The sequence below is a fragment of the Marmota flaviventris genome, chromosome 12, assembly GCF_047511675.1.
Source record: "Marmota flaviventris isolate mMarFla1 chromosome 12, mMarFla1.hap1, whole genome shotgun sequence".
Lineage (NCBI taxonomy): Eukaryota > Metazoa > Chordata > Mammalia > Rodentia > Sciuridae > Marmota > Marmota flaviventris.
The window spans coordinates 59366251-59438339 of record NC_092509.1 but is presented as its reverse complement, the minus strand read 5'-3'; the positions used below and the strand labels follow the sequence as shown (position 1 = coordinate 59438339).

Genomic DNA, 72089 nt, shown 5'->3' with positions numbered 1-72089 from the left:
ATATTTTGATGATGGCTCTCTGGCCCAGGAAAGGGATCTCTGAATCAGAAGCCATTCTTAAAATGCTCAAAATTGTTCTTGAGATAGTGTTTCCTACAAGGGTAACAATGTCCAAATGAACTAAGAGTCATTTGTGTACGAAATTTTCTTCCACAATAATGTTTTTAGATTATTTAGTATCAAAGAATGTTCCATTTCCATTTGATTTGCTGTGACTTTGAGAGCGATACAAGAATAAAGCTGTTTTTCTAATTCTTCACGAATTTCACTTGGAGCACCACGCAATAGGTAGTCTTTGAGTAACTGACAGGCTTTTGCCAAGTTTGGTTGTATTACTTCTGAAGTACATTTCATTGTATTCTGATCACAGCTAGTTCTACAATCCGTGCCATAGACACAGTCCAGATCAGATTCACAGTGACGATCCTTAATAAGTTCTTTCAGGTTTGTCTCTGGCACAATTTTTCTCATATCCACCATTTTCAAATCATACTTTTCATTATATCCTAGATTTTTGGCACTAGTATCACACATGAGGAAGTTTCCATAGGGGCCATGGAAAACATCTTCCACAAATTCTAGAAGTCCTATGGCTATTTTAGCCTTTCTGGGCCATGATGGTGTGAATAATTGATCCATACTTCTTCTGAACCCAGATGGAATAAAAAGTTCAATGACCCATGGAAGGCTTACTCCATAAAGAGAGGTATATTCAACACTTTCCATCACATAAAGGTCACCACAGAATCCCATTAGTTTGGGGGTATGTTCTTTATCTTGAAGTATCACCATGAGAAGAAATTCATTTAACTGAAGAAGTGCCCATGCTGACTTTGCTTCTCCTAAGGAAACCTGGCCATCTTTGTCTCCATCAGCCACTGTTAGGATGAGATTAACCAGTTCAGAAAGGTTTCCTTGGTCACCCAATTTTGCCTTAAATAGACTGTAGACCATCTCTTTGAATTTCTGTACAGTAGTTCCCCTAGTTGGCTTATCAAATAGAACTATTTCTTTTCTTGGCTCCAACTCAGTTCCAAAATCAAGATGAAGAGCTTGTTCCATCTGACATTTCACAACACCTGGTAGATTATCCCAAATCCCTAAATACATCTTTGTGAAAAAGAATGACAAGAGATGTATCACACTAAGTAGAAAACTCTAAAACATATACTATTATATTTTTTAAAATGTTTTTTTTTTTTAGTTGTTGGTGGACACATGCCTTTATTTTTATTTATAGGCTCGAACCCAGTGCCTCACCCACGCTAGGCGAGTGCTCTACTGCTGAGCCACAACCCCAGCCCTATACCAGTATATTTTTAAGGTCTTCTTCCTCTGATTGTTGGGCTTGGTAGATAAACATTTTCCAAAATAAAGCGTTTCCGTAACACAGAGGCTATTACATGCGGGCCCATCGATAACTCCAGTCTTGTACTTGTCACATATTATTTTCTTACCATCCTTTCCTCTGCATAGTTCTGTATAGGTAGAATACTGCACATATATAATCCAGCTTCCAACAAAAACCACCAACCAGGAAAAGAAAAGATATTTCATCCGCACATATGAGAAGCGAGCCTGGAGATAACAAGGTTTCCTTAGCCAGGCCCCCGGACAGAGACTCCTCGCCATGGTAATCACACATCGCCCCGCCGCGCCGCAGTCCTGGGTTCAATTCTTAGCACCGAAAGAGAGAGATACAGACAGACAAGAACACTGGAGACAAAGGAAAGAGTATAAAGATTTCTAAAAACAGGCCATATGTAAAGCATCAGGAATCATAATGCCTTGAAACCAGGGGGAGAAAAATGAAACATTGCTTTCAAAATTCAGAGGGAAATTTTTTTTCCAGCCCCAAATTCTACAACATATTTCAATTAAGTACAAAGGCAAAAATGGAGACATTTTAAGACATGAATTATCTAATGAACTTAACTCCTGTGCATAGTTCCCCAGGAAGTTTCTGAAGGATGTATACCACCAAAACAAGAGAAGAATAAAGGGAAAGGACGACACAAGAAGGGAAAATCCTGATGCAAGAGATGTGCAAAGGATTTCCCTAGCATAACACTGAAAAGATGTCTTGGGAAGACAGCTGAGCAGCAGGCAGAGAGCAGCCAAGTCAGCCCTGGGCAAGTCGAAAAGCTCAGGGAGAGATTCTCCAAAAAGATGAAGAGGGAGAGCTCATGATGATGAGTTTGAAAGTGTTCAAAGGAGATTTAGACAACCTTGGAGAGCTTGTGGTTGAATCAATCAGACTATAGTGAAAACTAAAGGGGGGAGAAAACACAATTATTAACATTAGAGAAAATTACAAGTTGTACACTGAAGGGTAAATAGTCATAGCAAACCACAAAGCTCATGTACAAATGGTGTCTCCACAGTTATTACAATGAAAACATGGAATCTTGCCCTCACTAGAATAGGATGGAGCAACGGTAAGTGTGAGAGAATTCAATCTTTGTCTATCATGGTAGAAAGTCAATTGATAATGTCTAATACTGAAATGACAAGAAGTAACAGTAGAAGTATATTATTTAGTTGTGGCTCAGCTGTAGAGCTCATGTTTAGCATGTGTGAGGCCCTGGGTTTGATCCCCAACACCACAGAAAGAAAAATAAATAAATAAAGGGAAGGAAAAGAAAAAAAGAAGCAAATTTAAAATATTTAAAGATTTGAAATTTAAAGATTTGAAAATTGTTGCCTCTGAGGAAAGAAACAGGGTGGAGGATAAAGCAATGTATTTTGTAACAAGACTTGGAGGGTGCACAATATGTGCACAATATCTGGGAATAAAAATAAAGACTAATTGGAAACAAGAATGAATAAATGCACGAAGAAAGCAACCAAGAAACCTATTTAGCCCTGCTGAGAAAATCCTATGGTGGTGAGTGAGGAAGGAACAGAACTAGTCCAACACTTCAAAGCCAAGTGGGAAAGGGACCAGCAATGAAGCCTAGGAGGAAAGACCACTGCTTGAATGTATAATTAGGTTTGTGGGAAGAAGGAAACATGGGTGAACCACCAGCACTATAAATTTCACCTTCTGGCTATTTCCTGATTCCATTCACTTCTCTCCAACTCCATAACTGCCATCTCAAGGCAACCAGTACCACTCTCTTATGTGAATTCAACAGCCTCCTGCCTTTATTCCCTCCCAGTCCGCTGTCCACAGCAGCCAGATTGCCCTTTCTGGTTATATCATTCATATGGCTTAATGACTTTCCATTGACTTCAGCATAAACCAAGTGATGTGACAGGAACTACACGTTTTTAAATAATCTCTACATCTTATCGTCCCTTCACTACCCCATTAGCACAAAAGGACAGGGCCATAAGCAAACTTCACGGACCAGCTCAGCTCTTTTATTCAGGAATGAAGTTTCCTGCAGGGATGGGGTGACGCGCTTCTGATGGACCCACTTTCCTGGTGGAAAATGAGCCACTGGCCAAAGGAGGAGTCTGGGCTTATATAGGTTCTACAGAGAGGTGATTTAGTGAGTGTCAGTTTGGGTACTCAGGAATTGGAGGTTGGGGGTTGTGACCGCTTGAGAGGATTTATCTTGGAAGAGATTAATGTTTCCTAGAGACTATCATTCTAGGTTTGATGAAACACTTTCTCCCCACCTGTGGCCAGCATCTGAAAAGGATTTATCTTGAAAGAGATTAAAACTGTCAATGTATGGCTTTCCCAGGCCTCACTATCTTGGGGTTTTTCGTTTTCCATATCTAACATACCCCACCATGTGAACATGGTGTCCTTCCTCTATTTTGCCGTGCTCATTCTCCACTGAATCTTCCCAACCTTGCCCTTTCCATCTGCCTAATTATTACATATTCTTCAAGATGTGACTCTGCAAAACCTTCCCTGACCTCCTAACCAGAATGGTTACCCTTCTGAGAATTCTGTAACACCCCATCATACAACGGAGCATGCTAGACCTCTCCCCTAGACAGCAAGTTCTAACAAAACTGAGACAATGCCAGTCTTAATCTCTCTATTGGCCATGATTCAACTGGTCACAAATGTTAGCTCTTCACTCACACAGGTGGGAACTGATTAGCTCTTAGTGTCCAGGAGTGGAGGCAGTCCCACCTGTGGCCAGGGCCATCAGCTCTCTCTCTTCCCCTACCAGGTCTGATTTTCTCTGTGAATTAATCTTACTCTCTCCTATGACACACAGACTTCCTCCACCATCAGTTCTTATTCTTCCAACCTTGGGATTCAAAATAGCAAGGAAGTCTTCCTTACCTGATCTGGAAGAAGAGTCCTGGGAAAGACAGATTCACTTTGCTGGAGGCTGTGCCAGTCCCTCAACAAAGGAACAAGGAACTTGGGGGCAGCCTTGAGTTCTCAGGGAAAAACAGATGGATTGGGCAGTCTCACTGTCCAGGTATGGGTCTGTTACCAGAAGATGGAAAGGACATCCATGATTGGAAAAATACCTACCACATTCACCTTATATTCCCAGTGCTCAATAGGTGGCGGCTGACCCTATAATGTTCAAAGGATTATTTGTTGAATACACCCACATATACCCTGAGTGCATGATACCACATCTGTTCTCTTTACTGGGGAAAATGTAGTGAAAGTGTGGGATTGCTGCAGCTAATTAGTCAGAAGAAAACAACAATAATAGAAAATGCTTATGTAACTCCGATGGAGCTGTTCCAAGTGCGTTGATATACATCAAGCCACAACAACAGATACTCCTTGGTAATTTGGAGGTTGAAGAGGTGGGAGGAGCAGATAATAGTTGATACCAAAATTAGGCCTCATGAGGGAACTGGGTTGTCCTTGTCCAGAAGTTGCTGCAGGACTGGGAAGTGGCTGGACTCTCTGGAGGGCTTCTAAGGGAATAATAAATACTAAGACCATGATCAGGTCATCCAGGCTTGTTCTTAGGAACCAGATCCTTGTCAAGCAAACAAAGCCTCCCCACACAACAATTCTCCCTGCACCTCTTATTCTTCCATGTCTTGACAACACTTTGCTCTGGGTTATAGAAGAACTGCAAGTGAGTGTCCAAAAACTGAACCCCTCTTCCCACTTCTAACCAAGGTCATAGGAAAAATGAGACAGAATAGTAGGAAGAGGGAGATTGAAATAGACAGTGAATGGAAATAAAGCAATTACATTTAATTTTTCATTATAGCCAATTAACATTATTTATGTATTTATTCATTCATTCAACAAATACTTATTCAGTTCCCACCATGTACAGGTACTGTATAAGATGGGAGTGAAACAACAATGACAAGATATTCCCCATCCTCGATAAGCCCAATCTGTTGGAAGTCTGCTTTCTTCATCTTTTATTTTTTCAGAATGTTGTCATTTTAGAAATGGGGGACAAAGAGATGGGTGCAGAATACAGTGTCTAAATGGCCAGAGAATTCTATTGGGTGACACAAACTCCACTGAACTTGGCTCTGGGCAGCTCTCCTGTGAGTATTGTGTACTTTCAAGCCTATCATCTTTACCCAAGGAATGACTTCAGCCATACAGAGATGGCTAGTGATAAAATTCAGCACAAAATAGAAATTCAACAAGCTGAGATGAAGGGCAACTAAAAATGAAACCTCAAAGGATTCTAATTCTGTAACATTTGGGGAAATTCCTGATCTTATTAAGGGAACATGATATGGTAGAAAGAAAGAAAGATGCCCAAACTGATGGTAAGCAGGGAAACATAACAATTTCAATAACTGTCTAAGCCTGGAACAAAAATCTTTCATTGGCTCTTGGTTTACTCAAAAATAGGATGTTTACATACATACATGTTCCTATAAATTTCTTGGAGAGTTCATCCTTACACCACAATTAGTTTGTTTACTTATTTGTTAGCTTGTGTGTTTAGAACTTCCTTTTTCCAAGAAAGATTTCAGGTTGCAGCTACTGTAATGCCTTCAAACAGAAATTGAACCAATCTATGTGGTTTTCTTAACCTTCATAAAAAGGGATTTCTACTGAGTGGAGAAAAAGTTATCCCAATAGCAAAGAAGTACAATAGGCTAGTCTGCAAAAATAACATTCAGAAGTCCTCTGAGTCAAACAAATGATATTCAAAATGTGCATATTAAAGCCTGGTGTGGTGGTGCATGCCTGCAATCCAGTGACTCAGGAGACCGGGCAGAAGGGTTGCCATTTCAAAGCCAGCCTCAGCAACTTAGAGATGCCCTAAGCAACTTAGTAAGATCTTGTCTCTAAATAAAAGAAAAAAAAAAGGCTGAGGATGTGGCTCAGTGGTTAAGCATCCCTGGGTTTAATCCCTGGTACCAATGTGTGTGTGTGTATACAGAAATCACAGTTTTGTAAAGAATACTGTGCCTATGTAAATTCTTAGAGGGAGTTGGATTATTATTTTTCAAGCTATAAAGTGATACTGTCAAAGCTGTCAAAGATACTGCTGTGATACAAGAGCATGTCAAGCTTTATGGCAGGAACCATTTATTACAAGACTTTAGAATGTGACCATGAAATAACCCATTAATAGTGTACCCCTGACCAACAATTGGCACTAGATAATGATAAAAGCACATTATTTTTCACTAGAAAAGATGATTCTTTTTCTATCTGGATAAGTGTACTAACAACTTTTTTAGAAAAACTTTATTATTGTAAATCTCTTTCACTCAGAACATTACACTGATAGATTTTGAGGCTTCTTATAGAGATAATGGTCACTGCCATGGGGACAGGCTAGAAACCATGTCCTTAAATGACAGCAGCCCTTCACTGCCAACCCAAATTTCAAGCTTCAATGGCATTTCAGAGGACATAGGAAATGTTAAATGTAAATAAGAAGAAAAATAGCTTAGGTTTTAACACTTCTAACCCTATTGCAAGTTTTTCTGAAAGATGATAGAAATCTCAACTTCAATTTTCAACATTTGGGTTTTGTTCAAAGATAATATTACAGATGATTTCACTAAACCCTGAGTATCCTTTTGTCCTCCACCAACCTATGCAGGTGGAAATGGACTGGTAGAAATGGACCTGAAGGTCAATTATCTATTCCATGAATACTTATGGAGGAACAACTGTATAATGCCATACTAAATGCCAGTATTTCAAAGTCCCAGCTGTTAAGGTGCCTCCACGCCTAGGAAAATAAGATAATGTTATGTGCAAAATGAAATAAGAGTATGGGGCTATGTGTTACTAAATGATAAATGGGGAAAGCATTAATAGCTGCTAACTTTCTGAGAAGGAAGGTAAGTCTAGAGAACAGAGAGGCATTGTTACCTGGTAGAGCCCAATTGCCTGCATTTAAATCCCAATTTGACCTTTGCCAGTCCTTTGACCTCAAGCAAGTTACTTTAATTCTCTCTGCCTCAATGTCCTGATCTGTAATGAGCAAAGAGGATGCAGGGAGATAATGTAGAAGCAAAAACTGACACTTGGCCTTGTTTCCATGTGACTAAGGTTTTACATTCCATAATCAGGGGGAAAAAATCCAGTACCTTGTGATTCATAGATAAATCTAAAATAACAATCACCCTGATTCTCTTTCCATGAATAATTAAGTCCTCCATAGTTCTCATAAACTCCCTTTTATCTCTAAAAAAAAAAAACTTATCTCTTTTTTGTTGTTGTTATGTTGGTATCTGAACATGTCATAACTTTTTGTGAAAATGATAATCATGTGGGAAAGTTGTTGCTTTTTCACCCTAAAAAAATATGTTAATTCTAAAGCCAGGCACAGTGGCACACACCTGTAATTCCAGTGGCTCAGGAGGCTGAGACAGGAGGATCACGAGTTCAAAGCCAGCCTCAGCAAAAGCAAGACACTAAGCAACTCAGTGAGACCCTGTCTCTAAGAGAATACAAAATAGGGCTGGGGATGTGGCTCAGTGGTGGAGTGCCCCTGTGTTCAAATCCCTGGTAAACACCCGCACCCACCCCCTTGCCCGAAAAAAAAAGATATATCAATTCTATAATCTTAACAATTTTTAGGTTTGGGCCCTTTAAATCCTTCTGTATGTATTTGGCAAACAGGGCTTCTGAAGCCTGACTCTCCCACATTCTTTGCAAGTCAATTTTCTGTTTCCTTTTCTAGATGTTCTGTCTGGGTCTCTTTTTGGCAGTAATAATACCTACCTCCTAAAGCTGTTGGAAGGATTAGCTGAGTAAATATTTATAAAGCACTTAGCACAGTATGAGGCTTTTGTTAAGTCATGAAATGGCACAGTATGAGAAGACTTCCCAGAGAAGGGCAAACTTGACTTGGTGGAGGGAAATCATTTAGAGGGAGAGAGGAACTGGTATGAGGGTAAAGATGTGAAGAAGCAATTGAAGAGCAGAGAGGCCACCTCCTTGGATGGGAACAAAAGACCGTGTGGAGAGAGAGAGAGAGAGAGAGAGAGAGAGAGAGAGAGCACCCAAGGGAGTGTCCGGTTTTGAATCATACATCGAAGGGCCTGTTCTTGTTGAGGAAAATAATAGAGAGTCAGGGACACTTTTATACTCAGTGTCACAACATGGCCACAACTCTGCCAGAAGAAATCTTTTCTTCCAAAAATGCCTTCAAGGCCAGCACCACCATTATCATGAATCACTGAAGCTTAGCTTTTCTCTTGCCAGTTGCCTACTGCTGCTGCTGCTGCTGAAAATGGATCTCAGCGTGGCTTCCGGCCCACTCCGCCAACCCCGCTAATGTCAGGGGCTGCTGGTCTGCTTGGAGGCCACAACTGAAGTTATTTTGTAAACAAATTAGAGAAGCTACAGTGAGCTTCTTTAGTATGTCCTAATGGCTTTTTGTTTCTGCCCATCCTATTTGAGGTGAAGCCACTTCAGATCAGCAAATAATTGCTACTAGCACACTGTGTAGTGTCCAGCCTTTCTTCAGTTCCTTTAGAACTCCCCCTTCAGAACTCCTTCTAGATCATGAATCTAGAAGTGGAATGTGTGATCTAGAAGAACAAGAACAAAGCTCGAAGCCTCACCCTACCTGGTAGGATTTGCATGAGAGACCACAAAGGCCCATGTGTCAAAGGTTTGGTCCCCAGGGTGTTAATTAGGAGGTGATGGAACCTTCAAGAGGTGAAACCTGTTGGATGTCTTCTGGTCACATGAAGGTGTGCCCTCCAAGGGGATATTTGGACCCTAACCCTCTTCTCTATTTTCACTTCACCTCACTGCCATGAGGTGATCAGCTTCCTCCATCACACAGTCCCGCCATGATGTACTTTCTCATCACAGGTCCAAAAGCAATGGGCCAATTGACCATGAACTAAAACCTCCAAACTTGTGAACCAAAGCAAACCTTTTCTTTTTGCACTGATTATATCAGGTATTTTGTTATAGTAATACAAAGCAGATTAGCATACTATGTAACTTCAAAATATACTACAAAGCATAGTAATGACAACATACATGGTACTGGCATAATAACCAACACGTGGACCAATGGATCTACATTGAGAGCCTACAAATAAACCTGCACATTTATGGTAAATTGATTTTCAAAACAGGTATTAAGAAAACAATGGGTAAAAGGATAACCTGTTTAATAAATAGTAATGGGAAAACTGGATATCTACATGCAGAAGGATCTCTTTTCATACACAGAGATCAACTCAAAATGGATCAAAGACTCTAACATCTGTCTAGGCAATGATTATTTGGATATGTCTCCAAAAAAACACAGGCAATAAAAACAAAAATAGAGAAATTGGATTATATCAAACAAAAAAAAAAACCTTCTACACAGCAAAGGAAACAATCAACAGAGTGAAAGATAGCCAGTAGAAAGGGAGAATATATTTGTAAAACATCTGATAAGTGGTTAATATCCAACATATATAAAAAACTCAGACAATTCAATAGCAAGAAAACATAACTTATTGTTTTAATAGGCATAATATCTGAATTGATATTTTTCAAAAAAGACATACAGAGGCTGGGGTTGTGGCTCAGCGGTACAACGCTCACCTAGCATGTATGAGGCCCTGGGTTTAATCCTCAGCACCACATAAAAATAAGTAAGTTAAAAAAGACATACAGCTAGGCTCAGTAGTGCATGCCTATAATCCAAGCTACTTGGGAGGCTGAGGCAGGAGGATTGCAAGTTCAAGACCAGCCTGGGCAACTTCACAAGACCCTGTGTCAAAATAAAAATAAATAAAAGGGCTGGGAATATAATTCAGTGGTAAAGCACCCTTGAGTTCAGGTATTAAGAAAATGCACACACACACACACACACACAGCCAAAAGATATATCAAAAAATGTTCAATATCACTAATCATCAAGAAAATTCAAATTAAAGCTATAATGAAAAACCATCTCACAGCTGTTAGGTTGGCATTATCAAACTGATGAAAAAAATCTAATAGTCCCATATCTTAGCCATGTTATAAATTTTGTGTTCTTTTTGCTGTAGAAAAAAAAAAAAGGATGAAGGATAACAAGTGTTGATGAGGATGTGAATAAAAGGGAACACTAGTATACTGTTGCTGGGAACATCAATTAGTATGGCCATTTTGGAAAAGAGTATAGAGGTTCTTCAAAAAGTTAAAAATAGAACCACAATATGATCAAATAATCCCACTATTGAATATCCAAGAAAATGAAATCAATGTGTTAAAGACATATCTACCCTTCCATGTTCATTGCATGCTACTCACAATAGACAAAGAATCAACTTAAGTGTCCATCAACTGATGAATAGATAAAAGAAAATATAGACTATATGCACAATGGAATACTAGTCAGCCTTTAAAAAGGAGCTTCTGTCATTTGTCATGAATGGACTGGGAAGACAATATGCTAAGTGAAATAAAGCCAGACACAGAAAGATAAATACCATACGATCTCATTTATATATGAGATCTAATAGCATTGAAGTGGAGAGTATAATGGTGGTTACAAGGATTCAGAGTTTGGGGGCCAGGAAGATATTAATCAAAGGATACAAGATTTCGTGCAGATAGGAAGAATAAGTCCAAGAGATCTATTATATAACAAGGTGACCAAAATTAAAATCAATGTGTTGTATTTTGAAAATTGCTGAAAATAGATTTTGAATGCTCTTACCACAAATAATGATAAATCCCTCACAATGGACCCATTTCACAACATATACATATTTCAAAACTGCACGTTGTATACCATAAATATGCACAATTTTATTTGGGAATTTAGCAAAAAAGGTATTTTTTTGGAATTGATTTATGGACCATTCAGAGAGTATTACAAACGTTTTGCAAACATTGGTTTGACACCTAATTCCCCTTTGCCTTTATATTTTCTATCCCCTTGATTCTATACTACCATCTAACTTTTAAAAAATCAATGGAACATGTGCAGGAAATCAAAAGATTTTATAATTTTCCTGCCAGTTAGAAGAACTGTCTGCCAAAATCTTTCATTCCCACCAGAATCTTCTAATCTCAATTTTTTTCTGCATCTGCAAAGGAGTCCATAGTTTTGTGGTTGTGCTTTAGGGAATGTTACTATTTACCTATAGCAGTTCCAATTGCTAGATTAAATCATTTAATTGGCCTGGTGCTGGGAAAAGAGCATTGGTTTCTTATCCTGACCTCAACTCATGGCATGCTCTCAAATAAGATCTACACTCGCTGAATTTGATTTTTCTCACCTGTAAAACAGGAGGGTAGAACTTGTATAGATAATATTTAAGGTTCTTTCCAGCATTAAAATTCCATAACCTATTATCTCACGTGTATCTAATCAATCAAGGTGCCCTAAGACTTCCATCTCACTCCAGTCAGAATGGCAGTTATCAAGAATACAAACAACAATAAATGTTAGTGAGGAGGTGGGGGAAAAGGTACACTCATACATTGCTGGTGGGACTGCAAATTGGTGCAGCCATTATGGAAAGCAGTATGGAGATTCCTCAGAAAACTTGGAAGGGAACCACCATTTGACCCAGCTGTCCCACTCCTTGGTCTATACTCAAAGGACTTAAAATCAGCATACTATGTTTATAGCAGCTCAATTCACAATAGCTAAATTATAGAACCAACCTAAGTGCCCTTCAGCAGATGGATACATAAATATATATAAATATAAATATATACCTATACACACACACACATTTGAATATTACTAAGCCTTAAAAAGAATGAAATCATGGCATTTACAGGTAAATGAGTGGAGCTGGAGAATATCATGCTAAGTGAAATAAGCCAATCCCAAAAAACCAAAGGCTGAATGTTTTCTCTGATATGTGATGTTGATCCATAATGGGGAGGGGCTAAAGAAGAATGGAAGAACTTTGGATTGGGCAGAAAGGAGTGAGGGGAGGGGAGAGCATAAAGGGGTGGGAAGGATGGTGGAATGAGTCAGACATTATTACCCTATGTGCATGTATGATTGCATGATTCTGCATCTTGTACAGCCAGAGGAATGAGAATCTGTGCTTCATTTGTGTACCTAATGTCAAAATGCATTCTGCCAGCATGTATGACTAATTAGGACAAATTTTTAAAAATAGTTATTTTGAAACAAACTCATTAAAGGATATCTTAAGTATTTTTAAAAAATGCCCTAAGTCACCAAACTCTGTGGACTAAACTGATTGTGGTAGAAAACCCCTGATTTGAATCCCAATGTCCCTCACCTCCCTCCTGTGTCCATGCTCTTATGTAATCTCCTCCCTTTCAATGTGGGCTGGACCCAGCATCTTGTTTCTAACTGATAGAATACAACAAAAGCAATGAGATGTCACTTTGCTAATTAGGTGCAAGGCTGCAAAACTAAGTGATTCTAACCTGATGCTAAACCACCTGGAGTTAAAGCAGACACATAGATTTAAGGACACAGTCCCCAACAATATCTGCACATCAGAAACCAGACCCAAGTTTTGGGGATTCCCCAGGCCACTGGCATTTTGAAGCAACTATCTACAAATTTGGGGAGTTTTCACAGTCTCCTCAGGTTAAAAAGTCCACTAGAACAACTCATAACTCAGGAAAATGCAATACTTACAAATTATAGCTTTATTGTAAAGGATACAAATTAGGACCACCAAATGCAGAAACACATAGGGCAAGATTGGGAAGGGTCCCACAAGCATAGTTTCCATGTCCTCTCCCTGTGGAGTCAAGACACACCATGCTCCTGACACATCAATATGTTCACCAACGAGGAAGTATATACAAACTTCAATGTCCAGAGACTTTATTGACATTTCAATATGTAGGTAAGATTGGATGAATCATTGGTCATGTGATATGATTGAATTCAATCTCCAACCTCATCCACTCCCCAGAGGTCAAGTTAGAAGTTCCAACCCTCTAATCACATGGTTGGTTTTTCAAGCATAGCAACCACTATCCTGAAACTGTATAAACCCCATCATGAGTCATCATGTTAACACAAACTCAGGTGTGGTTGAGGGGCTAATGATGAATAACAAACACATTCCTATGACCCAGGAAATTCCAAGGATTTAGAGGTTATTTCCCCGGAACCAGAAGCAAAATCAAGACAAATTCTGCACCTTTCAACATTAAAACATTACCAGACTGTGACCTTTGTCTTGCTAGTAGAATGCCCCTCATATTGACCTTGATGAAGCAAGTGAGATGGTGCTGAAGAGCTCAGGTGAAAATGCTAGAGGAGCTGAATCTCCTCAATAACTCCATGAGTTATGTTGGAAGTGGCTCTTTCCCCAGTTGAGCCTTCAGATGAGGAATTCTGCAGCTTTATGAGGAATTCTGAGGCAGAGAGCCCAGCCTAGCTCATCCTGTGTCCCTAAATCATGGTAACTGTGAAATCATGAGCATAAATTGTTTTAATCTGCTAAATTAAATATGTAGTCTATTACATAACAACACACACACACACACACACAACTAAAGTATTGACTATATTATGACCAAAAGCCAGTGATGTCCTGAACACAGATAACCTAGAAGATTAACCAATGGATCTCCTATAGTATTATTTAGTAAATGATAAAATGAAATGGATATGTTAAGGAGAAAACTATTACCAATCTGAACTTCTGGTCTTAGAAACAAAGTTTGAATTGCTTGGCAATAAATCCTAAAAGCTTACAATTAGTTTATTTTAAACTGTGTGCCAGGCATGGTTCTAAGTATTTTGTTTATAGTCTCTCATTTAATTCTCACAGAAATTCTATAAAGGAGTCATCGTTATTAATCCTACTGTAGATAAGGAAACTGAGGCACAGAATTAAATGGCTTAATTTAGCTCAGGTAGGAAATTAATAGAGTGAAGATTTGAACCCTCAGTGGTCAGAACACAACCAATGCATTAAAACACTACCATACCATATTCCCTCCAATAAAAACTCAAACTGTAAAAAGTGAATTGCCTGTTAAATTGGTTAAGGGTCCATATTCTTATTAAAAAGAATTGCTCCCCCTCAAGTTTTTAACTACTTATTATGTGACATTGTTTACAAAGATATTATAAAGTATCAAATTATTCTATAATACCCCATGATATCTTATAATCAAAATAAAACCAAGGACTAAATCAAAATAAAGAAAACATAAAGATAGAGGGAAAAAAAGAATGAAGCTTGGAACAAAGTGAGAGCTACAAAGTCTTTTTTTATTGGGCAACAATGAAAACCACAAACTTAACTCTGAATGTTCAAAGTTCCAGTACAAAGAAAAAGTATATATGGTCAATTTTACATGATCCATAGTCATCTCAAAAGATTAAAGCAATTAGTTGCATAGGGCAAGAATAATCATTCCTACTTGAAAACCAAAGGAAAATGTTCCTGTATGCTCTCACAAAGGAAATACTATGCAATATAGTTCTGACCTGCCACAGCACATAGGAGGCTAAACAGTGCTCCTCAGCTTTCTGCTGACGGCTCAGCTCATGCACAGATTAACTAGAAATGCCTCGCCTCTCCTTTTATCTTTTTTTTTTTAATTTCTCAAAATAATTTTTTTAGTTCCTCCTACTCTCTGGTACCTTCTCTTCTGTCATTAGAACATGGTGAAAAGACCGAAATTCAGAGCTGAAAGTGAAGACCAAATACAAAATCACTCTTACAATTATGGTTCTCATAAACAGGGAGAGGAGAGGGATGGAAAAGAGGACCTAGTGCCCTATATAAATAAATTGCTTCCTTCATATTGACAGCTAACTCTCCTCCATAGTTATAGGCCCTGTGTTCTGCTATCCTGCCAGTCAAGTTTTAAATTTGCTCTTACGATACAATAGATTCCAGCATGTATCTTCTCCTTTTACAGTTGCAATAAGATTCTTTTTAATCTCTTTGCTGTGAAATCTTAATCCTCCAACACTATCCTCAACAGCCGAGCTGGGAAACATCCTACCCTGTGCAGCTATTTGAAGTCTCTGGCCAACCTATTTGAATGCTCATTATTTCCTGGATCCCAATGACCTTATAAATGAAGCTATTATATGATTATGGGAGAACTGTTAAAAATAATATCAGGAAGCCAGGGGATATAAAACAAAGACATGAATAATTGTTTTGGTCTGTGATCGTTAAATGTTTGGTATCCATAAAAGGCAAAGCACTTAAAGTGGGGCAGGATGAGGCAAAACACTACCCAACTTCTTCCCAGAGTCCCTTTTGCAGATTGGTGCATATGGTTAGCCTTCTGATTTGCATGTGATTATTAGACTAGACAAGTGATTCTCAAAGGTAAGTTTTGTTTTATTTTGGGGTTTTTTTTTGGGGGGGGGTACTGAAACCACTGACCCAGCCCTTTTTTATATTTTTCTTAGAGACAGGATCTCCTTAAGTTGCTTAGGACCTCACTAAATTACTGAAGCTGGCTTTAAACCCACAATCCTCCTGCCTCAACCTCCCGAGCTACTGGGGTTACAGGCATGCACCACTGCATCCAGCTCAAGGGTAAGGATTATCCCTCTCTCCACCTGAGAGGGATTTATCAGAATCTAGAGAAGTGAACTCTGGAAATCACATTACATTATAATATTTTGCATTGGGGAAAAAGGAAAATGCTTATTTTAATTGCCAAAACTTATAAAAGTAGTGCTCAACAAGATCCTATTGGCTGCAGAGAATATGGAGAATTGGTGATTCTCAAGAGCACTAATCTCTAGAGTATATAAAGAATTCAAAAAGCTAAACACCAAAAAAAAAAAAAAAAACAAACAAATAACCCTATCAATAAATGGGCCAAGGACCTGAACAGACACTTCACAGAAGAAGAGATATAAATAGTCAACAAATATGTGAAAAAAAATGTTCATCATTGCTACCAGTTAGAGAAATGCAAATCAAAACTACTCTAAGATTTCATCTCACTCAAGTAAGAATGGCAGCTATTTTTAGTACAAACAACAATAAGTGCTGGTGTGGATGTGGGGGAAAAGGCACACTCATACATTGTTGGTGGGACTGAAATTGGTGCAGCCAATATGGAAAGCAGTATGGAGATTCCTTGGAAAATTGGAAATGGAACCACCATTTGACCCAGCTATCCCATTCCTCGGTCTATACCCAAATGACTAAAAAACAGCATACTACAGAGACACAGCCACATCAATGTTTATAGCAGCACAATTCACAATAGCTAAACTGTGGAACCAACCAAGATGCCCTTCAGTAGATGAATGATAAAAAGAAATATGGCATTCATACACAATGGAATATTACTCAGCAATAAAAGAGAATAAAATCATGACATTTGCAGGTAAATGGATGGAGTTGGAGGAGATAATGTTAAGTTAGCCAATTCCAAAAAAAACCAAATGCTGAATGTATTCTCTGATATAAGGAGGCTCATTCATAGTGGGGTAGGGAGGGGGAGCATGGGAGAAATAGACAAACTCTAGATAGGGCAGAGGGGTGGGAGGGGAACGGAAGGGGCATGGGTTAGAAGTGATGGTCATCATTATCTGAAGTAAATGTGTGAAGACATGAATTGGTGTGAATATACTTTCTATACAAAAAATGTTTAATAATCATGGTAACAGGGAAAATCAAATTAAAAATTTGCCATAAATATAAAAAAAAGAAAACCATTATATCAGACAATGGACTGCCTAATTCAGTTTTTATTCTCCCAGTATTTATGATTTCTTTTGTATAATCTCTAGGACAAATAAATCTAATACATGGTGATGGAATAATATTAAGTGGTTGCTTGGGACAGGGGGTGGGAAATGAAGATCAACCGGAAAGGGGCACAAGGGACCCTTTAGGGGAAATGGAAGTGTTCTTTATCTTGTTTGGGGTGGCATGAGCATATATATTTAATATCACATATCACACTACCCAATTAAAATGTGTGCATTTTGTTATATGCAAATTATACGCCCATAAAGTTTATTTCAAAAGGAAATGTAACATGTTAAAAACTGAATTCGTGGTGCCCTTCACACCAAAATCACTCCTCCTGGGCTTCCCTACCTCAGAAAATGTCAACTCCGTCCTTTCATTTGTGCAGATCTTAAAGTCATCTTTGATTCCTCTCTTCATCTTGTCTATAATTCCTTTATTTTCATCTACGTATGATGCTTGTGTGTCTCCTCTGCTCAGAACCCTGTTAACAGTGTCCTTGATCATTCAGGATAAATTCCAAAGTGCTTACACAGCCTCCAGGACACTCCATGATCTTTCCCCAGCCCTCTTCCCACATAGAAATAGTCTCCCTTCTCTACACACACATGCCTGCCTTTTGCTTTTACACTTACCCTCCTCACTCACTAGGCTCCAGGCCCACTCTCCTCTATGCTGTGTTTGTGTTGTTTTGTTTTGGGATACCAGGGGTCGAACCCAGGGATACTTAACCACTGTGCCACATCCCTGGCCCTTTTTATTTTTTATTTTGAGATAGGTTCTTGCTAAGTTGTTGAGGCTGGCCTTGAATTTATAATCCTCCTGCCTCGGCCTCCCATGCACACACTTCTCCCTCAGGAGCTTTGACTTGTTCCTTTGCCTTCGATTGACATTCTTCCAAATATCCTAAAGCCTCATCAGAAAGGCCATCACTGATTACCCTATAGAATAGCGTTCCCTGTCAATCTTTATCACTTGATCCTACTATTTTCCTCATTATAATAATCACCACCATCTTACATATTATACTTTGGGGTTCTTTTCCTCTCCTAACTAGAATCTATTTTTTTTTTAATATTTTAGTCACTGATATATTCTAAGAGCCTAGAACAATACCCGGGATGTTTAAAATGATCAATACACTTCTGCCCAAGGAGTCCATTTTTCTTTCCTTTCAAGTCTGAAATCAATCTTAAAATTGACATGACTTGGGTTGGGAATGTAGTTCAGTGGCAGATCACTTGCCTAGCATGTGTGAGGCACTGGGTTCGATCCTTAGCACCACATAAAGATAAATAAAATAAAGGCATCCTGTCCATCTACCACTACAAAACAAAATTGTTTTAAAAATTGACATGACTTGTCCATCCCTTAGTCTCTCCTCATTAAATGGCCTCATCAGTCACCTATTGCTCCCAAACCTAGGAATCAGCTTTGATTCCTCTCCTTACCTCATCTCTCACACTCAATCCATCAATCCTTTTAGATCCATCTCCAAAATATAACCTTAATCCATCTATTTCTCTTATATTTCTACTGCCACCATCCTAGTCCAAAACAACATTATCTCTGCCCTGAATTATTAAAAGAGTCACTTGAATGCAAGTAGTACTAATGTCCATGTTCCCACTCCTACTATATCACTTTCTCTAGCTTGCACCTAGGACCTCATGGGGAGTTCCCTAAGATCATTAAGCAGAGAAAGACAAAATTCAGGCCTAGTTTATCTCTGGTTCTGCATGAATAAGTGGATAGCAACAGCATTATACACTCTTTCTAGGATATCCCCAGGGGACAGAGGTGAAGGAAGATGCAGAACTTCAAATTATATGCCAGCCTGTACACTTTGCTAAAGAAGAAATGGCTAAAAAAAAAAAAAAAAAAAGAAGAAATGGCTAGACCTACAATATATAATGATATATATAATGATATATATATATATATATATATAATGAGATATATAATGATATATCTCATTATATATACCTATATATGTATATGTATGTATGTATGTATGTATGTATGTATATATATATATATATATATATATATATATCTCCAATGATTTGGCTAGTTGATCAAGAACTTGGCAAGAATATGATGGGAAAATTGGTGCAAGGAATATTGGGAAAGAGGTATGTGAATAGACTTTTCTGAATGGACCAAAAAGAAAAAAAGTGGAGATATTGTGTTCCATGGGAATGTTCACCAAAAATTGACTTCAACAAAGGAAAATTTTAATAATCAAGAGGATAGGTTGACTCGTTCTGTGGCCACAAGTTGGTCTCTTTTCCCAGTCACCCTGTCATTGCTCAGTGGGCTCATGAACAAAGTATGCATGTCAGCAGGGGTAGAAGTTATGCCTGAGCTCAGCAAGTGGGACTTGCTTTCACCAAGGCTGTCCTGGTTATCGCCACTGCTGAGTGCCCAATCTGCCAACAGTGGAGACAACACTGAATCCCTGATATGGCACCATTCCCCGGGGTGACCAGCCAGTGGCCTGGTGGTAGGTTGATTATATTGGACCACTTTCATCAGAGGAGCAACAGTATTTTTTTTTTCTTATCAGAAAAGACACTTACACTGAATATGAATTTCCCTTTGGGTCACAGTGCAACTTTACCTCTTCATTACCACCCTCCAAGATCAGATAATATGAATTACACTTCACATGCATCTTGTTACATTCAATGTCATTGCTATCTAAAATTACCTCCATTCATTTGTACAATCATATACTGTCCATTTTGTTCCACGATAAGTTTCATAAGAACTCTTATTTTTGCTCCCTACTGCCCCTTGACTAGAACTGCTTAGTAACTTTTTTATATCTTTATTTTATTTTGTTATTTTTATATGGTGCTGAGGATCAAAAAGTTACTAAGCAGTTATAGGAGCCGGGTTTGTAGCTCAGTGATAGAGTGCTTGCCTCACACAAACCTGGCTCCTATAACTGCTTAATAACTTTATATAAGAGGTACTCACAGGGGCTGGGGTTGTTACTCAGCACTGGGTTCAATCCTCAGCACCACATAAAAATAAAATAAAGGTATTGTATCCAACAACAACTAAAAACAAACATTTAAATACAGAGGTACTCACAAAATAATTATCACAAAAATAAAGGAAAATGCACTTTAAAATATAAAGAGATGGAGGAGATTTATTTTGGAAACTTTGCAAGCATTTTTAAATGAAACTAATAGCTGGGTAGAGTGGTGTACACCTGTAATCCCAACTACTTGGGAAGCTGAGGCAGGAGAATGGCAAGTTTAAGGCCAACCTCAGCAACTTAGCAAGACCCTGCCTCAAAAGAGAAAATAAAAAGAGCTGGGAATATAGCTCAATGGTAGCATCACTGGGTTAAACCCCCACTACAAAAGAAAGAAAAGAAGGAAGGAAAGGAGGAAGAGAAAGAGGAAGGAAGAGGAAAATGACAAAAAATAAAAACTAGTTGACTGATTTCCAGCAGGGGTAAAATATTTTGCATTTCAATATTAACCATTTGACCTTAAAAAGTTCAAACTCTTTGATTCATTAGTATCATGCCTGAGGAATCATTGAAAAAAAATTACAGTAAAATGTCTAAGTATAAACTCTTTACTGCATTGTCTATACGGTAACAAAAAATTAAAAACCCCTCTGTGTTAAACATTTGGTAAATGGCTAGGCAAGTTGTAGACATTTAACATTAAAATTACCAACTGTCATGGTCTAAATGTTTGGGTCCCTTTAAAAGTCATATGCTGAGGGGCTGGGATTGTAGCTCAGTGGTAGAATACTTGCCTCCCACATGTGAGGCACTGGGTTCAATCCTCAGCACCAAATAAAAATAAATAAATAAATAAATAAAGATATTGTGTCCATCTACAACCAAAAAAAGAAAAATTTTAAAAAGTCATATGTTGGGCTGGGGATGTGGCTCAAGCGGTAGCACGCTCAGCTGGCATGCGTGCGACCCGGGTTCGATCCTTAGCACCACATACAAACAAAGATGTTGTGTCTGCCGAAAACTAAAAAATAAATATTAAAAATTCTCTCTTAAAAAAAAAGTCATATGTTGAAACCTAATCTTCAAAGTATTAAGTATTTGGGAGTTTTAAGAGGTAATTAGGTCATGAGGGTAGAGCCCTCATGAGCAGCATTAGTAGTCTTATAAAAGAGACCCAAGAGAACTCATTTGTCCTTTTCACTGTGTGAGAACACAGAAAGACGGCATCATCTATGAAATAGAATAAGCTGTCCCCAGACCCTGAATCTGCTGACATCTTGATCTTGGAATTTTGAGCCTCTGAAACTATGAGCAACAAGTTTCTGTTGTTTATAAACCACCCAGTTTATGGTACGTTAGTTATAACAGCCTGAATGGACTAAGTTACCAACCTTATATGATATCAAGGGGAAAATGTTTCTGGTATGTTGTGTTTTTAAAAAGCAGAATCTAAATTTATATATTACAAATATGTAAAATATGAGTTTAGCACATAAAGAATTGCAGAAAAGGGAAACATCTATATTAGAATGGCAGAAATATAGGGAACTTATGTTTTTAAATTTTTCTTTCATGCTGATTCATAAATTTTTATAAGAAAAATTTTGTACCAAACAAAATGATGTATTTTCTCAGATTTGGAGGCCACTATTCAACCTGAAGACAATTTTCCAGAACTTCTGGTACATAAGAATTTCTTGACATTCAAGATAAGTTCCCTGGACCCACCCCAGCCAAATCCACTGAATCCAAATCTCCAGGGAGGTACCCAAGAATCTTTTAATAAGCACAGATGAGTTAACAACCACTAATTTAGGGCAACAAATGACGTCATTGTGACTTAAAAGAGTCAATGTAATTTTCAGTTCACCAATTGATTTGCTCCCATAAGTACATGTTTCTCGTTCCTCCTTATTCCCTCTTATTAAAAGCCTCGACCTAGTTCTTGCAAAAGCTCACAAGGTAGCAATGTTCTCAAGTAATGCATGGTAACAGAAAAGAAATCTGGAGCCTGACCTGGGTTACTCAGTGAATTACAGGTAGAGAGTAGACCAAGATATTGTTTATGCAACCTGGAGGCAGAAAGAAGGAAACTAAATTTTTTAAGCAGCATTAAAGTGATTGCAATGATACATTGGGGAGAGGGCAATGATTGAAGAAGGAAGTAGGTAAGAATACAAATTTTATTTTCAAAGGTGACAGTTGCTTCTTTCTTTCAGAGACGACAATGTCTCAAGAAGCTCAGAAGCTGAGCAGGAGGGTGTGCATCTAGCTCTTTAAAGGCCTCCCTTCTCTAATCTATATGCACATCTGAGCCACAGTTGTTAACTCCAGAGCCCCATTTTTCATTCAGAAATATTTCAGACACCTCAGGTCTACAGCCCTTGTCATTTCATTTTCTCTGATCACTTGTCTCATTCTATGGCTCCAGTTCTGCAATCCACCCTTCAGCTCTTTGCATCTCCTATTGTGACATGTGATGAATTGGCTTTGCTTGACTCTGCCTTCACAGCCTAATCTGGCTCTCATGTGCTCCTGTTGCACCTGCTTACAATACTGATGTCTTAAAACAAGCCCCCTCCAGGGGGTACAGGACAATGACCAATGGACAGGAAAGACATTGGAAATGCTATTTGCAGGCTTATCGTCACTTTAAAGCTGCAGATTCATTTTGGTCTATTATTTATGGCTTAGAACCCCAAACCCTTATGTCACATTTAGATGAAAGCAAGAAAAAAAATAAAGAATTTTTTAATGAGATTTATTATCTCCAGGACCACGATTTTTATCAAAAACTCCACAGGCAGTAGTGTCTAGTGAGTCTTAAATCAGAAACACTTGTGATCCTGAGGCTGTGTCGATTAGAAGAATTTAACTTGGGGAATAATATCTTTCAGACTATAGATCATCTGTCGCTCACACTGCTGACAGCTCCTCTATCACTGGCCAACCTGTGACGATGGAAGGTGCTGCTGCTGCATCTGCCATTGCTGAAGAGCTGAACACCCATCCCCATCCCATTCCAGACCAATGACTAATAAATCCAAACATGTCCCACTGTGTGCCATCATCACTTTAGCTAATTCACTAGATATTCGGAAGCATCAACTATGTCAATGTACCATGCCACATACTTGAGGAATACAAAGATAAATGAGTCAAGTTCAAGTTCTTAAGAAGTACAAATCCAAATTTAGAGAGAAAAAGAAATCAAACACTTATTTATCAAAAACATTTAGACTTATTTATCCCCACAAAGCTTCATAAAAATCACTGAAGTAGAGGCCAGTGCCTGAAAGCAAGAAGAAAATGGTTGTTAAAAAAGTTCTTAAGTAGTTAACTATTAGTTAACTACTCAGAAAATCTGAGTTCTCATGTTACTATGAACTTGAGTACAAAATTATGCAATCTAAAAACAACAGCTTCCTCACTGATTGTGGGGGAGGTGAAGAACATATAAAACCAGAAATTCAGATGCTGTAGAATGCCTAAGGAACAAGTTTGGGGCTTATTTATAACAGAGATTCTCAGAGTTTCCAATATAATAGATCTTGTGTAGGGCCTGAAAACCATAATTTTAAATGAGCACTCCAGATGCTTCTACAAGTTTCCACAGTGTCGAGAAATACCAAACTTTAGTAATAGGAGACAGGGGCAGATCATGCCACATTGATCTGAAACTAAATTGGGATATTGAGATTCAAATACCCAAATGCCCTGGATCTGTCAATTTGTCATCTCTCACTCTCCTCCATTAAAATGTTCTTAGCACTGTAAGAAATAGGTCTCTTGTTTTTCATTAATTACCTAGTCTTGGGTATTCCATTATAGCAGCACAAAAAGGAGTGATAAACATTCAATAAATTGGAGCTATTACTATAATTCTCTTTAAACAGAAGCTTCACAGACACTTAACCCCAATATGCCCAAAATCAAGCTCATTGTTTTTTCTACTCTCACACCCAGTCTGCTCCTTTCCCTGCAACCCCAACCTCCGTCAGTGGCACATCTAGTTATCCCACTGTTCAGTTTCCATAGCAGTATCAGCTTTATATTCTTCTAATATCCTATCCTCAACATCCAGTGAGTATTAAGTACTGTCAATTTCTTTTAGTTCTGTCAATTTTAACATGTATGTGTGTGTGTCTGTGTGTGTGTGTGTGTGTGTGTGTGTGTGTGGTGTTGGGGACTGAATGCAGAGCCTCATGCATGTTAAATACATGCTATACCACTGAGTTACACACAGCCCAATTTTAACATTTTAAAACTCTCCATCCATACCTCTTTTTTTGTTCTAATTCAGGCCCAAAGTCTTCTTTTTCTTTGAGTACTATATACTAACTTCCTAACTGATATCCCTAACCACCAACTCTACTTTCCAGGAGAGTCTTTCCATCCTTACTAGAATGATTTTTCTAAAACACAGAACTGATCAAGCTCTTCCACTAAATGGCTCCAAATTGTCCATAGCAACAATTTTCAAGTGTTCTATAGAGCCCTGGGGTTTTGAGAAGCAGCCTTAGAGAGGAAAAAAAAAAAAAAAAGGCTGAATGAGGTAAGGCTTGGGCCTTCCACCCAATAGAGATCTGCACTTATCTGTTCTATATAGTAGAGTTCTTAAGATTATTTTTTGCTAAAAATAAAAAAGATTTCCTAACCAAATAAATCTGGGTCCAAACAAGAGAAAGAAATAATACAATAATTTGAACAGGAAAAGCTTACTATAAAGATTTATTAACTATACCAAGGGATTGAAACGATGAGTGATGAACTAATAAGAAGATACCTCTGAAGAATATAGGAAGAGCAAATTATAAGGAGCAGTCATATCCTTTGAGCTGGGATACAGCACCCAAGGAAGAAGTTCCTGCAGGGCTGAGTCCCAGATCTTGTTGGAGGACACGCTACATGGCAGAGAAGTCACTGCGGCACTGTGCTGGCAGAACTTGCTGGAAATCTCCTCCAGTACCTCAAGGAAAATTTCATGGGGAGGAGTATCATCACAACACCATGCAAGGGAGGAGGAGATGCAAGGGCACTTGCTGGCCAGTGGCTACTGCTGACTGCCATGCAGTGCAGGAGGTACTGCCCAAGAAACCGCCCACACGCCCTTGTGCTGTAAAAGCCTGCCAGTCAAGCATATAGGAACTAGGAAGCAAGATCTTTCCTTCCTACAATGTCTCTCCGGAGCCCTCTACTGACATGGCTTAACACTATGCTAGCTAATAAAGGGGAACTATTTCAAGGGCCCAAATGTATTTTCACAAAGCAGACAACAAGGGTGAATTTAGATCTCAAAAGAAATGAATTGATAATTGTCACAGCTTTTTTTAAAAAGCATGAAAGCAAAAACGACCACTGTGGCTTGCAGAATTAAAGTCCAAAATCCTGAGCATACACTCATTTCTTCCAAATCTGAATGTTTATATCATTTATGCCATTTACACTGTTATTTTGCTTGAAATATCTGCACGTCCATCTTTGCCTTTTAATTAAGAAAGCCTCTGGGGCTGGAGTTTTAGCTCAGTGGTAAAGTGCTTGCCTTAACCACTTAAACTCTCCATCCCAGTGCATGTGTGAGGCACTGGGTTGGATCCTCAGCACCACATAAAAATAAATAAATAAAGGTATTGTGTCCATATACTAACATATATATATATATATATATATATATATATATATATATTTATTTATTTATTTATCGAGAAAGAAAGAAAGCCCCTGCTAGGATCCTCTGCTAGGATCCTGCTATAGTTTGGATATTAAATATCCCTCAACAGCCCATGTGTAAAAGGCCTGCTTGCCAGCCTTTGGTGCTATTTGGAAGTAGTGGAAACTTTTTAAGAGGTGGGACCTAGTGGAAGGAAGTTAGGTCATTGAGGGCATGCCCTTGAAGGGAATATTGAGACGCTGGTCTCTTCCAGACTCTCTCCTTGCTTCCTAGCCTCCATGAGGTAAGCAATTTTGTTCTGAAACACGTTTCCACCACAGGCTCAAAGCCAAGGGACTATGGATGGAAAACCCTGGAACCATGAATCAAAATAAATCTTTTCTCTTTTTAAGTTGGTTATCTTGGGTATTTTGTCACAGTAACCGAAAGCTAACGTAGATCCCACGGCACCATCATTCTAGGACAAGGTCAACTATAACCTCCTCTGTGAAATGTTTCCTAATTTTTCAAAACAGAATTAACTGCTTCTACTTATATGTTCCTGTAATTTGTGTTTATGCACCTTTCTTAGGGCTGAGAACACTGCTAGCTAAATCACTTCTTCTAAAGAACAGCCCAGGAAATTAAGCTTTTCTTTCTGAATATACAATTTTAGGAAGACTTCAGGGATTAAAGAGATACCAGTCAATCTTGCCAGGACAGTGGGATCAACTCAGTGGATCCACATGGTGACTGATAGTGTTGTCAGACTCACAATCTCCTGAGGATGGGAAACATTTCTTAGCATCTTTCCTGTATTTTACTCATTTAGCAGCCAATAGACACTGAATTAGAAGTTTAATGAACTACTTTCTCTGGAATCAAAGCTTCAAATTTAATTTTATATATTTATGGATATATATGAGAGTTCCCACAATCTATTTACAACATGGTTCCATATATATATATATGTATGTATATATGTATCCTCATATGTATCTAATAATAGAATTTTAGACATTAGCCAAGATAGTAAACTTCTTGTCTGGTCAAAAGATGGGTCTTTTAAAATATAGGTAATTATAATTCATAGAAACTCTGAGCCTCTTATTGTTTAGGATATGAGCTCATCACTCATTCTTTCTGAATATATTACAAATCTGCTAACAAACAGAAAAAAACAATGTCTGGTTTTAGTTTCCTCTTTTACATATATAAAGCTTTTCTTCATCCAAGAAATTTCTTGCTGTCATCCAAGAAATTAGATCACCTCTCATCCTACCCGACCACACCCAGCCCCCTAACACACATGTGGATCAGGAAGCGAAGGATAGGGGGCCCAGGATGACATATTATCTACACTACAGTATACTAGCTTTAACACTTTTAATCAGAGGAATTGAAGACTCTACACCTTTGCTGCCTCAGTTCATCTTTATACTGAGTGAGATAAAAGAAGGTAATATTATTTATTCTCTTTTACCAATATAAAACTAGAAACACATAGACCTTAAGAAGTATGTGCCTAGCCATACTTGAAACTGCTGTCTTGCAGTAGTTTGCTGGGATACAACTACAGTTGGAACTCAGAACTCCTCCTAAGGGCTCAAATATTTATTATAGTTAGAAATATTTGTTTTGGTTGGAAAGCATATCTAAAACAAGCATTGATTTTAATAACTGAAACAACGCAGCCATTTGCTTTGAAATTCTCTTTATTAAAAAAGTATAGGAAACACAAGGGTAGAGATCCAGTATATATAAACAGAGAACAATTTGAATGAGCTGACTGGCAGGAACTGGTTTGAATTGTTCCCATAGTTGTACTCTGTTATTTATATTAAGAGATCTGGATGTTAACTAGTTGGCCGCCCGTGGAGAGATAAGGGAGTAGGAATGCTTTTTCACAAGACCACTTCAAACAAACAACTGCATGTAATGATTGGATTTACAAAATAGATGAATTAAATTAAATAATAATGATTCAAGTTTAAAAGGACTTTCTTTAATTGAGAGTTCCCATAATCTTTTTACAACATGGTTCCATTTATAGACATTCTAGTTCAATCTAACCTATCATGAAAGCATCTAACTTTAATAAAACAAGGTAGAAAATGAATTCAATTTACAATAAATATAATAGGTTCTCTGAAGAGATAGCAATAACCTAAGTAGAAAAGTGATATTACAATCTATTAGGGGAGATAAAACTAACACATTATAAATATGCAAACATCTCAGGAACAGTTAGACATAAAGCATATATTGAATGCAAAACCACTCTGCTATAGTCGGATATGGTTTGAGTATATCCATCAAGGATTCCTCTATTGGAAGCTTGATCCTCATTGCAGTGACATTGTAAGGTGGTAGAACCTTTAAGAAATGGAGCCTACTGGAAGGTGATTCAGCCATTGGGGGCACTACCCTTGAAAGGGATTAAATAGTTCTCATGAGACCCAGTTAGTTTCTAGGAGTGTGAGTTTTTATAAAAAGATCAAGACTGGTCCCTTCCTGTTTGGGGGCTTCCAATATCATCATTTTATGTTTCCCTCTCCCAAGTGTTCCTACCATGATGCCATTCACCATGATGTGACACAGCCAAGGGACCCTCACCAGAGGTTGAATGAATAAGGTAGTCCTATCTTAGACCTTTGGCCTCCAAAACTGGAGCCAAATAAAATTCTTTTCTTTACACATTATTCAACCTCAGGAATTGTTTTATATCAGTGAAAAATGGACTATTACAAACCCCAGCATAAGAGAATCAAAGAAATAATCAGAGGGGTATGGTGGTATATGCTTGTGATTCCAGCTACTCTGAGACAGAAGGACAGCAAGTTCAAGGCTAAAGGTGTTAGCAACCTAGTAAGACCCTGTCTCAAAAAATAACTAAATAAATAAAAAGGACTGGGGGTATAGTTCAGTGGTAAAGCACTCCTGGATTGAATCCCCAGTACTCTTCCAACACACACACACAAACAAGTTCAAAAGTTTTGCAACAATTATAGGTAAAATGACTAATTGTTTACATGCCCAGTGAATAGGGAAAGTTCAATCTGACAAGCTCACCACCACCAATACTTCCAATTAATTTTCTCACTTTAGTTATCCCCATATTGGCTTTCCCTTAACCGTTAATCATGCTTAGCTTTTTCTGCAGTTTTCATACCTACGGTGCAACAATTGGATTCCAAAACAAAGCTGGAAAAGAAAGGACAATTGGATACTTTAAGATGAAGACCCAGAACCAAGGAACAGAAAGATTCAAAATTTGGTAATTTAGGTACCTTTATCTTTGTCATAGGAGGATAGAAAGTTGTGGAAATATTAAGCAAAATTTAAATTTTTTTATTCTGAAATAATTAAAAAATAGGGCAAGGACTTTCAAATTTGCTCTGCACCCAAGTTCACATATTATTAACCTCTTGCTATATTTGCCTTATTAATCTCATTCTATTTGAACAATTTGAGAGTAAATAGAGATATCATTCTCCTTTTTCCCTAGATACTTCAATATGTATTTCTTAGGAACAAGGACATTGCCTTAAAAAAACACAATATAATTATCCAAATCAGATTATTTTTTTCAGTACTGTGGGCTGAACCCACGGGTACTTATCACTGAGCTACAGCCTCAGCCCTTTAGATATTTTTAAAAATATTTTTTTAGTTATGGATGGACACAATATCTTTATTTTTTAATTAATTTATTTTTATGTGGTGCTGAGGATCAAACCCAGTGCCTCATGCGTGCAAGGCAAGTGCTCTACCACTGAGCTACAGCCCCAGCCCTTGAGCCCTTTATATTTTTAAGACAGGGTCTCGCTAAATGGCCAAGGTTACAGCATGGGTCACCGTGCCAGGCCCAAATCAGAAAAATCTGATGATTAAATATTAAAGTCAATTGACATAATGTCCTTTATAGCTATTTTCCCCCTACACCAGGAACCAATCCAAGATCACCATGGATTTAATTGCTATGTCCTTTTAATCTGAGACAATTTCTTAGTCTTTGTGTTTCATGACATTTTTTTGAAGAACATGAGCCAGTCATCTAGATTTGTCTATCTCAACTACAGATTATGCATTATTGTGTAGGAATATTACATTAAGTTGTGTTATTCTCATGTTGAGGAACATGATGTCAGTTCTTCCCATAACTTGTGATATTAGTCTTGATCATTTTGCTACAACAGTGTCTGTTAAATTTCTCTATTGTAAACATTTTTCATCTTTGTAATTAATATATAATGTGTGGAGTTATTTTTATGTAAGTTTTTTTATTTATATATGACAGCAGAATGCATTACAATTCTTATTACATAAATAGAGCACAATTTTTCATATCTCTGGTTGTATACATAGCATATTCACACCAATTTGTGTCTTCATACATGTACTTTGGATAATAATGATCATCACTTTCCACCATTATGAATTACCCCATGCCCTCTCCCTTCCCCTCCAACCCCTCCGCCCTATCTAGAGTTCATCTGTTCCTCCCATGTTCCTGCTCCCTATCCCACTATGAATCACCCTCCTTAAATCAAAGAAAACATTCAGCACTTAGTTTTTTGGGATTAGCTAACTTCACTTAGCATTATCTTCTCTAACTCCATCCATTTACCTGCAAATGCCATGATTTTATTCTCTTTTATTGCTGAGTAAAATTCCATTGTGTATAAATGCCATATTTTCTTTAGCCATTCATCTATTGAAGGGCATCTAGGTTGGTTCCACAGTTTAGCTATTGTGAATTGTGCTGCTATAAACATTCATGTGGCTGTGTCCCTGTAGCATGCTGTTTTTAAGTCTTTTGGGTATAAATTGAGGAGAGGGACAGCTGGGTCAAATGTTGGTTCTATTCTCAATTTTCCAAGAAATCTCCATACTGCTTTCCATATTGGCTGCACCAATTTGCAGTCCTACCAGCAGTGTATGAGTGTACCTTTTTCCCCACATCCTCGCCAACACTTATTGTTGTTTATATGCATAATAGCTGCCATTCTGCCTGGAGTGAGATGAAATCTTAGAGTGGTTTTAACTTGCATTTCTCTAATTGCTAGTGATGATGAACATTTTTTCATGTATTTGTTGATTGATTATACATCATCTTCTGAGAAGTGTCTGTTCAGATCCTTGGCCCATTTATTGATTGGGTTATTTGGGTTTTTTTTTGGGGGGGGTGTTTAGTTTTTTGAGTTCTTTATATACCCTAGTGATTAGTCCTCTATCTGATTTGTGTGGGGTTAAAGATTTGCTTCCAAATATAGGCTCTCTATTCACCTCACAGATTGTTTCTTTTGCTGAGAAGAAACTTTTTAGTTTGAGTCCATCTCATTTATTGATTCTTTTTTTTTTTTTTAATTTTTTATTGTTGGCTGTTCAAAACATTACATAGTTCTTGATATATCATATTTCACAATTTGATTCAAGTGGGTTATGAGCTCCCATTTTTACCCCATATACAGATTGCAGAATCACATCAGTTACACATCCATTGATTTACATATTGCCATACTAGTGTCTGTTGTATTCTGCTGTCTTTCCTATCCTCTACTATCCCCCCTCCCCTCCCCTCCCCTCCCCTCCCCTCCCCTCTTCTCTCTCTGCCCCCTTTACTGACATTCGTTTGTCCCCCTTGTATTATTTTTCCCCTTCCCCTCACTTCCTCTTGTATGTACTTTTGTATACCTCTGAGGGTCTCCTTCCATTTCCATGCATTTTCCCTTCTCTCTCCCTTTCCCTCCCACCTCTCATCCCTGTTTAATGTTAATCTTCTTCTCATGCTCTTCGACCCTACTCTGTTCTTAGCTACTCTCCTTATATCAAAGAAGACATTTGGCATTTGTTTTTTAGGGATTGGCTAGCTTCACTTAGCATAATCTGCTCTAATGCCATCCATTTCCCTGTAAATTCTATGATTTTGTCATTTTTTAATGCAGAGTAATACTCCATTGTGTATAAATGCCACATTTTTTTTATCCATTCATCCATTGAAGGACATCTGGGTTGGTTCCACAGTCTAGCTATTGTGAATTGTGCTGCTATGAACATCGATGTAGCAGTGTCCCTGTAGCATGCTCTTTTTAGGTCTTTAGGGAATAGACCGAGAAGGGGAATAGCTGGGTCAAATGGTGGCTCCATTCCCAGCTTTCCAAGAAATCTCCATACTGCTTTCCAAATTGGCTGCACCAATTTGCAGTCCCACCAGCAATGTACAAGTGTACCCTTTTCCCCACATCCTCGCCAGCACTTGTTGTTGTTTGACTTCATAATGGCTGCCAATCTAACTGGAGTGAGATGGTATCTTAGGGTGGTTTTGATTTGCATTTCTCTGACTGCTAGAGATGGTGAGCATTTTTTCATGTACTTGTTGATTGACTGTATGTCCTCCTCTGAGAAGTGTCTGTTCAGGTCCTTGGCCCATTTGTTGATTGGGTTGTTTGTTCTCTTATTGTCTAATTTTTTGAGCTCTTTGTATACTCTGGATATTAGGGCTCTATCTGAAGTGTGAGGAGTAAAGATTTGTTCCCAGGATGTAGGCTCTCTATTTACCTCTCTTATTGTATCTTTTGCTGAGAAAAAACTTTTTAGTTTGAGTAAGTCCCATTTGTTGATTCTAGTTATTAACTTTTGTGCTATGGGTGTCCTATTGAGGAATTTGGAGCCCGACCCCACCGACTGTAGATCGTAGCCAACTTTTTCTTCTATCAGACGGCGCGGGAAATCAATAAATGTTATTCACCACATCAATAGACTTAAAAATAAGAACCATATGATCATCTCGATAGATGCGGAAAAAGCATTCGACAAAGTACAGCATCCCTTTATGTTCAAAACTCTAGAAAAACTAGGGATAACAGGAACATACCTCAATATTGTAAAAGCAATCTATGCTAAGCCTCAGGCTAGCATCATTCTGAATGGAGAAAAATTGAAGGCATTCCCTCTAAAATCTGGAACAAGACAGGGATGCCCTCTCTCACCACTTCTGTTCAACATAGTTTTCGAAACACTGGCCAGAGCAATTAGACAGACGAAAGAAATTAAAGGCATCAAAATAGGAAAAGAAGAACTTAAATTATCACTATTTGCAGATGACATGATTCTATACCTAGCAGACCCAAAAGGGTCTACAAAGAAACTATTAGAGCTAATAAATGAATTCAGCAAAGTGGCAGGATATAAAATCAACACGCATAAATCAAAGGCATTCCTGTATATCAGCGACAAATCCTCTGAAATGGAAATGAGGACAACCACTCCATTCACAATATCTTCAAAAAAAATAAAATACTTAGGAATCAACCTAACAAAAGAGGTGAAAGACTTATACAATGAAAACTACAGAACCCTAAAGAGAGAAATAGAAGAAGATCTTAGAAGATGGAAAAATATACCCTGTTCATGGATAGGCAGAACTAACATCATCAAAATGGCGATATTACCAAAAGTTCTCTATAGGTTTAATGCAATGCCAATCAAAATCCCAACGGCATTTCTTGTAGAAATAGAGAAAGCAATCATGAAATTCATATGGAAAAATAAAAGACCCAGAATAGCAAAAACAATGCTAAGCAGGAAGTGTGAATCAGGCGGTATAGCGATACCAGACTTCAAACTATATTACAGAGCGATAGTAACAAAAACAGCATGGTACTGGTACCAAAACAGGCGGGTGGACCAATGGTACAGAATAGAGGACACAGAAACCAATCCACAAAACTACAACTATCTTATATTTGATAAAGGGTCTAAAAGCATGCAATGGAGGAAGGATAGCATCTTCAACAAATGGTGCTGGGAAAACTGGAAATCCATATGCAACAAAATGAAACTGAATCCCTTTCTCTCGCCATGCACAAAAGTTAATTCAAAATGGATCAAGGAGCTTGATATCAAATCATTTATTGATTCTTGATTTTAATTCTTGTGTCACAGGAGTCTTATTAAGGAAGTTGGGGTCTAATCTCACATGATGGAGATTAGGGCCTACTTTTTCTTCTATTCAACGCAGGGTCTCTGGTTGTATTCCTAAGTCCTTGATCCATATTGAGTTAAGTTTTGTGCATGGTGAGAGATAGGGGTTTAATCTCATTTTGTTGCATATGGATTTCTAGTTTTCCCAGCACCATTTGTTGAAAAGGCTATTTTTTCTCCAATGCGTGTTCTTGGCAGATTTTTCTAATATAAGATAATTGTAGTTTTATGGGTTAGTCTCTGTGTCCTCTGTTCTACACTATTGGTCTACCAGTCTGTTTTGGTGCCAATACCATGCTTTTTTTGTTACTATTGCTCTGTAGTATAGTTTAAGGTCTGGTATAGTGATGCCACCTGCTTCACTCTTCCTGCTAAGGATTGCTATAGCTATTCTGGGTCTATTATTTTTCCAGATGAATTTCATGATTGCTTTTTCTATTTCTATGAGGAATGTCATTGGAATTCTGATTGGAAATGCATTAAATCTGTATAGTGCTTTCGGAAGTATGGTGTGTGGAGTTATTTTGAGACACTAAATGTTATGTTCATCATCACTTTTTCTTCTAGTTTTAGCATCTTTTGATAATTCTAGCCTAAAATTAATTGTTTTGCTGGAAAATAATTAGTGTATAATAAAAATTAATAGTAGCTATTATGAAGACAAACAACAATAAATGTTGGTGAGGATGTGGGGAAAAGGGTACACTCATACATTGCTGGTAGAACTGCAAATTGGTGCAGCCAATATGGAAAGCAGTATGGAAATTCCTTGGAAATCTGGGAATGGAACCACCACTTGACCCAGCTATCCGTCTCCTCAATCTATACCCAAAAGACTTAAAAACTGCATACTACAGGGACACAGCCACATCAATGTTTATAGCAGCACAATTCACAATAGCTAAACTGTGGAACCAACATAGATGCCCTTCAGTGGATGAATGGATAAAAAAAGTGTGGCATATAGACACAATGGAATTTTACTCAGCAATAAAAGAGAACAAAATCATGGCATTTGCAGGTAAATGGATAGCATTGGAGAAAATAATGCTAAGTAAAGTTAGCCAATCCCCAAAAAACAAATGCCGAATGTTTTCTCTGATATAAGGAGGCTGACTCATGGTGGGGTAAGGAGGGGGAGCATGGGAGGAATAGATGAATTCTAGATAGGGCAGAGGGGTGGGAGGGAAAGGGAGGAGGCAGGGGATTAGCAAGGATGGTGGAATGGATAGTTATCATTATCCAAAGTACATGCATGAAGACACGAATTGGTGTCAACATACTTTATATACAACCAGAAATATGAAAAATTGTGCTGTATACATGTAATAAGAATTGTAATGTATTGCACTGTCATTTATTTTTTTAATCAATAAAAATTCATTATCTTAAGTTACACAATTCATTATTTTTAGTATATTCACAAGTTGTGCAACCATCATCACTATAAATTCCATTTCATCCAAAAATATACTGTGCACACTACCGTTGTTTCTCTTCCATACTTCTCCAGACCTGTGGCAAATACTAATCTACTTTTAAGTCTTCAGCTACTTTATTTAAATGGAATTATATAATAAATGGTCCTTTGTGCTTCTCTTCTTTCACTGAATATTTTTTAAGGCTTGCCGCAGTCCGGCTGGCTGCAGCAAAATAACCGGGGGGTGACGAATAACTTGTGTACGTTGATACAGCAGGAGTGGGAGCCGTTTATTGCAGGACAGGAGCAGTATTTATACATTCCACATAGCTTATCTAATTAGCATAAACTAGATACATCAGTCAACCAATCAGGAATCTCTACACTTAATGGCTTGTTTTTGTTACTTTTCAAACCACTCCCTCTGGCATTTTGCCAGGCACCATCCAGACTTGTTTACGAACTCTAACATTCCCCTGGCAAAATGCCAGGTGTTATTTTGACTTATTTACAGACTCTAACAAAGGCTCGTCTTTGCAGTAGTTTTACCGATAATTTTATTCTTTTTTGTTTGCCTAAATCAATTTATTACCATGATTCTGGGAAAATGGTAATATTCTAACTACATTATTATTTTATTATCAATATTTTTATTATTATCAATATTTTTATTGTCTTCTGTGAGGAAATTCTTCAAGAAAACTGTACCAGTGAAGTTCATCTTAATAGCTAGGATTCCCTTGCTCTCAAGTGGTTTCCAATCTTAGATAAAAGAGTCTAGGACGACCACCTTTCTTGAGGTTTTCCAGCTCTTTCCTCATTTCCACTTGAACAAACACCAAGCCTGCATCTCTTTCCGCCTGTCACTCCAGAGCTCCTCCCTCTCCCCTAGGTGCCCCCTCCCCGCGGTTGCAGGAGGAGGAAGTGACGCGCCGGAAGTATCCCCGTTCCCCTTACAGTGGGGGAAGGAATCAAACTCCCAAGATGGCGGCGGCGTCGGAGGAGCGGATGGCTGAGGAAGGAGGCGGCGGCCACGGCGACGGCGGCTCCTCTTCGGCCGCCGGCTCTGCTCAGCGACAGCTCCCACCGCCTCCGCCACAGCCTCCGCAGCCGGGGTCCCAGGCACCCCCAGTGCCGGCGCTGGCTCCGGACCAGCTGCCTCAAAACAACACTCTGGTGGCGCTGCCCATCGTAGCTATCGAGAACATCCTCAGCTTTATGTCCTACGACGAAATTAGCCAGCTTCGTCTGGTGAGGCCCCTGGGGACCCGGCCGCCCTCTCCTCTGGGCTGATTTCTGGGGAGGGGAGGCGCGGGGATTGCGTTCCCGGGGAGGGAGCCCTCCTGGAGTCCCAGCCGGTGCGAGATCCCGGAGCTCGCCCCTCCCCGTCTCGAACTGTCTCTTGGCGTCCGTCAGCGGGAGTGGGCTCGTTCCTGATTGCGCCGTGGCTGCGGGATCGGGGGCTACTTCCCGAGAGAACTTGGCCCCTAGTCGGGAAGCCGGACCGCGGGTGAAGAGGAGTTGGGCTTTCCACGTATCTGTCCGGAGCGTGGACCCCCCCCCCCCCAGGGGTCTTGTTTCCTGTCTCTTACATACCGCCTCCCAGCCCCTGGCCCGAGTTGGCAGGCAAAACTCAGAAGTGGGCTGATCCCAGCCAGACCTGGTTGTCTTGCAAGAATAACGAAGGTATTGTTCCCCCCAATCACTCAAAGCTTCCTTGTTGGAGAAGATGAAGTAGGGGTCGTCGATTCTCCCCAAACCCCGGTAGAGATAGTGAAAAATTGGAACGTGTTTTCGTGGCTTTAACCCAAACGTCCTGCTTGACCACTAAAGTAGAGCCCTGGGAAATGACCATTCTGGCCCCTCCTCACCCTGACACTTCCCCTCCGAAGTGAAGTAACTTGCCCTTTGACAGTTTCTCCCCCGCCCCCCTTTTGCAATTCATTTTTAAACTGGTGCTTTACTTCCACCCTCCAGCTTTAGGAGAGGTTTATTTATACTTTAAAATCACAGTTGTTCTGTCCAGGATATTTTAAAACAAAAAATTTGCCATTGGAATTTTATTTCACCCCAGTGATTTGACTGAAGATTTGATGAATGTCTTAGTTCAGTCAGATATTTTGCTTCCTTTCAGCGAATTTATCTTTAAGTGGTCAGGAAATTGAAGGAGGTGGACATTTTGAAGTGATTGCAAGCCGATTCTGTGTAGAAGCTATATCTGCTTGGGATTGTTTTTAAGAGGACAAAGACATTTTGTAAATGTGCTGTGTATAAGCATTTCTTATTAATCAATATGCCGTATTTTAGGCTTAGGCCTCCAGTCTGAATTGGTTATAATTGCATTTTTCAAAGGAAATAATATTTTTAAAAGAAAGCTTGTAAATAATCACACTGATGGCCAATTTTTTCGTAGTCAACACAGCAGTTCAATCATGCCAGTCTGCAGGATGGAAAATTTCTTCAGTTGAAAATAGACATTTTAAAATTTATTGTCCCTGATTTTCAAAGCATTTCATCCTAGAATTTTGTTTAGAATCTTAAATATTTCTTCAGATTTTTACAGACTGGTGTTTGATCCAAATTTACACTATATGCACATGGTGTCTGGAAATTGAACTGAACATTTGATTGAATTGAGCTATTCAGCCAGACAATGGCTCTGTGAAGCTTGAAGTGTTCACAGTTGTGTTTCATTATAAATGTAGAGGAAAACTGTGGGTTTTGTTAGCTTATTTGTTAGTCATTTTACTGTTTTAAAGTTAGAACATTCTTAAGGGGGGAGGGACAGCCCATCTTAGAGAACAAGAGTTAAACACATTCCACAGTTTATTAATAAGTAATAATCTCTTTCAAGTGATATATTCAGCTGCATGCTTAATTTTTAAGCAGTTGTTGTTTTTTTTTTTTTTTTTTTTTTTGGTCTTTTAAGGTTACAAATTTATCATTTCAGACATTTTCTGAAGGAGTCCCTTTAGTACCAACTCCCACTCCCACCCCCAGGAAAAGATTTTGTAGCCAGTTTTACATCTGCAAATAAGTTTTTTTGTTTTGTTTTGTTTTTGTTTTGTAATGAAGATTTTTTTTTCTTTCAGGTTAATGGATAATTCTTAAATAGATTAAATGGATAATCTTTTGTGGGAATTTAGAGGTGTCTTTGGTTTTAGAGACATTGGTTTGATTTCGGAAGGTACATTTCATCATAAAAGAAAGATGTTCTTTCTTGCCACTAGGTGTCAGCGTTAATTTAATTATGTTTTTTAATGAAATTAAGACAGTGCCTGGTTAGGTACATTCCTTTTCAATTTAAGTGGTTATTTATATTTAAATAACCACTATATCTAAGGAATTGTTTACCAAAAAAGAAATCTTGAGACTTAAGTATTGGTACCTCCTGTATGTATTGCAAAATTTCTTTCATTTTAAGAATTTTTTTTAAGTAGAATTAAAGCTGGATATGCTTGAAAGAGAATAATATTGAGAACAGAATTCATTTCTGTAAAGCCAAATGGAAAATTCATTTCCATTAGCTATTTGGTGGAATGATGAGCTAGCTTATGCATTGTGTGGGTGTTTTGTTTTGTTTGGACTTTTTTTCTTCCTTCCTATTTTCCTTACTTACCTTATCCTATATGACCTCACTCATAGCCACTGTTAGCACTAACTTAGAGGACAAGTGTACAGTCCATGTGCTTATTTTCTTTGAAAAATTTCCTCTAAGTAGAAATTGCTTAGAATAATGTTTTTTCGATTATTTGTGCAGGTTAGTTGATAAGTCTTTGTCTCCAGTTACCATGAATAATTGAAATTTGACTCCAGTTCACTGATTTCCAAGGGACTGTCTGAATGCCTTATTAAATTGGATCTTTTTCTGCCATTGATATTGTTCCAAACATGTACCTAAAACCTGCAAATCCTGATTACACAGAAATAGTTTTATATTTAACTCTTCTAAATGTATTTAAAATTATTTGGATGAACACAGCTTTTGAAATGACAAAACATGTACTTTGTTACTCCAATAAAACAAATTTTTGCCGGTGCTACATTAGTGTGTCACCTAGGCCCCCTTAGGTACATGAGAGACTTTGAAACAAGTGCCAAAAGTCCCCTACCCTTAGAGAACAGGTCAAAGGTAACTTTGAGCCTGTAACTTTGGCTCATAAGCACAGTATTCTTAATCTGCTGAAAAATAAGTACTGGAGGCTTTTAAGAGATGTTTTAGAGAGGCACTATCAAAAGTATTTCCCTGTGATTCAAGTGGAACCATTAGTGGTTCAGAACACAATTTAATGATAATTCTTATTTATTATCTGGAATGAAATTTTCTAGTCAGCAACAAAATGTATAGAAACACACTTTGTCCTAAGACATTTTTCTAGAGTGCTCTAAGTAGTTCAGTCTGCTACCTGTGTATAATTCTTTCACATCTTCAAATGTTAGAAGAGTTTTGTTAACCATATTTCACTGCATAGTTGTTGAGCTGATTTTATGCCAAAATTTTCCCCAAAAGCAGGGTGCAACCGTTATGTGAGACTTAAAAATTGTGCCAGTATTACTTAAAAATCATTTATTACTAAACTGTCTTTGGTACAAGATGAGGATGCATGTAATAGTTGTGAATATATGTTAAAATTGAATAGTCCAAATTGGTGCACATCATTTCTTCATGACAGTTAAGTGAACATTTGTATTAACATTAGTTATTGATTTGTGACTACTAGTCAAAATATTACACTTGGGAAAATTTAGTATGATTCTGTGAAGTATGGACTTACAGAATTAACTCTGTCTGAAGACTCTATGCCACTATCATTGGTTTTATTATCTGACACAAATGCCCCACCCCAGTCCTCAGTGCCACTCTTATTAGATGTGTTTATGGTTAGTGCTGCAGCACTGTAAAAAAACCACACCAGTTCCACTTTGGGAAATAAATACTGACAATGCACATGGGCTGAAGAAGACAAACGTGCATCCATATAACACTGGTGAATGCATTGCTGCTCTGTTTACCTTTTAAGTGGCATGAGGAACAGTATTATACCATGCTATAATTATATGATGAAAAGTTATAAGCCAATTTTTGGACTGAAAAAAACAGGCTGTTATGTAGTGGCAACCATTTATGCAGGATAAAGTAGGTTGGTTGGTAGAAAACGTGAAGGAAAATGGGGGAAATTACTTCTTTTAAAACAGGAAGGTTTTGTTGTTGTTTTTTGGTACTGGGCATTGAACTCCGAGGAACTCGACCACTGAGCCACATCCCCAGCCCTATTTTGTATTTTATGTAGAGACAGGGTTCACTGAGGCTGGTTTTGAACTGATAGTCCTGCCTCAGCCTCCTGAGTGGCTGGTATTACAGGCTTGCACCGCCACACCCAGCTAAAGCAAAACAAAAGTTTTGGTTTAAAGTATGGCACTCTCTGCCTTGTATTGCCCAATGTATACCAAGAGTTCTCAAGTTTTTCTTTCATTCAAGCATTATAATTATACATAGTATTTGGGTTTCTTTTTGACAAAATTATACATATAAGGAATTTGCTTTCAGTTCCCATTTCTTCTCCCTTTTCTCCCTTTCTCCATTCCCCTTTTCTCCCTCCTCTACTTAACTGAGCTTCCCTTCACTCCTTTGTTTATTTTTGATTGGTACTTTTTACGTATACATAAACGAGTATTCCCTTTGGTACATTTTTATATCTATAAAACATAATTCTGGGTCTGGGGCTATAGCTCAGTGGCAGAGCACTTGCCTAGCATGTGTGAGGCTCTGGGTTCAATCTTCAGCACCACATAAAAATAAACATATAAAATAAAGTTGTCCATGCACAACTACAAAAAAATTAAAAAACATAATTCTGTTGTAGATTCATTCCATATTTCTCTCCCCTCCAACCTCATGCCCTCTCATTCTCCTGCTCTACCACTCCCCTCCCCGGCTGCCTTCTTTCCCTTATTTTGCTTTAGCTTCCACATATGAGAAAAAACATTTGACTGTTGATTTTCTGAGCCTTGCTTATTTCACTTAGCATGATTTTCTCCCCTGTACAGTCTAAAAAGTTATTGGAAGTCCTAAGAATTTACCTTAAAAAATTCTTGAAAACACAGAAATGCCCAACATATGCCATTAGCTGCCAGAACAGTAATATCATCATTGTCTTATTGCCTTTAGAAAATGATGCTTGGATACTTGTTAGAAAATAAGTAAAAAGTCAAATAACTTCTTAGCATTATGAGAATAGTTTGATCTTACAGATTTACAGAAAGTATCCTTTGAATCCCCGGAGTCCCCATACCCCACCTTAAGAATCATTGCTCTGTACTGTGTTCTATAGAGAATATACTCTGTTGGCAAATTTTTATAGAGTTTTTTCCCTCCCACATCTCTTCCTCAGGCTTTTGATCTTCTTAATTGGTACTTAAGAGTAGGTAAGAAATTATAATCGCTTAGGGACAGTTTATTCTTCCTGGCTAATTTTCACAAAATAAAGGGGCTCAGTCAGTGTAATCATGGAGACATAATGTATACCCTTCCTTGAGCATATTTACAAAGCACCAGAATAACAGATGCAAAGATAGTAAATACACGAATGTTCGGTTAACCAGGAGACTTTCTCAAGATAATGAGTTCTTAATCAGTAAAAATGGAAGAAAATTCCCAGCAGAAAAAAGTGACATATAATGATGAAATTGGAGAAGAGTTATAAAAGGATTGATGAGCTTAAATTTGAAGTATATTAAATATTCTGGATTATTGGTCAGTCTTCCCTCAGCCTTGAACTTTTTTATCTCACAAACCAGTCAAATGTAAGAAACCAGGCTGAGATAGCGTTTATAGGGGGAGCAAAAAGGATATTAAAAAAAATTTTTTTTGTCTTTTAATATCATAATTATTTCATAAGAGTGACTAGATATATCTGCATACTCTGTGCTATTATTTGGATCTGGACTGTCCTTTCAAATGCCTAGATTATTTAAAGATTTGGTCCCAAGCTTGTTACTCTTGAGAGGTGATGGAATTGTTTTTAAGTGGAGCCTAGTGGGAGGTCTAAGTCATTCATGTGTGTCCTGGAAGAGGACTATTGAACTCCAGTTTATTTTTCTCTCCCATGCTTCCTGCCACAAAGTGAACAGTTTTGCTCTGACACACACTCCTATCATGACCTACTATCTCTGCCCTTCAGTTGCCTAAAAGCAATGTCAGCCCAGTCATGGACTGGAACCTCCAAAACTGTGAGCCAAAATAAACCTTTCCATTTGTAAGCTGTTTATCTCAGGTGTTTGTTGCAGTAAAAGAAAGTTTACACACCCTGATAAGTTCCATGTGATACAGATTCTTAAAATATTAAAGAAGGTACTGTATTAAAAGAGTGATCTGTGCATTGTGCATGTAAATCCAATTTCGTGATTTGGAGATTAGAAGCAAAGAGAACATTTAGTAGAGGTTTCTCCCAACCACCTGCTTTCACCATGAAAGATTAAATGAAACAAACATGAGGTTGTTTACTTTCCCCAATATCTCAGGCCTCTCGGAGCACCTACTTCTGTTTTCCTTCTCCTGTGCCTTTCAGCACCTCAAGCATTTATACTCAGCAAAGCCTTCCATGATTCTTTTTCCACCTGAAACAGAATTGAACCCAGGCCCTGGAACATACTAGGCAAGTACTCTACTGCCAAACAACATCCTAAGCTCCAGCCTTGTGTGATTCTTATCTGAACTTAGCCAATATGTCTTTAAGTTCCCTTTACATCATTATTATAATTTTGGAATTATTTTTGGAAGAGCTTGTTTTCCATGAGGTATAAGCTCCATGGGGGTGAGAACATACCTCTTTTCATCATGAATCTGAAGGCCTTAGACAGTCTGTGATTCGATATAAGCACTTCATATCTGTTGAATAAGTAAAAGTCCTTTAAATATTTCACTCCTCTAAGTATACAATAGAAAATCTGTCATTGTGAAGTGTTTTCTGCATAAATTATAATAGTGTTAAAAATTGCTGCTTAATACCTCCAATAGAGGTTAGAAGTTCTTTTTAATTTTTTAGTTCACCTAAGATCTTTAACAGATTATAAGGCCATTTTAAGAAAATGGTGACTCAAGAAAATTCTTACTAGAATAAAAATTGATAGGGTAATTTGCAGTGAGTATATAATGAGCAGATAGCCATTTATAATAGTGCATCAGATCTTCTTCATTTTAATCAACACTCAAGTCTTTATATTAATGAGGAGAATAGGCTGGACATGGTGGCACACACCTGTACTCCTAGCAGTTTGGGAGGCTGAGACATGATGAGCCAGCCTTAGCAACGGCGAGGCACTAAGGAATTCAGTGTCTGAATAAAATATAAAATAGGGGTAGGGATGTGGCTCAGTGGTTGATTGACCATGAGTTCAATACCTAGCCACCCCCCCCAGAAAAAGAAAGAATAATAACACATAATAAAAAACAATAATCAGAATAGGTGTTCTCTTTATAGAGTGCATTATAGGAATTCTGGAAACAGACTTCTTAATTGTTTTTCTCAGGCCAGTGTTAAAATGAATTTATATTTTCTTTCCAAGTGAATAATCTAGATGAGATACCTAGAAAATGTAAAATTTGTTGTAATTCTACCTGTAGACATTTGAGGATTACATATGTGTGTGTGTGTGTGTGTGTGTGTGTGTGTGTGTGTGTTAGTTATATACATACCCACAATATAGTAACAAAATAATCTTAGGAAATCATGCAAGGTAGGTGGATTTTTTTTTTATAAAGGATTACAGTATTATGCAAGAGGTGGCAAGTTGTAGCCATATTTAAGTGAGGGAAAATAAGATGAATTCATAGTAAGAGGAAATAGGACAAAAGAAGATCCAGAATGGTTGTGATTCATTCATTATTCATTTCTAAATGATTTTTTCAATTGTCATTAACTTTTGGCACATTTGCTTTCTTTCACTTGTATTCATTCTTTCTCTAAATATATATATGCACACATGTGCACATACATAGCAGACAAGGATATATGTATCTCACATATACATTTATTAAATCATTTGAGATATGCAAATATAATTATATGTTCCCCCTAAATACCTCTCTTCCATAATCACAATATCATCACTTTCAAGAAATTTAACATTGCAGATTATATTCAGATTTCTCAGTTACCACCAAAATGTCCTTTATAGCTCTTGTGGGAGGTGGGATATTTTGAATCTAATAAAGGAAGGATTCAACTCTAGAACACTCCCCACCTCCCTCCCTCCCTCTCCCCCCTCCTCTCTCTCTCTCTCTTTCTCTCTCACACACACACACACACACACACACACTCTTTTTCATTCTTTCTCTGCATTGACATATTTGAAGAGTCTAGCCTACCACTTGGCTTGTGTAAAATGTTGAGAACTGTAGGGCACCAAATGAATACCTTTTTTAAAAATTGGGTTACATTACAGTATATTCCTCTAATATTCCTCTAAGATATAAATAGTTTTATATTTTAACTTTTTTTTTTTTTTTTTTTGGTCTTCCTTTTAGGAACTGGGGATTGAACCCAGGACTTTCACACATATGAGGCACATACTTTGCCACTAAACTACATTCCAGCCCACATTTTGGTATTTTTGAAATAGGAATGTATCTTGATTCACTTTTGTATATATTATTGTAGCATTATTTCTTGGATTTGTCCCCCCCCCCCCCCCGAAGACCTTTGATTAAATTGATCATATGTCTTTGTCCCTGTGGTATCTTAAAATTAAAGAAGTCCAGCATACTGTTTTTCATGTCAACTAAGTTATGTGAGAGAACAATGATATGAATTATGATTATAAGACATATATTGTAAGTCTCAGTGTCAGCTATTTAAAAACATTCATCTTTAACTCAGTTATCATTAGATATTAAAAGAAAACAGCATGTCTTACATTAGTAACAAGGGCCATTTTGGCATAGTAAATCTAAAAAAGATTTCTAAACAAATACAAGAAATATTTGTCTTACTGAACACTTAAATTAGAAAGTGAAAAAAGGATAAACATGGCATTTTAAGTCCTGAATTAACAAACTAAGAAAAACTGCATCTATTATTCAGCAAGTAGCAAGAACTTCAGCTAAATATCAGTATCAAACCAATAATTTTTCCTATTAATTGCCTTTGGGGGTATATTTTTTAGTGTTTTATAGTTTATATTTTTCCTAATCTTCAAGTGCCCTGATATTTGGGGGGAGGGGGCTTTTTTGTACTTTAAAATTTTTAATGAAGCCAGGCATGCTGGCATATGCCTGTAATCCCAGTGGCTCAGGAGGCTGAGGCAGAAGGATTTCAAGTTCAGAGCCAGCCTCAGCGACTTAATGAGGCTCCATGTAACTTAGGGAGACTCTGTCTCAAAAAATAAAAATAAAATAGGCTGGGGATGTGGCTGAGTGGTGAAGCACCCTGGGTTCAATACCTGGTACTAAAAAAAAAATTGTAGTGACATCTAAAGCTTTTTATTTTCATAAAGTATATTAATTTTAAGAGCATATTATTGATGTGAATGCCTATATTGCATTGAGTTTGCCATCTCAAGACTATAAACATCTTGTTAATTAACATATATACATCTGTTATCTTTGCTATTCCTATGGTTTTGCAACTATCATACTATGTAAATTGATTATAGCTTTTTAAATAAAAAGACAAGGGTAATAGTGAAGGCTGTTTCCTATAACATCATTTACATTTTTTTTTAATGGTCAACCTTTTTTTTTTTTTTTAACTGATACGTAAGTATCATCTAGATTTATTTATTTATTTGTTTGGTACTGAGGCTTGTACTCAGGGGCACTCCACCACTGAGCCACATCCCAGCCCTGTTTTGTATTTTATTTAGAGAAGGTCTCACTGACTTGACTAGTGTCTTGCTTTTGCTGAGGCTGGTTTTAAACTTGTGATCCTTCTACCTTAGCCTCCTGAGCCGCTGGAATTACAGGCCTCAGCCACCGTGCCCAGCAATCCATGCAGATTTTTGAGGTGCCATGTGATGTTTCCACATATTACACATTATTTAATGTTCTAATCCTGGTAAACATCTATCTCTTCAAACCTTTATCATTTCTTTATAGTGAATACTGCATTTAAAATCCTTTTATTTATCTTTTTAAAAATTTATCTTTATCCTTATCTGTAGTTACTATTCTGGGCAATAGCATAGCAGAACTTCTTAGTCCTATTTAATTGTAACTTAGTACCCATTGATCACCCTCTCCCAATCCCTCCCAGCCTCTGCTAAGCTCCATTCTCCTTTCAGTATCTATGAGCCCTGATGATTTTTCTACTTGGTCATCATCTGCATTATCTTCTGGGGTCTTATTTTACTGTCATATTGCTAGGATTTTTAAAATTTAATACACAATATTTCTTTCTTTTAGCCTTAGAAAATTATTAACATAACAACATAACCTTAAATTTGGAGCTATACATTTTGGGGGGCGGGGGGCGGCAGGGGATTCCAGGGATTGAACTCAGGGACACTCAACCACTGAGCCACATCCCCAGCCCTTTTTTGTATTTTGAGACGGGGTCTCACTGAGTTGCTTAGCACCTTACAGTTGCTGAGGCTGGTTTTGAACTGGTGATCCTCCTACCTCAGCCTTCTGAGCCAGGGGGATTACAGGCATGCACCACTGCACCCAACTGGAGCTATACTTTAAATGAGACAATTTTTTGTTGTTGTTTGGGTTTTTTTATTTGTTTGTTTTGTGTGTGTGTGTGTGTGTGTGTGTGTGTGTTGCTAGGGATTGAACCCAGGGCCTCAGGCTTTTGCACTCTCTGGATTGAGACATAGCCCCATCCCTAAATGAGATACTTTTACTTGCAAGTTAGCATATACTTCTAACAGTGATCATTAAATTCCTGGCCTTGGGGAAATTCTGTGTATTTCTGTTTTCCTGTGGTCATTTTGTTTCTTTTTGAATTCTAACCAAAGATGTATGCACGTTCTTTCCAGTTCTTGTGTTGACAATCAGTGTTTACGGAACGTGAAAGGAGGACAGTGTTGACTAATGTTTCACATATATTCACTTTGTCTCTTGTGGTGATATTTTAATTTCTTTGTGAGCTCTTTTCTTTTTTTCTTCAACCAGCTTCAAACTACAAATGCCAGTTGAAGTTTCATTTGTAGGCATTTACTTTTTTTTAATACAATTTTTAGAATTATTTTTTAGTTGTACTTGGACACACTATCTTTATTTTATTTATTTTTATGTGGTGCTGAGGATCGAACCCAGGGCCTCACACATGCTAGGCAAGCGCTCTACCACTGAGCCACAATCCCAGCCCTGGCATTTACTTTTTTATCTTTGACTACTTCTCTTGGAGTTTATCTACATTGACTTCAGCTATCTCCAGAGAAATTTCCAGAACCATATTTTTAGTCCTAATATTCCAGGGCTTACAGAAAATAACTAACCAACTATCCTAGTATGAGATCTTTCAAAAATGAGTGATCTTTTCTTTTTTCAAGTGATTTCTTATTATCATCTGATCTCCCTGCTCAAAACACAGAAAATTCTATTCTCATTTTTGTCCAAACTAATCAATACTAATATCCAGTTGAATTTCAAGATGATTAGTGAAAGACAGGTAAGCCCTAGCACTAGCTAGATTCAGTGCAGCAAAATTCAAAATAATTTCAGCAATACCTTGAAAAAAATTTTAATAGTAATTGACCTTTGTTGTTTTTCTCTGTTGTTTTCACTGCTGAGAAACTATTTCATCTCTGACCTTAACTGCATTATGAATGTAATTGTAATGTCTGTGGAGACTACAAGGTTATGTTAGAGGGTACATAACAGGTCTTTCTTTTTAATAACTCTTTCCATCTTATGATGTAAAGCATCAAGTAGTTTTGACAACAAAAATTAGTTTTTGCAGTCCCCAACTTTTACTTTCCGTAGGTACCACTTTCAAGTTCTTTGGCTGATCTTCTATTGATTTTCTACTATGAAAGAAGAGAGGTTAGCCCTCTTTGTATCCCATATTTTACACACAAAAACACACTGCCATTTCCTTCCTCCAATAATACAGTAAAAGTTTATTTTCTGCTGGGCACAGTGGCACATGCCTGTGATCCCAGCAGCTCAGGAGACTAAAGCAGGAGGAATGCAAGTTTAAAGCCAACCTAAGCAACTTAAATGAGACCCTGTCTCAAAATAAATTTTTAAAAGGGCTAGGGATGTGGCCATTGGATTCATTCCCTAGTCACAAAGTATTTTCTTCTCACATAAAACATGGTACTAGTGTCTGTGACAATGTGGTTATTCAGGATTAGTATACTGATTGTCAAAGTATGGTCCAGGGAACCAACAGCGATTCCCAGGATCTTTCCAGGGGTCCATAAAATCTAAAATATTTTTGTTAAATAATATTAAGATATTTGTGTTTTTGACTCTTCTTTCACAGCTATAGAGTGGCAGTTTTCCAATAGTTGTGTGAAATGGAATGATGTCTATATAGTGACAGTAAATAAAACGTGTGCTTATGTGTTCTTATGTTTTTTAAAAGGTTTCTAAGTTCTCAACTTTTCAAAAATGTAATATAATGTCACTATATTTTGTTTTGGAAGTAAGAGTTATTTTTCATTAAAAACTGTTAAATGTTAACTTGTTTGCTGGATTTTTTTTTCAGTGATACTGAACAAATATTGATAACTGGTTTCATTTAATTAGAAATAGATTCTACCACATTTTAAAATAACGTTCGTTAGAAATTACTCTGGGTACTTACATTTTATTATGTTTTAATTTATTATGAGGTGAAAAGAACTGTTTTTCTTAATACTTTTCACATGGCATGCTGTAGTATAGGAACTATCTAGTATTAATATTAGAATAGTAAGGCCTTCATGAACTTCATCCCAGTTTGCCAGAATGATTTTTCTTCCTATATTTTCAGGAGGAAACAAGTAGATTGCTTCATCAGCATTTCATTTCAACAAATATATTTCAAGCATTTGTGCTTAGATACTAAGAGAAAGATAGAAGCATAAGATAAATTGTGTGTAATTGACCTGGCCGAGTCAGAAATTTATTTCAGTGTCTTAAGTACCCATCCCTATCCAGTAATCAACATTCAGGTTGATGACTGAATTGCTGCAGAATTCTCCACAATCAAAAACCAAACAGATATTATATATTAGGTTTAATTAAGATACAAAAGATAGGAGCCGGGGTTATGGCTCAGTGGTGGAGCGCTTTCCTAGCATGTGTGAGGCCCTGGGCTCAATCCTCAGCACCACATAAAAATAAATAAATAAAATAAAGATATTGTGTGCAACTAAGGAATAAATATTTTAAAAAAAAAGATACAAAAGATGCTAGGATATCTCAGAAATATAACAAATATGCGGGGAAAAGTTTTTTAATTAGCGTTACCAAATGATTTAGCATGTATTATTTTAATGATACCCCTATAACTAAAAATACTGTTCACAGTGTATTGATGGCTGTCTCAGGTGCTCAAATGATAGCTGACATGCACAAAATACATACAGATTGGGTTTCAGATGAGCTGTTTTGACTTCTGATCTTTTGCTTTTACTTAAACACCATGTTCCTTGAGAGTTCGAAATAGTTCTTTCTCCTACACTTGAAGATATTTTGGAAGATATAGCAGAAATTAGTCTAAAGGCTTCGACTCCTTATTCTCTATAGTTAAATTACTAGAATAAATAAAAATTCTCATTTGCTTATAATTGATATAAATTTTGTGAGAGGTTTGAAGTTTGAATGTACTTTTTTTGGCTATCGGAAATTTTCTTGTTTCATGCTATTAAAAATCTTCAAATACATTGTTTTACTGATCTTAATAACTAGTCTCTGAGAACATTCAGTTGACACTTAAATGATATTCATTTGCCCACAATGTAATATTAGTAATGAGATGCCATAGAAATTACATAGATTAAGGGATTTACCCATTGCCACTAATAAGAGATTCAGACACCAATTGGTGAACAAGTAGAGAGAACTTTTGGTCATCAGTTAATTGTCTATTAATAATTTAGTTATTAATTTTGTTTTTATTCTGCCTCCCCTGTCCTCATAGGTTTGTAAAAGAATGGACTTGGTCTGCCAGAGAATGTTGAATCAGGGATTTCTGAAAGTGGAAAGGTACCATAATCTATGTCAGAAACAAGTTAAAGCACAACTTCCAAGGTATGATATGGCAAACAATGGAATTAATTTATAGTTGGGGGTATTTTTGTTTCTTGTTTCGGAGGCTTTTGTTTGTTTTTATTTTTGTAAGGATAGTCTTTATTTGTTTATTTATTTAGAGACAGGATCTTGATGTACTGCTTGGGCTGGCCTTGAACTTGCAATCCTCTTGGATTATAAGCATGCATCACTGTACCTGGCTAGACTTTTAGTGTTTTCAGTAATGCTGCTAGGAAAACCAGGTATCTTCATGTAAATCAATGAATTTTTTTTTTGGACCCCTTCCTCAGACTGTATACAAAAGGACCATAGATCCAAGTGTAGATTGTCAGCCCAATACTCTAAAATCCTTAGAAGAAAACTTAAATAATAAATCTTCATGAATTTGGATTGGGCAATGGTTTCTTCTACATGACAACAAAAACATAAATGGTAAAAAAATAAAGTAGGCAAGTTAATGTCAAAATTTTACAAAGTTTTGTGGCTTAAAGGATACCATCAAGAAAGTGAAAAAAAAAAAAAAAAAAAACCCATAGAGAAAATTGTGTGAATCATATTTGATAAGTGACTTGTATTTAAATTATGTGAGAAACTTTGACAACTCATAAAACAACCAAATTCAAAGTGGACAAATAATCTCTTTCTCCAGAAAAGATATGCTCATATCTGGTAAGCATATGAAAGATGGAAGATGTTCAGTATCAATTGTTATAAGGGAAATGTGACTAAAACCATTACAAGGGGCTGGGGATATATCTCAATTGGTTGAGTGTTTGCCTTGCATGCACAAGGCCCTGGGTTCAATCCCCAGCACCACCAAAAAAAATTAAAAAAAAAAATTATTATGAGATAACACTTTCCATCTTCTTGGGTGGTGAAATAAGAAACCAAAAATGTTGAGTGAAATGTGGACATATTGGAGCCTTCTTTTATTACCATTGAAATATAAGACAGAACAGCCACTTTTAAAAACAGTTTGGCTGTTTTTAAAAAGTTAAATAGACTTACCATATGACCCAGCAGTTTTACTCCTAAAGAGAAACTAAAACGTGTTCACACAAAATCTTATGGGTGGGAGTAGGGGATGTAACTTAGCAGTAAAGTACTTATCTAACATACATGAGGCCCTGCCTCAGTCCCCAGCATGGCTAAAGTATCAAAAACTTGTGTATAAATGTTATTGGCAGCATTATTTATAATAACCAAAAAGTAGAAACAACCCAATTATACATTAGCTAATAACTAGATATAGTGATGATATATGATAGAATGTTCAGCAATAAACAGGTACATGCTGGAATATGAATAAACCATGAGAACTATGTTAATGAAAGAAACCAGACCCAAAAACACATACTGTGATTCCTTTTATTACAAACATGTTCAGAATAAACAAATGTATAGAAATAGAAAATAGATTAGTATTGGCAGAAGGAAGAGTGTTAATGGTTACATGTCCTTCATCAGTGTCCTTCATCTATGATTAAAATGTTCTGTAATTAGGTGGTGATAATTGTACAACGCTGAATATATTAAACACTAAATTATACACTTTAAAATAGTGAAGTTTATATGTGTTAATTCCTTCTGAACAAAATTGTTGAAAAGTTTGAAGGAAGTAAATTTCATTTTAATTTTTGTGGTACGTGGGATTGAAACAGGAACCTTGCACATGCTAGGCAAGTGCTCTACAGATAAGCTGTCCCCGGCTCAGGAAGTAAATTTTATGAGCAAAAATATGTAGTCTCTTACCTAAGGGTCCCAATATATTTATTTCATTTACCTAATTTCTCTGATTCGCATAGCCATTAGAGTGATAATAGCCAAGAAAACAAGTCAGAGATTGAAATTAAGTGTAAAAAAAATATATATATATATTTTTTGTAGTGCTATGGCCTTAACTCAGGGCTTCTTGCATTCTAGGCAACTGCTCTATCACTGAACGGTATTCCCAGTCCTAATTCTTTTTTAATATGAAGTTATTTTTTTCCCCAAAATATTTGTCAGTAAGTGCTAGTCCTCAGGAAGGATTCCTGTGCATTATAATTAAATTATGACCCAAATGTAGATTTCTAAGTTGATAATGAAAATTGATAATTTTATTAAGGCATTTTAATTGTTTAACATTTTAGTTCACAGTTATGCTTTAATTATCATTTATTTTTGTATCATTATTTTAGGAGAGAGTCAGAAAGGAGAAACCATTCTTTAGCTCGTCATGCAGACATCCTTGCTGCTGTGGAAACAAGGCTGTCACTATTAAATATGACTTTTATGAAGTATGTAGATTCCAATCTCTGCTGCTTCATCCCAGGAAAGGTAAAATACAACTGCTTGTCCAAAATAGCTTGATTGTCCTGTGTAAATTTTAAATTATTATAAACTTATTATTAAAATTATTATATATTTTAAATTATTATAAACTTATTAAAATTATTATAAGTGATTTTTGAGATGTTAGAATTGTTCTTCTGAATAAGTTTCTATGAATGTCTTTGTTGTATAGTTATCAATAAAGATATGTATGTGTGATGTTTATATTTAAAATTCCAATTATGAAATTCACAGTAGAAGCTCTGGTAGTCTGTAAAAAGCTTGTTAAGTGTTCATATGCAAGCTTGGCACAGTGACACATGCCTGTAATCTCAGTGACTCTGGAGGCTGAGGCAGGAGGACTGCAAGTTCAAAGCCAGTCTCAGCAACTTAGCAAGGCCCTGACAATTTAGTGAGACACTGTCTCAAAATAATAAAATTTTTAAAAAAGGACTAACTCAATGGTTAAGTGTCCGTGGGTTCAATTCCTGGTACCAAAAGGAAAAAAGAATTCATACTCAAGAAAAAATACTGAATTTTTACTTTCATTAAATGCCTAAGATACTGCAATGAATAAGAGATGGGTTATCCTGCTTTCAAGATTTTGTAATTTGGGGGAGGTGGAGAAAGACAAGTTTGTTTTGTTTTGTTGGAGAAATGTTTTATAATGATAACCTTATAAACTTTCCGATTTGACCAGAATACATAATTGCCACATAACAACACAATCAGAGCTAAGTAATGGTCCTCTTTAGTATAGAAATAAGTATATTTTGGTATATTTACCTTTAATAAATTAATGAAAATCCCAGCATACCACATGCTTCTTAATGAACTGTAAATCCAGTTGAGATATAGAAGCAGTAGAGAAGTACTTAAGTCATTTTGACACCTGGTTGATGCTTGGAAAAGATCTTAAAATGGTTGTAATGTTGTATTTTTGTTATTTCCATAGATAATTTATATTGTCAATACCATATATGTACTATCTTTTTTTTAGTTTTCTATGACATTTATTCTGAGGGACAGTCCTACAACTTATAATTTCTTTTAAACAATGAACACATCTTCTTATAGGGTTTGGGTTTTGGTGTTTTCTTGTTTTTGTTTTTGTTTTAGTAGAGGGACACAATACCTCTATTTTATTTATTTACTCTTAAATATTGTGTTGAGGATCGAACCCGGTACCTCACACATGCTAGATAACCCCCCAGCCCCTACTTATAATTTTATTGAAATATTCTTTGGTATATATCACTTTTCTTATATTACCTACAAAGGCTTTTATAGTTACTATAAGAGTATAAGAGGATGACTAACTAGAAGCTTTAGATTCTGATTTTTTTTTTTGTTTTGTTTCTAGAGATTGAATCCCAGAGTGCTTTACCACTGACCTACATCCCCAGCCCTTTATATGTTTTATTTTAAAATGGGATCTTGCTAAATTGCTGAAGCTGGCCTAGAATTTGTAATCCTCCTGCTTTAGCCTCCCAAGTTGCTGGGATTATAGGCATGTGCCACTGTGCTTGGCATAGATTCTGATTCTTATGCCAGATTTTATCTGAATCTGATTTATTAAATCCTTAACTCGTAGTGTTACTTTTGAGTCAGTACAGGTTGTCCCCTCCAGCTTCATAATTTTTATTGCACGTCTCATTTTTAGAGTATGAACATTTAAGAAGACATTTACAGTTTTCAGAATTTCAGACAGTTCAGGTAGCTGTTAAACTAACAGAGTGGAGTAATTTGTGGCCAAGTTCATGGGTCTGCAGAAATTAAAATATTTACTATTTGACTTTTACAGAAGAAGATGCCAGTCAGTAATGGGGATTTTTGCTATATAAGAAGCAAAAGAGCTCAAGTCCATTTGAGTCCTGTTTTTTTTGGGGGGGGGTGGTGGTGGGGGGTGGGAATACCTGTTGGCTTCTCACTTTAAATTCTAATTCCCAAATAAAAGAACAAAATTAAGTTGCAGCCACAGAGGACATCTGTAGTTTCCAAGATACAATAGATCCTACTATCCCTATTTCATTGATAAGAAAACTAAGGCCTAGAGAAGTTGATTTGACAAAAGCTATACTTCAGTCTTTTGATTTCTCAATTGCTTTTTTTTTTTTACTTTTATCGTCCATTTTTCTTTACTAGCACCCATTTCTTCACGAGAATTTATGCTATTTTTTTCTCCTACAAGCTCCTATCAAAAAATAACACACTTTTTGTGTTTATTCAGATATGTGTACCATCATACTTAATTCAGCTTGAATTATTTTTGTTCCTAAAAGTACCTTCTTTATAGCTTATATTTTTCCTAAAACAACAGTATGTATACTCAGAATTTTTATTATTTGTGTTGCTGATTTTTTTTTTTTTTTAATAAATGACCCAACTTCTCACAAAGTCACACCACTTAAAGGTTCCACCTCTTCCCAACAATGCCCAGCTCAGGACCAAGCCTTCAACAGATTAGCATTTGGGGAACATTCCAGATATATATTATAGCAAATATTATACGAATAATTTTCTTTCTGCCCTATATAATTTTGATTCTCTGGTGATTTATTCCTGTTATCCCTCTGAATGTGCTCCTGGATTATAATAGTTCAGGAGCTTTTATACTTTGCAAGAGAACTCATTTTGTGAATAAGATTGTGTATCCATTTTGTTAAAATTTGGATCTACTATCAGCATTTTATTTCACACGTGAATCTAGGCAGTAATAATGTAGTTTAAATTAGATTGCCAGAATTGTACCACAATTTTGAGAGTTTGCTGCTATTATCTAAGGCAGGGACCAAGAAACGTTTCTGGTAAATATTTTTGGCTTTATGGACCATGTGGTCTCTATTATAACCAATGGACTTGGAGAAATAACCATGGACAACATATAGTTCTAGTAAAATTTAATTTGTAAAAACTGGCACAGACCAAATAGAAAAATATTTGGACCACACTGACATCCCATTCATCTTCTCTCAGAACTGTTGTTATACATGGTTGACTTTCTCAAATCTTAGATTATATAAATCTGACACATGGAAGTTGTACTTTTTATACTAATCTCATGTCCACAGCAGGAGTTCCCACTAAAAATTAGTGCTGTATGTGAGTGGTGGACAGCTAACCATTCTGGAACATATAGTAATGCAATACGACATGATAGTCCCTGCTCTTGATCATTATTAGTAGCCCTGGTAAATCTTGTGTTCTCATGGAAATACAGTGTTGTCCAAATACAGGTTTCCCCAATGTGAGTGTATGTCTTAAAGCTGTCCCTAAACAGATGTAAACTCTATATATTAATGTGACTGGTTTGTTTTTAATGTTTTGGGAAAGAAAACTAGTGTTGTTGTATTTTGTTATCCAGAGCCAAAAGTTACACACCTTTTTTCCTGTTTGTTTTTACATTTTATCTATATTTGTCTTTTTCCCCCTGAATAATTTGAAAATAAGTTGGAAACATTATGATCCTTAAATTTTTGTGTTTCTTAAATATTTCAGTACATTTCCTAAGACACTCACTTAACCACAATACAAATAGAAAAATTGGAAAATTTAACACTGATATAACAACAAATTTCATTACTTTTGTGAGGGGATGGGCTTACTGGGGATTTAACCCAAGGGCACTCTAACACTGAGCTATATCCCTAACCCTTTTTATTTTTTTACTTTGAGCAAGAGTCTCACTAAGTTGCTGAGGCTAGCTTCTAACTAATAATCCTCTTGTCTCAACCTCTCAAGTCACCAGGGTTACAGGCATGTACCACCATGCCAGCAGATTTCATAACATCTCAATAATACTTGTCCTAACAGGTTTTTTTCCTCATTCCAGAATCTAATCTTAGGACCATATGTGGATTCTAATCTTGAATCTGAAACAGTTTCCTAGTCTGTTTTTGTATCTCTTGATTTTCACTTTTTTGAACAGCATAGGTTAGATATTTTGAGGGATGTCTTTCAGTTTAAGTTTTTATAATGTTTCCTGGTTTCATTTATTTTATAATTTTTAAAAAAAATTTTTAGTTGTAGATGGACAATATCTTTATTTATTTATTTCTATGTGGTACTGAGAATCAAATCCAGACCCTCATGCATGTGAGGCAAGCACTCTACCACTGAGCTTTATAATTGATTTTAATGTGAATATGCTCGTAAAAATCAAGATTAGTTGGGAGCTTTTCTTTGTTTTACTGTGAATGCCCTAAAATATACATAACTATAAGCTTTTAAAATGAAAAAAAAGAAAATTGGTCTATTTTCCTATTGAGTTGTTAAATCCCTCCTCCACCCCCATCTTCCTGATCAGCTTTTTCTGTGCAGCAGCCTTAAATACAAACAGTGCAGAGAATCACCAGACTGATATATATCAAAACAGGCACTTCTGTAATCCCAGCAGCTTGGGAGGCTGAGGCAGGAGGATCACAAGTCATTTGAGGAAACCATGTAAGGGGTAGAAAATTTAAGAGGCTATAATACTTGAAACTATATTCAAATACATGCTGTACAAGAAATATTCAAAAAGTTTTAAATGCACTTAAAATTTTTAATATGAAAAAAATTTAAGTTAAATAAAATAGGTGGAAGGAGAAGTTAAGGAAATCTCAAGTAAAATAAAAAGACAAAGAAAGTGAGGAAAAATGAGGTCATACAGTCAATATTCAAATAAGCTTTGTTTGCTAAACAGATTAAAAAAGAGATGTTCTCTCACCCAAAAAGCCTAACCACTTAATATGTCATTTATTACTATGCCAATGTAAACAGAAATGAGATTGGCGAACTTTGTGTATTAGAAATGCAACAGTAGTTCAACACATTTGGCTTGTACCATACTTTTTTAAAACTTAAAAATATTTTTTATTACTTACTACTTTTACCTGAAGCCTGTGTAGGCTTTAGTGTGTGGCATATTATTTGAACGGCATAGAAAAAACCATTAGGTGGTCTTTCCACTGGACTCAACGTAATTTATAGAAAATGACCATACCTACTCAGAAAATGAACGACTTTTCAGATGTGGTGAGTCTTGTATATGCCTTTAAAAGCCATTGTAGCCACCAATAAATCTGAATGGAAGGTGTGTGGTTCTTTCATAGTGTTGTTTTGGTGTTGAGAGCCACAGCCGAAGGGGCCCCAGCAAACTTCCAGCTGCCAGCAATCCAGCTGCCGGCTGATGATTGGCTCACAGCGGCCCCAGCAACATCTAGCTGATTGGCTCCTCGGCCCCAGCAACATCTAGCTGATTGGCTCCTCTGCGGTGATGCTCATTGGACTGTTTCCCTGCCCTTTCAGACCACGGAGCTGCTCATTGGGGGACTTTTTTGGCTCTGCCCACGTGACCCAGCCAATCGGCCTCAAGAGCAGGAGGATTGTGGGAGGTGGGGAGAAGCTTGTGGGGGGAGAGAGAGAGGCTTGAAAAAAGCCGGTGGTGGCAGTTGAGGCTCTGAGGATTTTTCCTGAGGAGCTGTTTTGTTTGGTGTGTGGTTCTAAAAATAAAGTTAGTTTCTTTTGACAAGTGGCTCCTGATTGTGCCCAGCCAGACTGCGGCATTTTGGTTCATCAGGTTTTTTTTGGTTTGGTGTCCTTCATCTTGTCCTTTGCTTCCCACTATCTAAACATTATAAGCAACTATTTTAAATCTTATTGAAAATGTGAATTATCCCACTTGATTTAAATCTATATATAGTAAGATTTGAAAATATTACCTTTCCTAATAAGATATTTAAGCAAATGCAAAGAGATACTTTGTGTTCATACTATCTTTAGAAGACTAAATACTAAAGAATATTTCATAACTTCTTTTATAGATGTACTTTTAGTATCAGCATCCCTGTGGGATATTTTTATTTTATTTTTTTTTTTTATTTTTTTTTTTTTAATTTTTTTTATTGGTTGTTAAAAACATTATAAAGCTCTTGGCATATCAAATTTCATACATTGGATTCAAGTTGGTTATGAACTCCCAATTTTACCCCAAATACAGATTGCAGAATCACATCGGTTACACATCCACATTTTTACATAATGCCCTATTAGTAACTGTTGTATTCTGCTACCTTTCCTATCCTCTACCATCCCCCCTCCTGTGGGATATTTTGACATGAAAATTTCTGAAGAATAGTGATTATGGAAAAGATCGATTAAAATACACCCTAGAATAAATGCCTGGTGGACAGTAGTACTACAAAATGTTGATTTCTTCTTGTCACCTGTCCATCCACATCATCTACCTGCCCCTTTGTCTGTTCTCCCTTCCCTTACCTGTTGAAGTTGCACATACTCCTTGTTATCATGTTCTCATTAGACCTACCCAGTTCTCTGAAACAGATCTTATCTCTACTTTCTTTATTTTCACGTAGTACTTTGCTTGTACAGTGAGTGTATTCCAGTCTGTCTGACTTATGCTTTGCTGTTGGGTCTTTCATGACGTCATTATGTTCCACTGATAGGACCTGTGTCTTTTCATGCCTGAACCTTTACAACAATCATTCCTAGTAGTTCAAACATACTGTTAATATTCTTCTACTGTATTTTTGTACAAACATAATTTCTAGAGATTTATTAATAAAGCTATGATAAACATATAAGTACAATTTTAAGGGGGTTTTTTTGTTTTTTTGTTTTGTTTTTAGAAATTCTGTTAACTTTGGCTTTTATTATTCTAAAAACTGTGCTCTTGGGATTGGGGATATAGCTCAGTTGGTAGAGTGCTTGCCTCACATGCATAAGGCTCTGGGTTCAGTCCCCCAGAACCACAAAAAACAAAACTGTATTCTTGTATTGAATTTAACTCTCTAACTTTTCCCTAAACAGTTTTGCTTAGGTATGTTGATATTAAGCAGTTAAACTATTTGATCATCATTATCCCTGATTTAAGAAACACTTATCAAATATCTGCCATATGCCAGACTCTGGTAGGCTCTAGAGATCTGACAGTAAAACTAGCTAGCTCTGATCTCTTCTGTCAGAGCTTACTGTATTATAATGAAGACAAATTAACAGAAAGATGTACTTGTATATTGTGAAGGGAAAATAAAAGATTTGATGACGTTGTTAACATGATTTATACTGGAGGAAGGTTCAGAGAACACAACTCTCAGAAAGTGAAATGTTATTGAGGCCTCAAGAATGAGTAAGGAATTTGATGTGGAGGAGATATACAAGAAAAATATTACAGAAAAAGGGGTCAGAATGTGCAGAAGCCCTCAGGCAAGAAAATTGGGGTTTTATTTAGTTCATAGAGTTAATGACCAATTTTTGGCTATAGATGCAAATATACTAGCCGAACATTATAAAAATAGTGGAGTATTGTGGTGCTTTTCTTACTTATAACCCACATGTACAACTTTATCCTGGCACTAGCAAAACATAAAATTAGTCAATGAACAACCTTTTAAAAAAATACTCTGCTCTGGGCTGGGGCTGGGGCTGAGCAGTAGTGCACTTGCCTGGCATGTGTGAGACACTGGGTTCGATTCTCAGCACTGCAGATAGATAGATCGATCGATAGACAGACAGACAGACTGACTGACTGACTGACTGACTCTTCTAAAATGAGTTTCTTACGGAGTAGAAATGCCAGAAGTGAAAACATCACTAACCACTAGTGCCTTAGACTTTGCCTTTGACTATCTTGTTCTGCATGTTCTCCCTTGTTACTCTCACTCCCTCTTATTCTATTGGCTACTGAAGTCTCACCATCATCTGCAGTTTCTCTCCTGACACCTGCATGTCCCATGTAATTCAAAACCAGAATATCTTATCTCCCATTACATCTGCCTATGTACAAACCACCACAGCCCAAGCCAGTTCTTGTTCATTTCTCCAAACCCACAAACCCTTTTCTGTGAAGTCTTCCTTGAGTTTATAATAAGGACAAATTCAAACAGTTTAGTTTTTCCTAAATTTATTAGGCACATGTCATTCTAGATTAACAAGGATCATTACATTGAAAGTCTAGAAAACATTAAGAACTACGAATGTTTCCAGGTACTATTCTGATAGATAATGTTTTTCTAATAGTCTGCAGCAGCCTGAGTAGAGAGAAGAAGACAGATTACAAAATTTTATCCAGAGTTGGAAACTGACTGGATAAATGCAGTAACAGGAATGTCTAGGATTCCAGGTTGTTTGGAATTTTGGTGACAGAATAATTTTGGTTTATTAGTCCACAATTCTCATGAGATAAAAATCGTTTTGAATAGACATTAGCTGGACTGGGGTCTTCAGAGATGTGAATTATTATATTCAATTCTGTGCTGAAGCTATGGAAAGTATTAAGAACACCCTCACAGGGGTGTAAGAATATCATTTCTTCTTCATGTATTAGCTGTGCCTTGTCTTTCTCCATTGCATTTACCACTAAAACAAAAAAGGATCTTTTGCTATACTTTGGTGATGGCAAGAAAATGTGTTCTGAGGAAACCTCATTCCAATCCATGATAGCTTGTAGAGAAATAAAACTTCATAGGGAAGTGCAAAAGAGAAAAGGAACTGAGTTCCTGGGACTTGGGGAATAGAAGGGGTTTGGAGAATTAATATAATATGGGTTTGGGTAATGTCCCATCCTGTATCTACTCCCAAAAAGGATTTAATTTCTTGGTTTAGTCCTCTGGTTTCTTTAGCAACTTATATAGCCATCTTTGTTGTGTGTGTGTGTGTGTGTGTGTGTGTGTGTGTGTATCCCCAGAAATCTGTGATTTCCTTCAGGGCAGGAGCTATATTTTGATGGGCAGGGGAAGTGCCAGACATTGAACGCAGGCACTCAATCACTGAACCACGTTCACAGCCCTATTTTGTATTTTAGAGACAGGGTCTCACTGAGTTGTTCAGTGCCTCGCTTTTGCTGCAGCTGTCTTTTAACTCCAAGGCCTCCTTGGATTACAGGCATGCACCATCACACCCAGAGCTGTATTTTATTTGTCCTCCTTCTTAGCCCCCCCAGCACAGTACCTGGTAAACATAAAAGATCCTTAATAAATCTAAGTATAAAGTATTATACAAGACCAAAACCTATGTATGGCAGATGGTAATATTATCCATAACTTGTATATCAGCTAAGTCACCCTCTAGGTCTTTATTAGAAATTGCAAAACATGCAATTACATCTGCTTATTTAGCACTTTTCTTCAAAAAAGAAAAAATCTGAAATACTAATAAGAATTTGTTTTTTTAGGTGATTGATGAGATTTATCGTGTGTTGAGATATGTCAATTCTACCAGAGCCCCTCAGCGAGCTCATGAAGTACTACAAGAGTTAAGGGATATTTCCTCCATGGCAATGGAATACTTTGATGAGAAGATTGTTCCAATTCTAAAAAGGAAGTTGCCAGGATCAGATGTGTCTGGAAGACTTATGGGCTCTCCTCCAGGTATTTCTTATTTATAATATCTTCAGTTTATAATAACATTCATACATAGTTTTATAACTTGTCTTTTTCCCCCATAACCATATATTTTGAATTTTTCTGCTAGCAAATATTTATCCACAACATAATTTTTACTGATATATTGAATAACAGATCATATGTAACTTGTATAACTGATCTACTTTTAAGGTATATTTGTAGTTTATGATTTTCTTTTCTTTTTTGGTGCTGGGATTGAACCCAGGATCTCACACACAAGTATGTACATGCTATGTACATACTCTGTCTACCATTGAGCTACATGCTCAACTTTCTGTTTCAAGTTTTTCAATTAAATTATACTGTATAGAATGTACTTATGGCTAAATCTTTGCACATATCCACAACTGCTGACTTACAATAAATTTTGTTGAAGTAGCATTGCTACTCAGGAAGCTGAAGCAGGAGGATTGCAAATTCAAGGCCAGCCTCAGCAATTTAGTGATACCCTGCTTTAAAATTAAAGAGGGTTAGGGATATAGCTTAGCGGTAGAGTTCCCTTGGGTTCAGTCTCTAGTACCCTACCCCCCAAAAAAAAAAATTTTTTTTTTTTTTTTGAGAACAGAATCTAGCATACCAAATAAAACCCAAAAATTTCTTTATGGGAAGAATGGAATCCAGTGAACTGTTTCAGCCATCAAAACATCTGGCTTCTTATCTACTGAAAAGCTGAATTGTTTAATTTCCTCAACTCTTATAAATACTTTAAATTAGGGGAAAACATTTATTAAACCTTTTTGTTTTGTTCAGATTAGTTAGCTCCCTGTAGTACTCAGTGGGATACCTGAGTGGATCTCTAATTTAATAAAAAAGCCTACAGTATCTCAGCATTAATGTATGTATTATTTATTAAGTACCTATTATATGTACAGCACTATACTGTATGAAGAATAAAAAGAAGTGTAATACATGGTGTCTTCTCTCAAGAACCTTACTGTTTTAAAAGGTAAGACGTGTCCAGACTCAAAGTGAAATCATCATAAGCAAGAGAAATATTTAAGACACTGTCTACTTATATACCAAATGAAGCAGAGACAGAATCTTTAGGAAGATAAAATCACTATTGGGGCTGGGGTTGTGGCTCAGTAATAGAGTACTTGTGAGGCCTTAGATTCGATTCTCAGCACTGCATATGAATAAAATAAGATTCGTCAACAACGTAAAAAAAAAAAAAAAAGATTTTTTAAAATCAGTATTGGCTGGTCTCACTGAGATGTCAGGAAAGGTAAGAATTGTCTTGAGTCTTGATGTAAAAGCAAGGGGTTGTGGTTGTAGCTCAGTGGAAGACATGTGAGGCACTAGGTTCGATCCTCAGCACCACATAAAATAAATAAAATAAAAAGTATTGTGTCCATCTACAACTAAAATAAATAATTTTTTAAAAAAAGAGTAAAAGCAAGGATAAGCAGAGAGGGAAGGAAGACTATACTTCAACCAAGGAAAATATTGTGATTATTTAGATGTGCAAGGAGAAAAATAGTTCAATGGATATAGGTAGGAATAGATCCATCTAGTTCTTTTTGAAAAAGATCTTCAGGGTAAGGTTTTTAAAAATTAGGTAATTAGCTTAAAATAGTGAATTCTATGCCTATGTTATAATTTATTTACTCCTAAAAGGGAATAGTTCCAAAGCCTTCCTATGCCATGTTATGTGTGATATAACCTGCTCTTTGATGTAGTTCCTGCTCTGTGGCTAAGTTGAAGCCTTTGCATTTATTTAAGTGCTGGTGAACTTAAAAACATGATAGATCTAAACTTCTCACTTGAAAGTTTGTGTTTGTTTATGTAAAATTAGAAACCATTTTCTAATTTTAATACTTGTATTTTCTTACTAGGTCCTAAAAATGTTGAGCAGTATTTTATTTTATTTATATAATTTTATTTGTTTAGCTGTAGATATTTATTTTATTTATTTATCTTTATGTGTTGCTGAGGATTGAAACCAGTGTCTCACATGTGCTAGACAAGAGCTCTACCACTGAGCTACAACTCCAGCCCCAGCAGTATTTTAAATCTAAGTGTATGCAGGAGAATGAGAATTCAAATTCATTCATAGTTAAAACAATGTGTCTGATTAATCTGTAGAACAAATATATTGGAAAGAATAAATTCTCAGAAGAGATAGGAGGATATTCCATTCTAAAATAAGTTTGTTACTGATAGTGAAATATGTATTAAGTAGTTGACCCTTTCAAACAATTTCTCCACAGTGCCAGGACCCTCTGCAGCCCTAACAACAATGCAGCTCTTCTCCAAGCAAAACCCTTCAAGACAAGAGGTTACCAAACTCCAGCAGCAGGTTAAAACCAATGGTGCTGGCGTGACTGTTCTCAGGCGTGAAATTTCTGAGCTTCGCACCAAAGTGCAAGAACAGCAGAAGCAGCTTCAAGACCAAGACCAGAAACTGCTAGAGCAAACCCAAATCATAGGTGAACAGAATGCACGTTTGGCAGAGCTGGAACGCAAACTACGAGAAGTAATGGAAAGTGCAGTAGGAAATTCCTCCGGGTCTGGGCAGAATGAGGAGTCTCCTCGGAAACGAAGAAAGGCAGCAGAAGCTATAGACTCTCTTAGAAAATCTAAACGTCTTCGGAATAGAAAGTGAATTGAAATATGGTTCTAGCTCCAGAGGAATACACAGCTTGGTAGCTTAAGCAGTTATGCATATCAGGATACTGGGAGCAACATGGTGTCTGTCCCTTGGGCTTCTAGGTTTTCAGAACACAAACTTGAACTCTATGATTGGGACATTTTTTTCCCACTTCTGGTGGAACTGATGCACAGAATCTTTTTACTTTGCAATAGATTTGTACTAACCAGACCCGTTCTATCATGTTTTGGGGAGTTAACTTTTTTCTGTGCAAATAATAAGGAAGTTTGTTTCTGCATATATGCACATGACATAAGGATCTTAAACAAAATCCAGTCTTGACAAGAGTTAAGTTTAATACAGAAAATGTCCTGTTCACTTGAAAGAAAAAAACCTACTTTTTAAATGGACACTATGTTGTTTAAAAAAAAAAGCAAAAACAAAAACAAAAAACGTTGACTTTTTGTTATAAGTGACCTTTGTCTGGAATGTCTGAAAAATAGTTAATGCTTTTTGGTATTGAAGTGATGGGTAACTGAAAGGATTTCCATAGTATTGACTGTAGAAGGAGCCTCTACAGTATTGACTATATATTTTTATAAACTACTGGCAAGGGACGTATCCAGTTGTTATTATATACATGTTTTCAGTTCTTTTGGGGGCCATGTCCTACATTTGCATGGATGGATGCATGCATTGCCTAGTCAACTCACTTAAAAAGCTCTTGCACTGGTATCGATCTTGAACCTCTATACTTCCTTCTCCACTTTTTAGAGCAGCGTCTTCATTGATCTAAGCACTTAACATCTTCCACCACAACAGTTTGCCTCTAGAGAGAGAATTGTTAGTCCATTTGTCCTCCAGTTTTATAGGAACAAGACTATTAAAGCCCATTGCTTTATCTATTCTCTGTAGGGTTCAGGTACACTGGTTAAGGCAAAGTCCAAATTCCAAGGCTGTTTCTGTCAAGATCAGACCTCCGGGAGCTAGCAAAGATCCTAGCTCTTCGCTATGTGCTCATGGATCATATTGGTGACTGAATAGGGGACCTAATTGTGGATGCAGTTTGCCACTGAAGGAAAGTTTATTGAAGAAAATTGTACCATGAAAAAGCAATTCGATCATTTCATTTCTGGGAGATGACCCGAGGGAAGCTTTTTAATATTAATTTCAAGCCTTCCTTATCCTATAACAAAAGCTTTAATTTTTTTTTTTTTTTTGCACTTCTGTTTTTAGCTTGTAACTGGAAAAGCATGTCTTGCACTGTTCAACCTTTGAGTGGTCACTTTAACAATCTCCAGATTGTGTACAGTGGTTCTTTTGCCCAGTTGTATATTTTTGAGACATTCAACGATCACTGTCCAAGTTTTATTTTAATGTACTAAATTATGTAGTTATTTGTCAAGTTTTTAAACAACTGTTGCCTTGGGCTTCAGTTATTTAAAATAAATTTAGGTGTAATATAGAAAACTATCCCTTTCCAATAGTTTGATACCTGTATACAATCTAAGGTTTTGGTAAGTACCTTAGTTGAATAAAAGCACAAGGTTATCACCTTTTTTATCCGTCCAACATGACATGGTTTTTGCATTCTTTAGGTTAACTTTTTCCTATCTTTTTTTAGTATTGTCCTTTCATAATATTGTCCTTAGATTTTGATCAATTATATGTCTACCTTTGAAACTCCATTTACAATGTAGTATGTTTTCAATGAAAAAACATAAAGTAACATCCAAGTGTTTATGGTTTGTTGGGAAGGTAATTTTAAAATAAACAGTTTCCTAAAAACATTTGTCAGCCAAGGTCATCCATAAAAGTCCCCGTCTGGAACTCATTTTCTCAGCAGGTCTCATTTTGTAATCATAGGATTTAGCCATATTATCATAACTTTGGAGGAGGCCTACTGGAATACTCATGGCCTTTACTATTATGCTTTTTCTGGTAATAGGAAACCTTTTTTAAGTATCAGAGTACTGGTTTACAAACTATGATCCTTATGCATCAAAGGGATATAGCCTCAGCTTTTTGGTTTTTTGGTTTTGGCAGTACTGGGAATGGAACGCAGGGCCTTGTGCATGTTAGGCAAATACTATAACCACTAAGCTACACCCCCAGTCCTCAGATTATTTCTGTAATAGTTATTGAATTACTAAAGTTTCCTGAATTTCTTTTTAAACTACATCAAAATAGCCTAAATATATCTGTAGTCTTCCACTAGTTATGAGTATATGGCTTTCAGAGTAAGCATTCACACTGTTAGGAGGTAAATTTTTTGTTTCCAAATTCAAATTTCTACAATGTATACTTATAATCCCTGTCCATAAGATTGAGTTGCACTTGTTAATGCATGAGTGTTTCATAATTAGAATAAAGCACTACAGTTGTTTTATGTTGTAGACTAGCTAAAACAGGTTATGGTATTGTCTTCAACATTTATTAGAATAGTTATTGGGTAACTGTTAAACTTGCTTTTGGATAGCATAGTAGCGTTTAGGGTTCTATAAATACATCTAAACTTGACATGTTACAGGAATTTTATAAATTAGTCTCAGAACCTTCTTGCTCTGCATTTTATGCCAGTAATTTAAATGCTGTATGTTTTAATAGTACAGCATTCCATGAAGTATTGCCATCATCTTCCTTGGCGGAAGAGACTTCCCTGTTTTAATGGGTCATTCCCACACATAAACTATGGTACAACACTACATACATGGATAAAAATGTGAAAAGACATGGATAGGAAATTAAGAGGACTGGCCTCAACCCTCACCCCAGCCAGATCCTCAGCTTAGCTTTCGTGTGGACACGGTTTTCTTACATTCTGAGGTTATAGAAACTGCTGTTTTTCAGAATTCTCTTTTGATGTTCAGAGCCTGGAAATAATGGGGCAAATGCAAATGTATTCAGAGTAATCCAACTGTTTTTAAAGACTATTGGGGTGCCATCAGGTCTAAAGCCGCTGGTTTTGGAAGCAACTTTTGTAAAATGTGTTTTTTGGAGTACTGAACTTTACAGAGGCTTGCCTTAATCTCTATTTAGTAGTTTCAAGATGTATGCGCTATTGTTCTACATGTTCAAATGTTAAAATATTCTATGTAGCCCCAGAAGTGGGTAAAACAGAGTATAAGTAATGCCTAAATAAATAAGCTAAAAGGTGTCACTACAGCTGAGTTTTTCAGAGAAAGTGGACATATAAAAATAGGCTATGCGTCATAAAAATAATGGCACCTTAGGATTGCACTATTTTATGCATTATTTTATATGCCATTTCATAGCCTGCACTTTAATCTCCAAAGAAATGATGTATGATATCCCAGTTGTTCCTTATTATTAATAAACTTTTTCCTAAGACAGGGCACTTAATTCTATTTTACTATACTGAATTAGTTTCTTGGAAGTGGATTCTTCTTTTGGGTTCTCTATTTCCTTAGCCATAATATTTTCTAGGATCTGGGAACTCCCTCTTTTGTCTATTTCCAACAGTATATAATTTTAATTTAATGTAATATAAATCTCATACCGGTGATCAGCACATTCTTATATTCTCTTCTAGCAGTGAGTACCCATTTGTTACATTTATCAAACCCCTAAAAATACGTGCTTTAAAATTTGAAGGCAGGAATGAAAGGTATCCTGATGCAGTCACTAGCAAAGAAAGCTAATTGTAATAGGAAACCCAATTTGATGTGCTGTCCAATTCTTTGACTTGGCATTTATCTGAATTCCTTTAACTAGCAAACAAAAGGTAAAGTTAGAACTACTTAAAAGTAAACTTTCAGCCTGCCATCTTCGGTGAGTTATTTTCAGAAAATACTTAATCTACAAAATGAGACTAGTCATTAGTTGATTGCTGCCTGCCATAATCTCATTTTGAATAGCAATACAGTTATATTGATGATAAATATGACAGGCTGAAGTAAATTAGTTGGCCTTTTGCACCTTCCTAAGAATCCTGGTTAAATTTCTGAAGTTCAGAAATTAAATCTAAATTTTTCCTGTTGTGTCTGAAGAAAACCATGAGGTTTAGAAGCATTATTGGTAATCTGCTGAGTTTGCCAAAGTCTAGTGGTCCAAATTCAAAACTACCAAAAGGTTAGAGTGTTTAAAATTCCTTTATGTGGTACCATGTCTGTTTACCTATGCTTATGAGCAACAATAAATCACTAGTTTACCTTCTGGAATTTTAATTGTTAAAACCTAATCAACTATTGGAAAGTAAAAAACACCTCCCAGTTACACAACAGGGTACGTAAATAAATGTGTTATTACCAGTGCTACTTGTTTTCTTTGTATTTCATGCACAAGTTTGGAGCTCCATTGCTAATGGGTACCATATTAGTAAGTATTGTCTCATGAAGCACTATACTGTGTTTTTACACATAGTTCTTCACAGCCACCTTATCAAGCAAGTTTTACTCCACGTGTGGTCATTGGACTTTGGTTAAGGAACAGGTCTGAAGTGTTAGACAGGTAAGTGACTTTTTAGGAGTTGACCCAGACTGCCTCTGAAGGGTTGTACTTCTTGCTACACTGCCACATTGAGACACTAGACTTCCTGTGTGAGTGATCATGCTGTACATCACACAAAGCAGCCAGTGCACAACATCACTAATGCTAAAAGTAGTATATAGAACTTGAATCAAGTATAAGCTGATCTGAGGAGGGACTGTTACACCAAAGGTTTTTTTTTAGCAATGGGTTCACTCTTAAGAGTGTAAATAGAAGAGATAAATGTCAAGTTTTTTAATTAATTTCATGTTTCTTAAAGATGTGACAGATAGGGAATTGCTGACAAGAAAATTCTCCAAGGAAAGACAAACTTCCTACATAGTTAGTGCTTACTCCCCTTCCCCAGCTCATCCACAAGGTTGACAAAGTGAGATCACAGATAATGTGATGCTGAAAGGTGAGGGTGACAGTAGAGTCAGTTGTCCCAGTAGTACTACTGCATTCTGATCACCCTGATAACAGCTTAGAAAAATAAAACCTGCTGCTGTGTATCCCAGTGTTCAGAAGTGGAACACAGTGGAAATCTATCTATCTATAAATTCTCAGTGGCTCAGTTGTGTAATAGTTTCCTGATGTTAGAAAAAAAAACAAGGATCTTGACCAGTATTAATTAAGTCCATTAAACACTGCATATTATGTTTTACTTGCTGGTATACATTCCTCTGGTTTTTGGTGAGTCATTCTCAGAGCAAAATGAAGGGTAAATTGTAAGAAGACAAAACAGGAGTGGTGGGTGTTTGAGCCAAAAGCAGAAATTATGTCTAGAAAGAAAATATAAATCAAGGTTGAACTTTTCAAAATTAAAGATTTCATTCACAGAAACAAGGTACGGGTGACAATGGAATCAGTTGCCCCAGCACTGTACCTCTATTTCTGTAATATCTAAATAGGTTCAGCTTCTGTGTTTTAAATCCCCCCGCCTTCCTTGGAATTGAATAAACCTGAGTTTATAATTAACAGATTTGGTAAAAAGTCTGTGAAGCAGCATTATAAATGGTAAATTTAACCCTGGGAATGAAGACCTAAGGTATACCGCTGTGCTGAGACTAGAACACAACTCACCCTTCTCGAGGCCAAGTGAAGGCCAACTTGTTCTTCCTTTGTAGGTTTGGAGCAAGCTTACTTGCACAAGCTCTTAAAACAGTTTCCATGACCCTAGGTACTGCCATAGCAGCTGCCCTCCATTCCCAAAGCAGTGGTGAAATGCAGTAATTGTAGTCTGCCCAGGAAGACAATGAAGGAATGAGTGTCAGGGATGAGCTAACAGTGCCTAGTATATAGTAAACATGCAATAAATAGTTGTGACGTATATTTAGACATGATTACACAAATAGAGGTACAGCTATTTTGGAAACACATGTATCTTCTTTAGGTGGAATGACATGTCTGATTGGTCGTCTCCAAAAGTAAGGAGCTTATGTTATGCATTAGCCCCAACATGAGTTTATATTAGTCCTTGTATGGAGTACATGTGAAATGCATACACACACTTGTATTTAGCACAGAAAACAATATTACTACACTTAGCCTTCTGAGAAAATTTATTTTCAGCCTATCTTAGCTTTGTCATATCTTAGAATCCTAGAACAGAAAGGAAACTTGGAGCTGATTTAAATTGGCAACTTTTTCATCCATGAAGTCACAGTGATTTGCACAAGGCCACCTGCTCTCAAATGGCAACTCGGGGTATTTGTTCATAGGACTTTCTGCACTGCCTCACTTTGCCTCCTCTAGAGCGGCAGGAGAGAAAACAAGTTCTTCACCTTAGGCTTAGAATCAGGACAAGGAAAGTGGTCCTTGGGTTACAATGGTAGAAGATAGGAACCTCTCCAAAACTCCTTACACCGTAAGATGCAACTTAGAGGTAAAGGCCAAGTGCACTTGTTCTGGAATTGATAAAGGAGCTTTCAAACAGCTCTCCCAGTCACCAGCATGGGTACCTAAGATCTCTGAGGCTCAGTATTAGTATTTGTAAAATAAATCCTATCTCCTAAGGTTGTTGCAAAAATTAAAGAATTCAAGTAAACTATCAGACCTGGAACCTGGCATATAGGCTTCATAAATGAATTGTTCTTAGAAATGGTGAAGGCCAATGTCATACAGCTTGCACAAAGCAGCTCAGTGAGTTTCATGCTATATTTCTTTCTGAAAAAAGCACAGAAATTCTCTATAGGTCATTGCCCCTCCCCTTCAAGTATCGCTGGAACAACAGCCTGAGATATCTAGGAGCTGCTCTGAAATGTAGGCTCTCTCTGCATTTTAACAAGATCACTAAATAATGAACATTAGAATTTGAGGAGTGCTAGTGCTGGACACTCCTGCTATTTTGAAACTAAACCCTAACCAACTCTCAGCTCCCCATCTGTGCAGCAATCAAAAAGAAAGTTGGGGCAGGGTGGAGAAGGTTTGGAAGAAATCATAAATTAAGTGTCGACCAGGGTCAGCTTTTACTCTGAGACCAGCAGAGGTCATGACAATCAGCCAACCCAAACATTTGGAAACAGTTTCATCACCTTTAGTGTCATAAAAGAAATTTGATTTAAAATTTCTCCCCAGTATCAGACCAGTCACCTCAATTTGAGAATAAAGAAACTATTAAAAAAAATCACAATATCCATAAACAAGGGTCTGGTAAATACTAGGCAGCTGTAAAGTGAGAAATTTCTTTATACACTAATAAGGAAAGGTCTCCAGACAACTAAGGAAAACAGCCAAGTACAGAACAGTATTATAGTATACATATAGTATAGTATATGCTGTAAAATAACAACTTTGTTTTAAAGGAAATTTTTAAAAAATAGTTTTTTGGATTTTTTTCTGAGCCAAATATGAGTGCTTGTGCTAGGGAAGACAGTTACCCTGAATGATGTGTTCTGAAGTAGAAGAGGTTACATAAACTTTTATAGACAAAGATCAAAGAGTCATAAATCAATACATTTAACAAATACACTGGTGGGAGCATTAAGTAGACAGCTACAGCAAGATGGGAATCTCTCCTGTAGGTACAAGATGTTACAGC

At 36.9% G+C, this 72089-nt stretch overlaps 2 protein-coding genes across 2 annotated transcripts in view; one reads left to right on the top strand and one right to left on the bottom strand.

Annotated features, from left to right (window-relative positions):
* Window positions 1–1659, bottom strand: part of LOC139701400 (divergent protein kinase domain 1A-like) — a 2087-nt gene extending 428 nt beyond the window's left edge. Inside the window, exons 1-2 of the mRNA XM_071600033.1 lie at window positions 1338–1659; window positions 1–1112 (exon numbers count right to left, since the gene is read on the bottom strand). The exon at window positions 1–1112 is cut by the window's left edge and continues 428 nt beyond it. Coding sequence (XP_071456134.1) covers window positions 121–1112; window positions 1338–1632 — 1287 coding nt within the window. The 5' untranslated portion in view covers window positions 1633–1659 and the 3' untranslated portion in view covers window positions 1–120. The remainder of the gene's footprint in view (window positions 1113–1337) is intronic.
* Window positions 1660–36037: 34378 nt separating this feature from the next.
* On the top strand, window positions 36038–68835 carry Fbxo28 (F-box protein 28). Its single transcript, XM_027934767.2, has 5 exons — window positions 36038–36318; window positions 50145–50254; window positions 52435–52573; window positions 61740–61935; window positions 64182–68835. The coding sequence occupies exons 1-5, from the start codon at window positions 36052–36054 to the stop codon at window positions 64574–64576; spliced, it is 1107 nt and encodes a 368-aa protein (XP_027790568.1). The 5' UTR covers window positions 36038–36051; the 3' UTR covers window positions 64577–68835.
* The last annotated feature ends 3254 nt before the right edge of the window (window positions 68836–72089 follow it).

Coding starts and splice junctions, on each gene's coding strand:
- Fbxo28 (XM_027934767.2), top strand. CDS start 36,052: ATGGCGGCGGCGTCGGAGGAGCGGATGGCTGAGGAAGGAGGCGGCGGC. Junction 50,255..52,434: donor GTTAAAGCACAACTTCCAAG/GTATGATATGGC, acceptor TCATTATTTTAG/GAGAGAGTCAGAAAGGAGAA. Junction 61,936..64,181: donor ACTTATGGGCTCTCCTCCAG/GTATTTCTTATT, acceptor ATTTCTCCACAG/TGCCAGGACCCTCTGCAGCC.